Source organism: Rosa chinensis, chromosome 1 (genome assembly GCF_002994745.2).
Source record: "Rosa chinensis cultivar Old Blush chromosome 1, RchiOBHm-V2, whole genome shotgun sequence".
Taxonomy (NCBI): Eukaryota; Viridiplantae; Streptophyta; class Magnoliopsida; order Rosales; family Rosaceae; genus Rosa; species Rosa chinensis.
Window position 1 is genome coordinate 53,171,012 of NC_037088.1, and position 70,733 is coordinate 53,241,744.

Sequence of the window (70,733 nt, forward strand, 5' to 3'; positions counted from 1 at the left end):
ATTCATTTATGTTGGTGCAAGTGCACGGCGGTGCTCTGAATAATCTCTCCTTTGTGATATAGTTAAAGAATTGTGAGGAACAAATGCATCTCAAGTACATGTATTAAATTTACAAGCTGAAATTATAACAACTTAAAACTATGCAATGCCTACTATCATATTTTGCCAGGTTGATACGTACCTTTCTCGAATCCTAAAAGAAAGGAGAGCTCTCTCTCTCTCTCGCCCTAGCAAACCCTAGACCTGCGACCGTTACTATACTAGACTTAGATCTCCATGCAGGCTTTCAAGATTCTAGCTTGGAATTGCAGAGGCCTAAATAAGACGGAAACTCAGGATGCCCTCGTTAGCATTGTTCGTCAACAAAATCCTAGCCTTGTGTCCCTCTCTGAAACCCTAGCTTCACCAGATCTCCTGACAACGGTTCACCACATGATTGGATTTGATGGTGTAGTTTGTGCACCAAAAGAAGATGAATGTCATGGCTTAGCTCTGTTTTGGAGCAATGAGGTTCCTGTTCGCCTCAGGAACTACTCTGCTAACCATATTGATGTGGAGGTTGGAGCCATAGGGTCTGCTGGAGTATTTCGATTCATTGGTATTTGCCGTGTTGCATCAACAACGAATCGGACTATCACATGGAATCTGTTGTGCACCCTGGAGGCTTAGAGTCAAATGTCATGGCTTGAAGCCAGAGATTTTAATGAGATCCTTAGTCATGCCGACAAATCTGGTGGCCCTCCCAGGTGTGCAGCACAGGTGCTTTACTTTCACCAAGCACTTGTTGATTGTGAGTTGCTGGATATGGGGTTCTTTAGACCTCGTTTCACGTGGTCTAACTGGTTTACCAAAGAAAGGCTCAATCGTGCCTGCCAAACTGTGTAATGGAGAGAGCTTTACCCTTTCTCAAGATGTATTACACTTCCTCTTAGCAGATCAGATCACTGCCCTTTACTTATCGCGCTAGTTATTAGGAATCGAACCCCAAAGAAATTCAGGTTTGAGGAGATGTGGTTACACCACTCAGATTTCTTAAAAGTTATTCAACAAGGTCGACGGGTGCTTCCAACTATTAGGGAGCCAATTTTATAGGTTGGTAGAAAAATTAAGCAGACTGGCCACCTACTCTCAAATTGGCATTCCGATATTTTCCAGCAAAGGCAAACCGAGATGAGGCTGATTCAGGATAAGCTTGACACTCTGATGAAACAGAGTTTTGAACAGCAACATTATGAGGTCCAGAAAGCTCTTCAGGTTCATTTGAATGAATTATTGTCTGCAAATGAGACGAACTGGAGGCAGAGATCAAGGATTCTATGGTTGAAAGATGGGGATCGTAATACAGTTTTTTTTTGCATCGAAGAGCTTCTAATAGAAGATGTCAGAACTGAGTTAAGGGTTTGGTAAACTCGGAAGGGCAGTGGACTACCAATTCGGAAGAAGTAATCTTATTGTCAAGTACTATGAATCCATCTTCAGGGCAGGTAGTACTGATCCATAAGCTTTGGAGATGGTTACTGCATGCTTACAACCTAGGGTTTCCCCTACAATGAATGTTGACCTCACTAGTCCCTATTCTGACGTGGAGATTAAGAAACCTTTGTTCTAAATGCATCCTTCCAAATCTCTAGGGCCAGATGGGATGTCTCATTGCTTCTTTCAGAGGTTTTGGAGTATTGTTGAACAAGAAGTCTGCATGGCTATTAGAGAGGTTCTTCATACAGGGCAGATATCCCAGGAATCCAACTTCACTCATCTCACTTTGATCCCTAAGATAAAAGAACCTAAGCAAGTGTCTAATTTGCGACCAATTGTGTTATGCAATGTGGTTTACAAAATTGCTTCCAAAGTCCTGGAAAATCATTTGAAGTGTCTGCTTCCCAATATCATCTCTCCATTGCAGAGTGCTTTTGTCCCATGAAGGCTGATCTCTGATAACACTTTGGTGGTCACTGAAATAGCTCACTTTATGAAGAAACTACGCAGACAGGTAGATGGTTTCTTATCTTTAACACTCGATATCTCTAAAGCTTATGATCACCTAGAATGGCGTTATTTGGAGGCAGTCCTGCTTAAGTTAGAGTTTTGTCCGAACTGGGTTCAGATTGTGATGGCAACAGTGAAGTCAGTTAGCTATTCTGTGTTGATTAATGGGTCTCCTACAGGTTTCATCCTACCTCCTAGGGGCATTCGACAGGGGGATCCACTATCTCCGTATTTGTTTATTCTCCATCCAGAAGGGCTTTGAGCTTTGATTTCTTCTTCTATATGGTGTGGAGTGGTTAAAGGGCTTACCACGTCTCCCACTGCACCCACCTTACACCATCTACGGTTTGCAGATGACAATTTCCTGTTTGGAGAAGCTTCAGGAGCTGAATGTCAAGCTTTCAAGAACATACTAGCTGTGTATGCTAGGACTTCTAGGCAGCACATTAACTTACAAAAATCCAACGTAGTTTTCAGCGGTAATGTTAGCCTACAAAAGAGAAATGAGTTGGCAGCTATATTGGGTGTGGAATGTGTTAAAGAACATGGACTGTGCCTCGGGCTACCCATCCACGTTGGGCACAATAAGAAGGCCATTTTTTATTTCTTAAAAGAACGGTTTACAAAGAAAATTATTAGCTAGAGAACAAAGATTCCAAGTGTTGGTGGTAGGAAATTACTTATCAAGATAGTTCCTCAATCTCTTCCTAACTATGTCATGAATTGTTATGCCTTACCCAAGTCGCTCTGTGATGACCTACAACAGCTCTGCCGTCAGTTCTTTCAGGGAAGTACTGATGAAAAACGAAAAATTCATTGGCGATCTTGGGAGAGAATGTGTCTTCCAAAAGAACAAGGTGGTATGGGTTTTAAACATCTTCATGCTCATAATCTTGCTATGCTAGTAAAACAAGATTGGCATTCGCTTACTCAGCCAAATTCCCTTGTGGCCTAAGTTTTCAAGGTAGTGTACTATCCTCATGGTTCTTTTCTTTCTGTTGACACGGGTGAGCGACCTTCATACTCCTAGAGGAGTACCATGGAAGCTAGGCCAATTTTGCAGGCTGGCTTATCGTGGAGGATTGGCAATGAGGCTTTTGTTAGTATCTGGAATCAAGACTGGATACCATCTGTTTCTCATCATTCCTTGTTTAAACCTTCAGATACTATTTTTGAGAGAGTGCTTGATTTGATCAACATAGATACTTGGATCTGGGATGAAGCTGCAGTTCATGTTTGTTTTGAACCTCACGTGGCATCTCAAGTGTTGTCCATTCTACTTAGCCGTCGCTATGGCTGGGATAGAGTGGCCTGGAAGCCTAACAAGAGAGGCTTCTTTTCCATCAAATATGCTTACACTATAGCTCGAGACTTCTCTATTGGAAACATCTTTGCCTCATCCTTCACTGGAGATCCGTATGGCCCAATTTGGAGAGCATTGTGGAAGGCTAAGGTTCTCAACAAAGTGGCCCACTACTACAAATATTATCTACAAGGACTCCTAATAAGGACACATTTTTATCAAAGTTTCCTAATAAGTAATAACCCTATAAGGACTGCTAAAAAACCCCGCCCATTTTTTTTGGCCAAAAGTTGAACTTCCCACTTCTTTTTCCCACACAAATTCGCAGTTGTCTCTCTCTCTCTCTCACTCTAATTGGGATTTGAGAGTTGAGAGGTTAGACCTAAATCAAAATCTGATCTACCAAAACCGCAACCCCCACTCTCTGTCGTCCACCACCGTTTCCTATCCATGTCTCTCTTCTCCATTGGCTCACCGGCTTCTCGGCCTCTACCTCCCTTACTTTGATTTCTCACTTCTGAAACCATAAGCTAATACCTCAAACAAGCCAACCCAAAATCTGAATGCAAACCTTTGCTCTCTTCGTGGGTATGGGTTTTAATTGGAACAAGATTGAAAGGTATCTCTTCTGTAACTCTAGCTTCCAGATTCCATTTTGTCTTATTTTTTCCCTTATATATATATATATATATATATATATGTGCGCTATATTAGGCGTAAATTAATTGTAGATTAGATGTAAAAACTTTGTCTTGAGAGATCTGGGTATTGCGCTCGCTGCTTCCTTCAATGGTTTCTTAATAGGTTAGTGGAATGATAACCCAATCAAGAACAAATTAGGTTGCTTTCTTCTTCTTCTTTTTTTTGGTTAAAAGCATAGTTAGCGATACCATGATGTTGCCATAGATTTGATGCTTTAATTTTATTGTGATATTATTCATATCATATGTCCTCTATGTTACCACTTAGTAAACAACATTGAAAACTCAGTTCCCATTTTATTTTTGTTTGAAGCAAGTCAAAATTCTTGAAATCTGAATCAAAACAGTAATTTTGGTAGTTGGTTATTTTTTATTGTATGGTTGAAGAGTAAATTTTGAATCTTTTCTCTACTTTTTCTTATGTACGAGATTAGTCTTTTTATCTTCTCAATGATTGGAACTCTGAAGCATAAATATTTGGAAAACTTAACCTACTTTGATTTATTGCTAAAGTTGAATGATTTGTGTAGATTTCACTCTCTTTATGGCGTGTAAGTGAAAATGTAAATGTCATACTTCAGAGAACATGATCTCTAAACTTAATGGCATATCAAACAGGAACTGCATAAGAGAACATTAGTATTGAAGACTTGAAGGTACAATATTGAAACATTGCTCATATTTGCATGAGAGGTTAGTTGATAACACATTGTTATTGTGGACAATATATATAATATCCTCTGCTGGATGTTATACACCATCTTGATATGCTAAATGTTTCTGACCAGGACAGTCTATTACATCCAAGCCCAAGTCAAGGTATCTTGCAGTTGGATTTTAGGTCAACTTGCATCCTTTATTGCAATTGCCATTTCATATTTGAATATCAAGTTTTGTGTATCTATCCTCTTTAAAGCTTTCATTTATATACATGTTTGTTTTTTTTTCTTTCTCAAGTTTACGTTGTATATTTTGATATGTTTTGTAGTGTTTATGACTACATAAAGTAGGTAGTAAAAAGAAAAAAGAAATGTGCTCTTCTACTCTATTTAATTGTTGGTTTTTTGTTTTGTGGCAGATCACATGCTCTACTTAAAGATTTTATAACAGGTAAAGTAAGGAAGTTTGTGTTTTGATTATGGCTTATTGGTTTACCCTATAAGTGTACCAAGTCATCAAGCCTGGTTACCTTTGAGCCTTGAGGCATGATGGGATAAATTGTAATCTCAAGTTCAGTTTTCCCTTGCTATTATTTATCTGATTGCATGGCTTCGAATATAGCTATCTGTTCAGTTTGCATGGCTCATTGTCATGGCCCAAATTAGAAGCTATTGGACTATGGTAGAACCTTAGCCCAGAAACTCAAAGCCCACCAAAGCAAAGGTCAACCCAAGGCCTATCAGCCGAGTCTGATCCAGTCCTCCTACGTCCACTTCCCCGTTGTACGTAACAACCAAACCGCTCCGTCCCCCACGCGCCGCCACGACCTGCGACCACCTCAATCGGTGCCGCCACTAGCACTCACCGCCTGCGACCCAAACTACACAAGCCACGTTGCCCCAACCTACGCCACCACAGAGAAGACCAACCCCGATCCAGGTCCTTTCACCTCACACAACCATCGAGTCAGACCGGTGGCTCCGTCATCAGGGTTCGATCGTCGGACCTGTTAACACGACCAACGCCTCTCACCATCCCAGCCAGAACCACTGACAAGCCCTGATCAAACCCCATCTGATGGAACAAGAGCAATAGCCATCAATACCCGTTCAGCAGCAGACCCCATGACCACTGCGGGGCCAGAGGCCAGCCGATGCTTCCGGGCGCCTCCAGATAAGGATGATTTCTCATATCGTAACGCCGGCCTTCACATTTGGTTTATGATTTAGGGTTTTTTTTAGTGAATTAGAGATTTAGTTCTGATCAACCTAAATTCATATTTGATCAATTAAATAAACGGTTTAATGAATCCGGACCATTGACAGATCAAATTTTCAATCTAATCTCGTTTAATAACTACGGATTCAGAGCAAATACATATCAAAATCCAGTCCATTTACAGGTCTAACTTAAACGACTCCCATCTAAGAACTTCTCTTAGAATTGCTACACTTGATTGGTGTTTTATCAAAAGGAACGCGCCTCACGCGCTAGGGTTAGTTTTCACAAAAACTTGGATTTTGCTTGTTCGGCGGCCTCCCCACATCAGCGACAGCACTATGCATTGCCGATGTGTGGCAAGTGCAGCCAGACGGGCATCTGGATTGTCTGTTGTGTGTCTTTCTTGGGGTCATAGTTGCTATGGGCAGTTACCGTTTACCGGCATGTTTCGTCTCTCTCCTCTGAGGGCTGTGTGGGCTTTTCTGATGGCTGGATCGAGCGAGGATAATCTGAAATAGGGAATGGCTATTCTAACATGGTCACATGCCATTGATTGGGATGCCATGTTTGTAGTGTGGAGATGGGGTTGCGATCTGGTTGGGTTTGACATTCGATGTAGCGGTATTACATGGTGGAACCTCCGGGATCGGCAAGAAGATGGAGCAATACATCAGGGCAGATGGTGGTTGACGGTTTTGAGCCTAAGGAGGCTACGCAGTGGCGGTTTTGGAAGATGGCGATGGCTGGAGACCTTGTGGGTTCGAGATTTGAAACTAGGTTATGGGGCTGAATTGATGTTTGGGGGTTTTGGATGGGTGATCATCGGTGGCTAGGTTGGCATCAAGTTGCTATGTCGAAGAGGGAGGTGGTCGTGTTTCATTAACCCCCAGTGCTCTTGCAGCGGGATGACGGTGGCCATCGAGCAGATGGAGGTGACGGTCTTGGAGAGGATAGTTGTTCGTGGTAGGTATTATTGGTCTTCTTTTAGGGTTTTATTTTTTGGTTTAGTTTTTTAGTTTAGTTTTTTGGCTTAGTCTGATAAGTCCCTACTCTTTCGAGCTAGGGTTTTGGAGTCTTAGTATGGTGGTTGTGTCGTGTCACTCCCAGGAATTCAATTTACTTTTTTGTGGTCAAAGTAATGGGGAGAAGCTCTTGCACATGGTCTGGCGGTTTTAGGTCATGGTGTCGAAGGGAGTAATTTTCTTCTTGAGATTGGCTGTGAGGATCTATTTTGACTCCCGGGTCAGTGTGGATGAAGTACCATTGATATGACGTTATTTCCGGGGACTATATGTTTTACTCTCAGTGCTTTCTTGTTGTCAATATGGTAGTGACTTGCTCTTGCATGTGGCTTGGTTGGTTTGGGACACAGTGTTGATGAAGGGGAAGTGGTTTTTCATAATGTTGGCTGTAAGAATTTATCGTGATTCTCGGAAGTGGTATTATTCTGTAGCCCGAGTTGAGGGGCGATTAGTTTGGTTAGGGGTTGGGCCCATTTGGCTCATGGATGACATTGTGGATGACGGACTCGTAACAGAAGTTTTTCTTAGGGAGAAGAGTGGGGAACTTATGTCCACCACCAATCATTGTTGTTTTATGTAATCTTGATTATTCTGGAATAAAAAGTTTTTTTCATTCTAAAAATAAATAAATAAAACTTAAACGACCCCCTTTTTTATTTATACAGCGGTCCCATACAACGACGTTGATCACATTATTGCTGAATCATATTACCAAACAAAGCTGCTTAATTCCAGGAATGCCTATAAATTGAAGGTGGACTATTGTAACATGAACTGGGGTGTCTGGTAATGTCTGCCATTAACAAAATAGACAAATACGGGGTTGACTTAAGATGCTTCGGCTGAGTTTGGTTGTACTTGTGGAAGAAGGTTGTAATATCTGGTGAGGCTAACTGTAAAGTCATAGAGCGCGGTTGAATCAAGGTGACGCCTTTAAAGGGTTTCAGGAAAGTCCCAGGAGGCAATATAGTCGATAAGATCCTCAAGGCCATAAGGACCCGTATCAGTACCAGTAGTAGAAACTCAGAGGAATACCCAATTTCTGTATTCCAGAAGTACCATAAAGGTAGATACTTTCTTGCCTTTCTGTGATGAACTTTCTTAATCTTATATTTGTGGGTATTTTTTTACGATTGAGAACTCAGCTGGCCTTTTTTTTTTTTCACTAATCAAACAGAGTTTCTTGTATTTTGATGAGGGTGTTCATGTTTGGAATGTTTTAATTGGCTGCAGAGGGTTTATGCCCCTCTGTTCTCTTGAAACTGTAGCATTGATTACGTTTTCTGGGATTTGATGTTGCTCATTTATCTAATGTTGTCTACTCAAGCATTTTTGTGATGTTTTGTATACCAGCTATTTCTGCTTGCACTGTAACCTGTAACAACTTTCTTAATTTGGTGACAAAATCTGATCATATGCCTTGGATTTGATTCCGACCTAGCACAAAGCAGTCTGACTCTTCACTTACGGTTTAAAGACCCTCATGGGCTCATGGCAAACCTCTGAACTCAAGAAACTTTTTCAAACCTGATCCTTTGTGTCAGTCTGTTTGCATCCACTTCTTGGAGTGTCATATATGTTGGTTAAGCTATTTCATTCATGCAGTTCATAGGCCTGAGTTTGCCGGTCCTTTTGCTTTGGTTGATCTGTTCCTTCTTAATGAGGATTTCGCAGTACCTAATTTGCCTTTCTGTTCTCTGTACCCAAAGTTGAATCTGTACCATAACTCTCTTCAAATTTTTGGTGACTCATGTGACCGCCATAGGGCGACTTTAAGTTTGACTAAAATCAGGTATTCATAGCAAATAACTGGCACCTCAAACTAAATTGAGAATATAACTCTAAGAATGTTGAAACTTGATTTTTTGTTCTCCTTTTCAATACAACTTGGCAATATTTATCTTCCAGAATAATTTAGTAATATATGGGATAACATGTGGCTTCCTTCGAGAAAAGACCATGGATCATATTAAAAACAATCTAGTTTCAGGAAGCTTATACTATAATTGATTCTAGTAAGTTTAACATCCTCTTAATTTGTGGTTTAACAGGGACATGGTATTCCAGTTAGCAAACAACCTATGTACTTAGTTTCCTATATAGTGCTTTGGTCTTAACATGCTTATAAAGCTATTCTAAATGTCTATATAATACTAGTAATGAACTTTTCCTGCTCCAGCCTATGATGTAAATGTAACAGATAATAGATATTTTATGTTGTCCACTTACAATAAGATTACATTATGGTACTTGCATTTTTTCTGCTATTTTGCATGCTTGCAGCATATAAAATTCATTCACTTGAGGTTACTTCTGTAAATTTTCAGATGGAATCAGAGAATACACAACATTCCCAGATTGTCGAGATCCATGGAGATGCTCCTGGTGAAGAGATGAGTGTGGGTGGGAGTAAAATTTGTGGGGAAGCACCGTGTGGACTGTCGGATGTTGGACCAAATTCTAAAGATTCCAAAGAACGATCAGCTGCCATGCGCAAGCTCTTGATAGCAGTGGTACTCTGTGTTCTCTTCATGAGTGTTGAAGTGTTTGGTGGCATTGAAGCCAATAGCTTAGCAATATTGACTGATGCAGCACATTTGCTCTCTGATGTTGCAGCCTTTGCCATCTCCTTGTTCTCCTTGTGGGCTGCTAGCTGGGAAACCACTCCCCGTCAGTCTTACGGCTTTTTCAGGATTGAGATTCTCGGTGCTTTGGTTTCTATCCAACTCATATGGTTGCTTGCTGGGATATTGGTGTATGAAGCCATTGTTAGAATGATTAATAACACATCTGAGGTGAATGGTTTTCTGATGTTTCTTGTTGCTGCATTTGGTCTAGTGGTTAATATTGGCATGGCTGTACTGTTAGGTCATGATCATGGCCATGGCCATGGACATGATGATCATGATCATCACAGCCATGGAATGACATTTTCTACTCATCATCACCATCGCCATGAGGAACACTCGAATGACGAGCACCATCATGATCATGAAGAACACTCGCATGATGAACACCAGCACAGTCATGATGATTATAAACACAATGGTGCTGATGAAGGTCATGCTCATGAGCCACTCTTGGACAAGCCAAAAGACGGGCATGGCCAGAAGAAGCAACGGAACATAAACGTGCAGGGAGCTTACCTTCATGTTCTTGGGGACTTGGTTCAAAGTATCGGTGTAATGATTGGTGGGGCCATCATATGGTACAAGCCGGAATGGAAGATAGTTGATTTGATTTGCACCCTAATATTTTCTGTCATTGTTTTGGGGACAACTTTCAAGATGATGAGGAACATACTCGATGTACTGATGGAGAGCACACCAAGAGAGATTGATGCAACAAAACTTGAGAAGGGGCTGTTGGAGATGGAAGAAGTGGTGGAAATCCATGAGCTGCATATATGGGCAATCACAGTTGGGAAAGTCCTGCTGGCTTGCCATGTGAAAATCAGACCTGAAGCAAATGCAGACATGGTGCTGGACAAAGTGATTGATTATATCAGAAGGGAGTACAACATCAGCCATGTGACTATACAAGTTGAGCGTTAATGAGCTCTTTGAAGGTCAAGATCAGGATACTGTGAAGGATTAAATTGATCATATGGTTGCATATATACTCTTCTTAGATGAGGGTCCAGATTTTTAGTATCAGCATTGATGCCTAGGCAGTGCTTTGCTAATCTTACCAAAGATGCATGTTTTTGGTGCCGAGTAATTATATTGTGGTTAGGAGATGTAGAATCTGTAGAAGCGCCAGCTTGCAGCCACCTTGATTCTTAGTTTCTTACTATCACAAGCATATGGGAGGTAACTGGTTCTCTCTCAGTGAAAATATAGTGAAAAGTGCATGATGACAAAATATGCATCGGTTACAGTTGATTTAATTGGTCTATAACAATTTGCATGACATTGTAATATTACTCAACTTAAAATTGGAATTGGCGAATTGCATAATAGTGTCTTGCAACTCTTCTATTTTTAAGGCAATGTCCCCAATGACTTGAAGTTTGAGGTATTTTTTATTTAGTTTGTGAAAGCAGTTTGTAAGCACAGCAGACTTTTCTTCGTGAGTTGGCTAAGAAAATCTTTGTGAATCACCCTCGGCCTCAGATTTATAAAAAAAAGAAGATATTTTGAGTTTGAGTTCAGTTTGTTTTTTACTCTTGAATATAAGGGTGATCAACAAAAATTTCTTTCGTGTGAGCAGACCATCTTTCTTTTGAAGCACACTCAAAACAACTGTGATATTATGGCTAGGCTAGGAAGGACCCAAAGAATCTAATATCTCTATTCAATTGATTTGGCATAGTCGAACCTTTAAATGCTATGACTTGTTCAAGTCTCCAGTGGTAGCTTGATGTTATATTTTGAATCCTCATGAGTCAACACTCAAGACCTATATCAATGCTGGGGACCAGACCACTCTATCCCTCCCCCCTTTCTTCTACCCAGACACCCAGTCAACTCTCTCTCAGTCAAGAATATACACACACATATATATCCCATATCCTATCTCAACCAATCTGAGACTATTTCAAACCTTCATTTCTCATCACATCCCTTACAGCTTACCAAATCAAGTGTTAAGTACTTCTGCCTGGAATGTACCTGTGACAAGTTTCACAATTTTATAAGAAAATCTGTTCATATTAACATGGCTATGTCAACAGTATATCTCTTAAACTTCGAGCCTATAGAAAAATGGAGTACTTGACATCAGAGAATGAAGATAGCGCTACTTCCAGAAGTAGAGAGAAGCAGGTTCTTGACACACTCAATCTCTTTCCTCATTGGAAATCAGCTACCATGTAGGAGCTATGTGAGAAAGCACCAGTTTTCCAGGTACTTTTTTTTTAGTTTTTCCCAGTATGTTACAATGTTGTCTTCAAAACATGTTACTACTGTCCATACATTTCCAAAGGTTACTCACTACACGGTTCTTCGTTTTGTGTAGGGTTTTATTTCTTGGGATAGATTTTATGTGTTACAGCTATGCCAGAAAGCACAATTTTACCAGGTATTGTATATTTATCTTATTTACCAATATCTTACAACTATGATGTCACAAATCATACAGTTGGAGATAACTCACTACAGTGTTTCTCTGTGGCTTTTAGGTTTGTGGCGTAATTGTACCAGCATGTGTGATTATGTTCCTGCTCTAGCCTGCCACATCAAACTTGTATGAACCTGAGTCATGCCTTTTGCTTAATCAACAAAACCATATGAAGGCTGACTGGTGATGAATGTGCTGCTTTTCGATCAGCAGTGATTTCTCGAATTCCACAGCTGGTTGATTTAGACAGGTTATCTCTTAGTTCTCTTGAATTTTTCTTTCATTTTTCCTATTTAAACTGTGATGTGATATTTTCTTCATATGTGTAAGTCTTCCTTGTTGATTACTCAATCTATGCAGAGAGGGTGCATTTATCTTGGTTATCGACCATTATACCAGCGAAGAAGGTGCTCTTATCATATCTGAACTTTGCTCCTATCCAAGAAGCCTGTTCCTTTTCCTAAAAACTGTGATTAAGGTTCGCATATCTGGCACCCTCAACTTTTCAAGTTTAATAGATGACCAACTTGTGGGAACAAAGAATCAATCAAAAGAACTTCAGGCTTACTAGCTTGCAAAGGATCTCCAATTTCCCAGAGATTTTGGGTAATAATCCTGTTAATGTGAATGTTGATATGATTGAACTTTCTCTGGAGGTGAGCACTTATTTCTTACACTTATGTATGATGTATGATCTTTCTTTTCTTTGTAATTAAAACTCTCAAGTCAATTTGTGGTATCTGTGGCATTGTTTCATCTTTGTAAGTCTTGACTGTTTTTTGGAATCTGTCAACTTAATATCTGTCGAATAATGATTTCTTCCATCAATTTGGGGTGGTATCAGTATATCCATTACGATCTAAGTTCATCTCTGTGGCTAGTGACTACTGAGATATTTTTAACATAAATTAAGCTTGTCCAGCATCAATGCCCCTTAATAATGTGTTACTTCCAGTTTATTTAGGTTCAGATATTACTTATGAATAATAATTCATACCTCCTCATGCTGTTACTGTTTCAACTTTTACTTTTGTAGGTGTTAGTCAATTCAAACCCATTTCAGTTCTCAATCTCAATCTCCTAGAGAGTTTGATGGTTAATGGGTGGAGTACTGTGTAATATTATGCTTTGCATATAGGATAATGGATGCTTCATCATTCTTGTTGGAAATGATTGGTGATGTGTGCAGTGCTCTTTTGCTTAGACTTTCCACCTCCACATGGTTCTGCTGGAACGTACAGACTATTTCAGCAATGTTTTGAAATTGGAGGTCTGTAAATATCATTTTTGATTTACAGCAAGTAGTTAGGCTTTTTTTTTTCTATGTTTCCATTGAAAATTTGAAACAGTGTACAATTATGTAATATTCATACTGTTTATGTTTATAGGTCAATGCCATTGCCAGTATATTGAATGCCTGTATTGGGTTGTGCCAACGGAACCATCTTTTAAATCCCAACGAATCAGAATCAGAATCAGAAGCTCTGTGGTTTAGCTTACTTGATATGGAAGTTCCAAAGACTTGAATACATATAATATATAACAGTGATTCTAAAGGTGATTGTAACTTAAGAATATTGTTCACTTGGTTCATCAACAAAATTGTTGAGGGCATGAAAGGATATGTTCTCCCTCAAACTATCTTTTCCAAACTCCTCTCTGATCACTGTGGCCAGGAACTTGGTGATATTAAAGTCATTATACTGGAGATGTTTAGCATGTATGGCTTCGAGAAAAAGAAATCTGGTACATCACTTTAATGATCTCATTTACGTTAGTTATGTGCATGCCGTTTTCTTGGTTAAGGACTTAAAGGAATGGTGTTGATAAAAGGGCAAGTACACTTTAAGACCAATATCAGGAATTAATCTTTGTTGCATCTCAGTGATTTCAGAGTCCTCTTCTAGTGAATAGATATGAAATTAAAATTTAAATGGTTGAAAATATAAATCAAAGCAACAGAGAATATCATGTCATACTGCACTGCGTATTTCTCCTTGAGAGATTACTTTTCTGCAAGGCATTTCTGCCTATCTGTATTGTGGACCTACTGAGCATTTCTCCAACCTTATGCACTCTTCTTTATTCAGTGATATATGAAATTTTGTACTGACTGTGTGGATATTGATTATAGACTAACTATTTGCCCTCCTTTGAAGTTTTCTGCTGTATTTCTCTTCGTTCTTTTTCGTTGCATTTAACTTGTCAGCTCTCTTATGTAGGATACTACCAAGTCCATTGCATTGAATATGCTGAAAATTGGGCTTCTCATGGTTATGTGCCTCGGAGTCGAGTGCTGTGTATGTGATTGCTTGCTTGACAACAGCTCGTCCAGCTCCATTAGCATTTTCAACAGTGGTCACGCAACACATCTTCAGTGTGAAGTTTCAGAGCATGACACATCAAGTAGTATCTCGTCCTCTGGATGCCCTGTTTGTATTTCTGAGAAGAAATCTCATCGACAGCACCTAAAAGAGTGTTCATCGAGACCACAACATACACGTCAATCAGCTTCTAACCACCATGAAAGCAATGCATCAGAGAATAATGGACTTCAGCAAATATTACGGGTATAACAACTTCTTATTATCATTGCCATTCTCATCATTTTGTTTCGTTTGTTATTGTCATCATTTATGTTTCTTGGACTTCTTTTTGGTTTTGAAATCTAACCAAGGAACTGGACTTGGATGTTGCAATTTGAGATCTTGAACAATTGGCAAACAGACCAAGGATTAGGGGAGATTGAAAACATCCCTCAGTTGAAGCTTGATCTGCCAGCTGTGTATCATGAAAAGGTTCCCAGATTTATAACATGTAGATGACACTAAGGTCACATACACCAGCAGCAAGTAGCAGTACGTAATCTTGCGAGTATTGTCCAGATCCCTCTGTTGAATTGTTACTTCAAATGCTTGGCATTAGAACATTGTTAGGCTCAGACCCTCTTGGGGAAACCTCAAAACTCAGAAATGATCCTTCGTGTTAATTTTTGCAACCATTTCGTGGAGGTCTTATTGCTGGAAGGTCATGACCCCGAGTTTTCCAGCCCTTCGCATGGACCAACCAAGACTAACCATTCTGTTTTCTGTACCAATTGCCTCCAATTGTGGTGACTCGTGTAACTGCCATTAGAGCAGCTGATACTCAACATACTTGTTAAAATCTCTTTTAACAACCAGTGGAATTTTGTATTCAACTGTTGGTTAATATGGACTACATGTGACTTCATGAAATAGAACCTGGATTACAATGACCATCTATCTAGAAAAACAAGAATAAGATGTGGCTTTTCCTCGTGAGGTTAAGTCATTTTATTTTACATTTTCCGTAAGTTGTTATATTGAAATACAGAATGAGATTGATTTGGAATTTGTATGTTTGGTCCTCGGAGGAAAAAGTGTTTAGCCAAGCTTGCCGCCTCCTAAAATTAGCTAAAGGGCAGATTAGGCAACATATTACGAACATGACAATTTCTTTGAGAAAAGCTCACAATTTGTTCCAGCTCGCAAGTGTGTTTATGAAAACTGGGACTTAAAGTCGGCAGGCATTGCAGCCATCAACGTACAGTCAGCGCGTACCATGTTAGCAGTTACTCTCTGTTTCTCCTCATGAGAGTCTGAAGAAGGACTATGCAAAGTATGTAGGCCTAAACTGAAAGCCATTTTGATAATTGACATGTGAAAGGTGTCTGGGCGTCTGCCGTCTGGCTGCCGTGTTCAATGTAGCTAGACTGTAATGTTGGCCTCAGGGTGTACAATTGATTTGGTGTACGTACATATGTGCCAGAGGTTTTTTTGTCATCCTCAAATAGTAGAAAAACCTGTGAACTTTACTTGTCCCTGCGCTAGCTTTCATACTGTTGCATGACTTATTACCTAGTTTGTGAACTTTAAGGTGATATCACTTAATTTCAACTGCGCATAATGGTTGCATATGTAAATGCAACGGTCTTGAAATTGGAATGGTTTATAATGCTCCGGAGTATATAATTGAGTGCTCTATAGTGTAATGGAGTATTGAAGCAATGAAGTTGGACTAATCAAGTATTAAGCTTCTGAATACTCGGCCAAAAATGCGCTTAGCTGGGCTCCTCCTGTATCTCTTCCTGTACTGAAGAGTTTGCTCCTTTTGTGTGTATATATAGCCGTATATATATAGAAACTTTTCTTTTCTTGACATATCAAAGTATCAAACAAGATTTAAAATCAGTTTGTCCAAAAAAAAAAAAAAAAAGATCTGAAAGCAGCCATATCGTACATTATTTATGTGGCAGCGGTGAAGCTTGACCTTGTAAGTAGTCATAGAGGATAAGGTTTTAATTTCAATCAATTACTTCCAAGTATATTTGGGATTTTCAGGTACTAGGGCCTGAGTACTGACATGAGTAGTGCCAAATTTTTTTGGTATTAATTATACTATGATGCCTCATCTCCATGAGTGCGTTCTAGTTTTTATATTTGCTTGCTCTTGAAGAAGACAAACAATTTTGAATTATCTGCTAACTTTTAGGACTATGAGCATGCTTCTGGTTGTGTGGCTAAAAGATCTGCACTAGATTATAATATGAGAAGAGAATACAGGCAATGGCTTGGATAAGATAGAACTCGATCTATATCATATGAAGCTGGATCAGTGGATTAAATTTGTCACTTGCTCTCTATACACAAAGCTGCTCAAGTTTTAGGACCAGTCATTAGCTAATATGGTATTAGAGCTTTGTTTGCGAGAGATCTTGTCTACGAAATCTTAATTCCCAGTTTCCGTATGAGGTTGTGAGATGGTGTGATGCAAGATCAATATGGGCACAAGTGAGAGCAATTGACCTCACTTAAGCTTGTATTAGTTAAGTGTCAAGATATTACTTGACGGGTTTTGCTCTTTTCCTTAAAGGTATAGTTGCAAAATTATGTTTGTTAAAATGCGTTAAAGAGAGAAACTATCATCGAATTGCTTCAAAGCGGCTAAAAAGTAAAGAAATTCAACAGGCAAAACAGATCCGGACTTGACAAGAGGCCTGTGAGTCGGCTGTCTCAGACGTCGGGCCTAATTTTTTTTTCTAGGGGTATTTAAAAAAATTATTAAGTAAATAAAATGTAAGTCTTTTACTAAACAATAAGATTGATTAGTTGGCAAGTTGCACTTCTTTCTTTTATGTTACTCCTAGCCTAAGTTTTGAACCCTATTCTGTTGTGGATTTATCTTTCTTTTCAATTTTTTCTTATAAATATTTTTTTGGCTATTTTTCTTTTCTTCTATAAAAAATGCACGCCCATTTTTATTTTTCGCCTGAAGCCTCAAAATGTCAAATCCGGGCCTGGTTATCATTTAGACTTCTTCGTCTTCCTCCAAAAGAAACACTTGTGTGTCGACCACAGCTAGCTCGTGCAAGCTTGGTATTCAATGCATGTGAAAAATCACATAATGCTTAGTGTACTAGTTCAACTATAGACTCCCAGCTGAATACGAAGAAAACAGAAGAATGTCATACGTGTTTACTTTCTTGCCACTTATCAGTTCATAACTGATCGATGAAGATGGGAGTTTCTGAAGGAACTGTTCTATTACTTTTAGTGCAAATGTGAAAGTATAAACAAGTTGGCTAGCTGCCATTCACATCAATCTTTGCTACCCAAAAACAAAAAAAGGAAAAAAAGAGAGAATTTGCCTTATAGGTCAGTGTGACGGTATGACTGGTGCTGAAAGCAACCAAAGCGAAAACGATAAGAGATGGCCTTTCAATTCATATGGCTTATCCTAGTTATAAAATCTCAATGAAATCGAAAAGGAAATTAGGTATTTTAAGGGAACTGTAGTGTGCCTTGAGAGAGAGGTAATGCTATAGCAACTTGAAAAGAACCATGCATGCATGTGATTTGTGATTGAATGATTTGAAGCTCAAAGGGGTATAGGCCGTATAGCTATCTGAGTGATCGGACCATTTTAAACATGTGAGGACAGAAATCCCAGCATACATGGAAAACATTAGGGCCTGAACTAACAGATTTCTCAATCATTTCTATACCGTAAGATAATATAGAACCAATAATTGTATGATATGGAAGCTACTATCTTTATCGAAAATTCGAAATCATGAAGTGTGTGGTGTCAAATGTCAGTGCTTTTTAGAGGAGATTAGTTAAGCGAGTACAAACATTTATAAATTGTGTATTGACTTGAAAATTTGATTTAGAGGGAGGGAAATCCAGCTGGGAAATACCACAATAAAGTTATGAATCTAGGATTCAATCCCATCATGTACTTCATTTAGAGACAAATTTTTTGGTCCCGACACATTTATTGTCAAACATACCCACAGCTGGTGGGTATATGCCCCAAGCCAACATTTTTTTGATTATTGAGAATGAGAAATATGATTTTGCTTTATTGTTTGTTGCGATGTGAAAGGAGTTTTAACTATAGCCTCTTGTTTTTGGTTAAACCAAGTTGCAACTTGAAAGAAGTTTGTGTGACAAGGAGAGATTTTACAATTACCAAAAGATAAAAAGATACAAATTTATTGAAAAATTGTGTGTCGGAAAAAAAATTTACTCTTAATTCGGGCAAAATCTATGTTCTTCTTGATTAAAAGTTAAGACATTAGAGAAAAATCTTTCATTTGCAAGTTTGTCGAAAAATATAATTTTTTCAGGTAAACTCTATGTTCTTCTTGATTGATAGTCAAGCCATTAGAGAAGTCTTTCATTTATGCTCAACGGTGAATTTTGGAGAATTGTTGTTGAAGGAAATTTCTGTCTCACTTGGTACTTATTATCAAAAATTAGAGAAGTCTTTCATTTGTGCTCAATGGTGAATTTTGGAGGATTGTTGTTGAAGGTGATTTTTGTCTCACTTGGCACTTATTATCAAAAATATTGAAATCAATTCTTTTCTTTTTACCCCCTAAAACAAGTTTCTTCTCTTATATTTTTCACATTTCTCTAATTCTTATTTATGCGGAAAAATTTTATTAAAGAAAAGGCAGAGTACAATGGTAAGTGTCAAGAGTATTTGTCATACATGTGAATTATGAGGAGAAAACAATAACGGAACCGAAATGTAAAAAAATGCATGTGTAAGTGAGTGAGATTTTTAGTTGTTATCTAGTTCGAAACTCAGTAATTGATATATACACACACACACACAAATATCCTATCCAGAGCGGAGTTCCGCTTTGAAATTACGGAGTGAACTTCGAGTTTTTGGTCATTTTTAGGTCGCATATCCACATCTCGACCGTTCAGTTTTTAGGTACTAGTGTATAGATCATCTCTACAAATTTTCAGCCAAATTGATGATCTTTAAGGTATCTAACTCGCTTAAACTAATGGACGGACTGAATCTGTCAACCTGAACTGTACTAGCTTTAAGGCAGTTATCAATGCATTTACGATCATCATTTTGGCTTAAAATTTGCAGAGATGATCTACACACTAGTACCTAAAAACTGAACGGTCGAGATGTGGATATGTGACCGAAAAGTGACCCAAAACTTGAACTTCACAAGTTAATTTCAAAGCAGAGCTCCGCTCTAGATAGGATATATGTGTGTGTGTGTGTGTGTGTTTTTTTTTTTTTTCTTTTATAAGTTTGATACTCAACTTAGTTGGAAGGCACATCCCTACAACTAGTTAATTTTATAGAAGATAATTTTTTATAACAAGGGAACATATAACTTGAACGGTTGAACCCCTAGCTACATGAGATAGATTGTCTCGTACAGAGCGTCCTGAATAATAGTAGGAGTCTCACTGAAACCAAATATCATCAAGAAAATAAAATCTATTAGTTACATCATTTGCTCACGGTAAACATGTTGTACGTGGAGGCTAGCATATAGGATTATAGGATTTGTATTCGTCCACAATACGACATATCTCATAACAGTCTTCTTCATTTCAAGCTAGGGCATCAGCCAATGAGGCTCAATCGCATTCTACTTCAACCTCTAACCAACCTTGGTGTATGAGGAGACCCGCTTGACATGTCTCAGCTTCCATGTTGATCGCTAAATGGGCATGTAGAAACAACAGCCGAAAGTGATGTTATGGACTTGGCAAATTCAAAAGTCTAAAAATTATTACATTGCAATATTGAAATGCTAAACTTTATTTTAGTGCAATATCATTTTCATGAAGAAAAAACAATAATAAATTAAAATTAAGTAAATCTAATAATTAAAATTAAAATGTAGGGTATAGTGAGCAAGTAGGGTGAACAAAAATAATCAACATACTTACATACACACAAAGATAAAATGATATTTTTCATCAATACGCGAAAAATATGAAAACCCTATTCTCTCTAATAGCGTGTTTTCTCACACTAACACTAATGTTGCCTCTTTGCGGCGATGAGCACAACTGCTTCGATCGAAGTCCAGTCTCAGGCTTTTCTGCCCTTCCATTGATCCTCTCAGTCAATTTTATTCCCCTTTGCCGGTTTATAGTATTAGCAATGACTATGGCAGCAGTGGTCATGGTGGCGGCGATAGGGCTCAAATCGTTTGGGCTGGCAACCGCCTAGTCAACGACAGAGGCCTGAGGTTTGGTGCTTCAGCGCATAAACGAATTGGATCAAGATCTTTTGGGTTCAATAGATGCATGCTGCTAGTGCGCGGCGGCGACACCGTGTATGCAGCTAGTTTGATAATGGAGCCAGTGAGGCGCGATGCTGTGGAATTAACTGTTGATGGCTGGTTTCCAAAAGCTTGGGTGCCCATTAAATCGAAATCCAACAATCTTCTTCCTCCTTGTGAGGATCGGGGGATGTCGAGGAGGGTATTCTTGCTTTCTGGGGTGGAGGTTTCGGTCCTGGATAGGTGGCTTTCATTGCTCACATCTGAGTTGGCGGCTCTTTGGTGGCAGATGTAGTGCAGGGTTGCTTCTGCTTCTGAAATTGCATAATGGTATTAGGCTACTGGTTTGGTGGCTGCTTGATAGTCAGCTTCTCTTGGTCGGCGATAGTAGAAAAATCTTATTGTTATTGATAACGATGTTGCAGATTCAATCAGAGCCGGCAGTCATAAGGAGTTGCTGGTTTCCAGTGCTTAATAGGAGTTTGGTGTCCAGATCAAATCTGGCCAAGTCTTTGGGCTATCTTTGGGCCCAAATCATAACCCATATGTTGGGCTCATCTTCTCCAAGAAGCTGGATTTGCAATTCCGAGGATTCTTTGCTTATACTGAGGCTAATGTGTTTGGCAAAACCCCCTCGCCCTAGCTTGAAGGGCAAAGGAAAAATATAGATAAGTGTGGTAGGGGCCTATATACTATGTCTTACATTTCTCCATAATTTATAGGCTCACTTTAAAGAAGTGAGTGATTAGTTTGAATATAGATGGTCTGTTTCTAGGTATCATAGTAGTTCTCATACTACAACTTCTTGATCTGTCTAGTTACAGGTAGCAGAAGGATATGTAATGACCATCTTGGCATGCGTTTTAATGAAATCTACATTTCTTTCAAAAAAAAAAAAAAAGTAAAGTGAACAAAGAAAATTATAAGGTGGCAATTGCCACGCCCTTTCATTTATCCTCTCATTGGTCTCATCTTATATATTTAACTAGTTCAATAAACTAGAATTCTTTTTTGCTTTAAGAAGTTAAATTTTTGTTTTTGAAATGATTTTCTGATGGATTTGGTCTGGAAAATTATGTGAACAATTTCAATTATGGTTTTATGGAATACTAACTGCAATGCAAGTGATCCTAACTTTATTAATTGAGGAATTGAGCTATTTTGTGTTGGACTAGATTTTTCTTTCAATTTAGATTTATTTTTAAATCTCAAGTTTAGTCTATTTCTGAGGTATTTTTTTTATTCAAAATTGTTTTCAATTTTCATGCGATCCTCTAACATAAATGAGTATTTCTAGTAATATTCGGTGAGACTGATCACGAATTCTTGTTTTAGTAAAGAAGATCAGATATACACACTTAAATTCTCACACATTTCTTAGTTATATTTCTTAATTCTTTTTTTTTTTTACTAATATTTCATCTGTTGTTGTTTACAATAAGCTTTATGATAAATATATATTCCTTGTGTTAAGGCTCTCTGAGAAACCCTAAGGCTGCGATTTCACCATTTTGTTAAAAAATCAGTCTCGTCCTGCGGCGCCCGGGCATCGGGATGGCCTCCGGCCTCACTGTTGTCTTGGGATGTGCTGCCGGACGGGAGATCGATAGCTACTGCCCTTGGGACTCTGTCGGAGAGGTTTGTTCTTGGCTTTGTCAGTTTTGGTTTGGCTGGGTTGGAGGCGGCGGCGGTGGGTTGTGTCGTTACAGGCTGGTTGTCAATCCCCGGGGAGGTCTTCTTGGACCGACGGTGCTGACGAGGTTTTCGCTCCATGGCGGTGCGGGGCTGTGAGGAACCGGAGCGGGGACTGTGTTAGTTTGGTGGTGATGCAGGTTGGCGATGTACTCGGGGCGGTTTAGATCGCTGCCATGGTGGTGTGGATCGCAACGAGGTGTGTTGGCGGCAGGGATCTGACCAAACTCGGCCGGAATTTGACACATGATGAGGGATGGGAGCAGATGGAGGACTGGGCCCAAACTGGGTTGATGGGCTGTGGGTGATCTTCTTGGCAGACTACCATATTGGGCTTCAGTTTTTGTTGGGCTCAGGTTTCTACCCTAGTCCAGTAGCTTCTAATTTTGGGCTAGGGTTTAGGCCTTTAGCCCAACCCTATGTTTTTAGTTTTTTGTCTAATTACACTATGTTCCCTGTTTTTAGGAACCAAACGAGTGTTTGTTTAGGCTTGTCTATTTGCTATGTTTTTCCATAGCTTATAGCCTTGCTTTTTTGCTAGCGATAAGTTCAAATATAGTTGGTCTATCCTATGTATCACTGTGGCTCCTCCACGAAGTCTTGTCTGGCCATTGTTATGTGTCAGCGGATGGGTATGTAATGGCCTTCTTGGCATGCGCTATTATCAATGGAATGGTTCTATTCAGACCTCCCAATTTGCTATTTGGACCTCCTTCATTTTTTGCACAATTTTAAAACCAATTTTACCCCTCTACAAATATATAAAAAATAATAAATAAAAAAACCTGCATCTACATCGTGGGAGCTGCAGCTCCCCTCTTACATCTTGCAGTTCTCTCCCCAATTCTATCCCTATCCACAAAATTTAGAAAGTTAAAATTCAAACTTTGAAATAACTACTCCATCTTATTTATTTGAAATCACCATCTAATCAAAGATTAAGAAGAGGAAGAAACACGTTTTGATCAAAATTGGAAAACAGAAAAAGAAAAATATGTATCATATGATCTAAGCAGTAGACATCTCTCTTTCTCTCCAACTCTCTATTGTAATCCTCTCTCTATTCTCCTTTCCCTCTTCCTCACTATTCCTTCATGTCTTTCTTCTCATTCCCTCTCTTTCTTCTCGTACCCATCACCTAATTGGTTGTCACTGGCTCCAGGAGCTTGAGACGTCTTCATTGTTTCATCTCAAGTTTATTATCAGATTATATAAATTATAGATTAGATGATATTTGAAATTTTTGAATTTAAATTTATGCAATTTCAATGTCAATATATCTTTGAAATCAGAAAACAAAAACAGGGTCAAGACTTACTTTCACTAACTTTTCTCTCAACCCAAAAAGGATTGACCAAGATTCATCAAACCTAGTTGGGCAATCAAGAATTATAAGGTTCTTTAAATTGCTCCAATGGAAATCCAACTTCAACTGCATCAAGTAATGCCAAATTGTTTGAAGAACACAAAATGGGGTTTGAAATTGAGAGTTCAAATTAGTCGATTGTTATTATCAAAAACAGAGAAAACGTTAATCTTAAAAGATTTTTTTTTTTTTTTTTGTGTGTGCTCCCAGTTGATCATGAAAGCTAACTGGAGTTTGGAGGTGCAAATTTTTTTTCTTTTATTATTGGAACATCGCATATATAACAGAGGTGTAAATAGATAAAAATAAGGGTAAATCAGGAAGTTCAGTGGCAAAAAAATGATGAGAGGTCTAAATAGTAAATTATGAGGTCTGAATAGACCCACTCATTCCATTATTCAAAAAAAAAAAAAAAAAAAAAAAAGCTTTATGATATTTACTTATTTAGAATGAGATTTGTTTGATGTGTAAAAATTTAAAACTACTTTTGATCTGGGTACGTGATGCACTAGTTACATTATATATATATATATATATATATATATATATATATCCATAGTGAGGCCTCACTCTGAAATTAACGTGTGAGGTTGGAGTTTAGGATCACTTTTCGGTCTCATATTCACATCTCGTCCGTTCAGTTTTTAGGCACTAATGTATAGATCATTTCTGCAAAGTTTCAGCCAAATTGATGATATTTAAGATATCAAACTCACTTAAACCAATGGACGAACTGAATCTGTCTACTATGAACCGTACTAGCTTTAAGGTAGTTATCAATGCCTTAACAGCCATCAATATGGCTAAAATTTGAAAAAATGATCTATACTTTAGTACCTAAAAACTGAACGGTTGAAATGTGGATATGAGATGAAAAGTGTACCTAAACCCCAACCTCACACGTTAATTTCAGAGTGAGGTATCACTCGAGATACATACGTAAGTACGTAAGTATGTATACGGAGCCGTTATATATATATATATATATATATATGTGTGTGTGTGTGTGTGTGTGTGTGTGTATGTATGTGTATATGTATATATATGTATATGTATGTATGTATATATGTATATATATGTATGTATACACGCGGAGGCGTTCTAAAGAGGACGTTTGCACTATCGGTAAAGTGCGGATGTCTGGGATTTTTGCTCGATCTAGCGTCGATAGCGCAGCGCCTCTTGTCAGACGGAGGCCAGTGGCATCTCGGACCAGTATGCAATCTGGTGGAGTCGCCGGCGACCAGTTTGCAGCGCTGCCCAGATCCTTAAAGTTGCAGGTGAGGTTGCTGCCTAGAACCTTCGACCTCAATCGTTGCCTAGAAGCGGTCTGGGATGCCTCAGGCCTCCGTCTGGCACAATTCACGCCGCCGTCGCTGCCTGAACGCTGCTGCAACACCGACGTCCACGCTTTAGCTACAGTGCTAACGTCCGCCCCAGAACTCGCCTGTATACACACACACACATACATATATGTGTGTGTGTGTGTGTGTACACAAAATTTCTCAGGTAAGGATATCCTTACCTAAGCTTATGGAACAGATTTTCAGTTTTTGGCCACTTTTCGATCACATATTTACATCTTAACCGTTCAGTTTTTATGTTCTAATGTATAGATCATCTTTGCGAAATTTCAGCCAAATTGATGATCATTAAGGCATTCAAAATTGCAATTTATACGAGCGAACCGAATCTGTCAAACCTGAACAATTCTTGTACATTGTTGCAATTTGCAGTTTTGAATGCCTTAACGATCATCAATTTGGCTGAAATTTTGCAGAGATGATCTATACATTAGGACCTAAAAACTGAACGGTTAAGATGTGCATATGTGATCGAAAAGTGACCAAAAACTGGAAATCCGTACCTAAGCTTAGGTAAGGATGTCCTTAGCCAAGAAGTCCACATATTCACATCTTAACCGTTTAGTTTTTAGGTATATATGAGTAGATCATCTTTACAAATTTTCAGCCAAATTGATAATCATTAAGGCATTCAAAACTACGATTTATAATTATGAACACGAATGGTTCAAGTTGGACAGATTTGATTCGTTCATTGATTTAATCTAGTTCAATACTTTAATGATCATCAATTTGGCTAAAAATTTACAAAAGTGATGCATACATTAGGACCTAAAAACTGAACGGTCGAGATATAGATATGCGATCGAAAAGTGAGTATATTTAAGGAAATCCGCATTTTAAAATATGCGAAGGTCCTTAGCAGAGAAGGACTCTATATGTGTGTGTCTGTGTGTATATATAACAAGATGCATATTACAATATATTGTTGTCTTTTAAAATGTTGTGAATTTTTGATTGAGTTAATGCATCTTTCAAAATAGGTGCTTTCAAATAAAAGATATTATCTTCTGATTGATCTAAGGGTAAATTCATTCCTTCTATAGTACCTGAGCTATGACCAATTGGACACTTTGGTACCTAGTCTTCAAAATAGGACAATTTGATACTTGAACGTAGGCTCCGTTTGACACTTTGGTACTTATGTTAATTTTTTATGTTAGATATAAGGATAAAATTGACATTTATAATATATGTATAAAATAAAAAATTAAAAACGGGAGTTTGTGGGTCTTCATCATTTTTTGGGTCATTTGGGAGAAAATGATAATGAATTAATTCTTTTGGGTTATGTTAAAGATGACATAATTGAACTTTATCTTTAAAAAATTTAGTCGTCGTGATTTGAAAACTCACGAGACTAGTTTCAATGGAGTAGTCTTGTGGTTATTCAAATCATGATTATTATATTTCTTAAACATAAAATTCAAATATTTCACTTTCAAAATAATCAATAAGCATTAATTCATACCCATAAAATGATGAAGAACGGCAATCAACCCATAAAACTCATGTTTTTTTTTTTTTTTTTTTGTGTGTGTGTGTGTGTATATATTCTAAATATCAATTTTTATCCTTATATTTGACAGAAAAATTAACAGAAGTACCAAAGTGTCAAACAGAGCCAAACTTCATGTATCAAATTGTCGTATTTTAAAGAATAAGTACTAAAGTGTCTAAGTGACCATACCTCAGATATCATAAAAAGAATTTAGCCTTGATCTAAAACTAAAAAGGGTGACTCTGACAAGAATCAATGCATCAGACTCAAAACAATGTGATGAGAGATCGTTGTCATGATCAAACTGAGAAATCACTTGCCTCCCAAGAGCTTCAACATGTTATGGACGGGACGCCTTCTCCCCCGAAGGTAATGTCATCTCTTTGTATACAGTAATATTAATGTAGTATAGATAAAAATTGAGTAGTAAATAAGTGAACAAGAAATAGTGAAAAGTTAATAGATCCATTAACAGCTGGTAAAATTGAGATTTGGGTCGGGTTGGATTGAGGGTTGCAGGGCTTGGGTGGACATGTGGGAAATTGGGACTGACCTGACCCGTCATCAGACTAGTGACACAGAGTCCATAGAAGGACTTTCCAAAGCTCTTAAAGCTTTCTTCTTTCTTTAGTGTGCAGTGTGCACCGAGAGAGCGAGAGAGAGAGAGAGAGAGAGAGAGAGAGGAGTCCTCTGAGAGTCCCCACAACTGTCTGTCCTCGCACCTGGACAAAACTGCCACCGCCAATAATGCTTGGGACCTTGTAAACCAGACAACCCTAGCCCGCCCCTTCTCTCTTCTCTCTTCTGTTAAGTCTTCACTCACCAACTCTCTCTCTCTCTCTCTCTCTCTCTCAGTTTCAAGTATATCTACCGTATCATATCCTTACTCTCAATCAATTTCAGAGTGTATTAATTTCCACCCTTCATTTCTTACCACATCCCTCTTGTTTAGTATTTCCTAGTTTCAGATTGGGATTTAACCCTTCTTCATTCACCTCTCTCTGAGGCCCCTCCATCTCTCAACCACCAACCTCTTCTCTCAAGTACTCCCCTTTCTGATCTCTCTAAAGTTCTTCAAAGTAGCAGCAGCAGCACCCCAGCATTTAATATTGTTCTATTTAAGACTATCTCCACCCATCAGAAAACAAAGGAATGTGAGAGGATTTCACATTTATTGCATTTGTTGTGTTAACATCTCACAATGGAATGTTGGTAGGGAGAGAGATGGAGAGAGAAACATAGCCTTTTTTTTTTTTTTGAAGACTACTTCACCAACTTCTTTGCTGCTCAGTAATGGAGAGGCTCCAAGGACCCATTAATCCCTGTGTATGTTTTATGTTATTATTTTCCTCATTTGTGCATGCCCTTAAATTTTCTCCGTCCCCTTTGTTGAATTCCTTTCCAAGATTCAAGAAATTGACAACATTTCGTTCTCAAAAATGCTTTCTTTCTTTCTTTTCCACTCAATGCAATGTCAGTGTTTACCAGGAAATCTGCTGTACTCTTTCTTTAACATTCTATCCCCATTCCAAGTGTATTCTATATTCAAAGTTGAGAACTTGAGACTGAACCACCCTCCACCCAATCCATGTCAGTTTTTAATTAAAAGGGTCTGGTGTGAAACCCAGTAAAGTTGCTTTCTTTACTTTCTTTATTGACATTTTTGATGGGCTTTTCTGGTTTGCCCTTTTCAGTTCTTTGGAGACCATTTGGATTTGCAGTGCTTAGAGCAAGGATTCACCACCACCACCACCACACATGGCTTGAGATTTGAGGAAGAAGAAGCACTGTACCTCTCAGGCTTCGAGGATAGAATGCCATTTCTTCAGATGCTACAAAGCATTGATTTCCCCCCGTGTGATTTCACTCAAAAAGAGCCAAGCTTTCAAGCACTGTTGAGATTACAGCACAAGACCGGTACAACTTGGCCTGAAATGGAAAATACCCAAAGTTCCCAAATTCACACACTTGAGGCACTTGAGAGCTGTGTAACTCAAGACAATCAACAACAGTTGTATTCACCAGCAAAATCTGAAGGAAGAGACCCTCACCAAAACCCTCTTTCAGTGTCTGGTACTCTTGAGGGTGGTGGTGGTGTGAGCTCAGATTGCAACCGAGAAATGCAGCAACTCAACTCAGCGAAAATGGGTCCTAACCAGACCCTGCAGACCCAGTTCACCAAGTCGGCTTCTTCTCCGGCCACCCGAGAGAGACGAAAGCGCAAGAGAACAAGACCAACCAAGAACAAAGAGGAAGTAGAGAGCCAGAGAATGACCCACATTGCTGTTGAGCGCAACCGCAGACGCCAAATGAATGACCATCTCAATGGTCTCAGATCCCTCATGCCCCCTTCCTACATTCAAAGGGTAATAACTAACTGCGTTAACCAAATTTAAACTGGCTTAAATTAGTGTCATTACTGAAATTGGTTTTCTTAATCTTTAAAGGGTGACCAAGCATCCATAGTTGGGGGTGCAATAGATTTTGTGAAGGAATTGGAGCAGCACCTTCAGTCCCTTGAAGCCCAAAAGAGAATGAAAAGAGCTGAAGGCTTCACCACCAATGTTGACCCTAACAATAACAACTCCTTGAACTCATCTTCACCATCTTCATCATCGGCCATGGCAATGCCTTCAAATGGGATGTTCATGTCTCTCTCCCAATGCAGAATCGCGTCTACTGAGGAAGGAAACACTTGTGGGGATGATGGAGTCACAGCACAAAACAAGTCTGAGGCTGCAGAAGTAGATGTCACAGTGATCCAAACCCATGTGAACTTGAAGGTCCAGTGTCAAAAGAGGCCTGGCCAGTTGGTGAGAGCCCTTATTGCCTTGGAAGATCTCAGGCTAACAGTTTTGCACCTCAACATTACTTCTTCAGAAGACACGGTTCTTTACTCTTTCAATCTCAAGGTATTACACCAAATTCTTTAATCCTCCTTTATTTTCAATATTCTGTCTACTCTCTTTGTCTTTTTCTGGTCAAACCATTCTGACTTGGAACCCAAGCAACCCCTAGAGCTAGGTATCAGGCTAGCACGTACCCTAAAGCTAGCTAGCTAGCTAGTCTAGTCCTTGATGAAGTTTCTTTTTCATTTGTTGTTGGAAAAGGTGTGCCTTGTGGAGTTGTGGGTATTAATCTAATGCTTTGTTAAATTTGAACTTGGTAATGCAGATTGAGGAGGGATGTAAGTTAGGATCAGCAGATAACATTGCCAGAGCAGTACATCAAATATTCAGCTTCATCAATGGCAGCTGATTGATTCAAGGACTCAAGGGCTCTCCAGAAAAAGCAGCTAACTTTCATTTCTTAGCTAGATAGAGTAGAGGAAAAAAGAGAGTGGCCATAACTCCAAAAGATGAAGAGGAAAAATGTAAGGTGGTGGTCATCTTTCAGTCTTTTGGGGATGTGAGATTGTGTCTCTCTCAGCAGGGATGTGAATTGTGTGAGTTGTTTATTAATCCCAGCTCAAATGTAAGTTACTTTGTGTTTGCTTTCTTTTTCTTTTTGGAGGAAAATGGCCAAATGGGGGGCTTAATTAGGAACCCCACCAATCACCGTGGTTATAAATTGTGGAGTTTTAGGGCTTCTTTCATTTTGTTGATTCTCATCATTACATCTTTCAAAGGATGCCTCTCTTTACACAATTGACTTTTGGGGGAATCCATATGAATTATAGATTATGGGTCTGGATGGTGCTTTACCATCATGCTTTATGCAGGTCATTTTCCTGTCTCTTGGGGCTTTGTTCTTCATTAACATTAAATTTTCCTGTCATACTAATCAAATTTTACTCTCAATCTGGGGATGATTAACATTAACCCAGGTTCTCTTTACTGTTCTTGGATCCAACTTAAGGGCTAGTGGTTAGTTAAATAGGCAAGAGGATATGAGATGAGAGAGGGCTAGGGCTACAGAGACTTGAAATGTGAACCTAAATTGGCATTATGTGCAGCAAAATTTGGCTCACTCCCATGTGCCCATTCTGGAAGCTTGTGAAAGAAATTCTTACAGTTCCTTTCATTGCCATAGAAGCTCATGCACACTGTTATTAAATCTACTGTTGCTCAGAAGAAGTGGTACCACCCCACATGTATTGCACCTGGTGCTAGCTGTGGACTACAACAGTATATTTATATCTGTTTTTTATTTATCTGACAGTATATCTATATCTAATTCCCCTCATTATTTTATCAAACTCTATTTTTCTGCAACCCAAACAGTTGAATTTCATCGACTTCAAAAGGGCAAGGTTTAAAATGGCCTCTGATATCCGGATATGTCCTCTGATATGTCCCAAACAAATGCTCTTTACAAAATTGTAGGGATATAACTGTCATGGCCGAAATTTTAAACCTTGCAAAAGGATATCTATACCAACAACACTAAAGAATTGACCTTTGAAGAAAATATTCAAGCCAGGAGTACTGTAACAATGACAGAGACACAGCCTGGTTAATATCGGTATGATTAAAGCAAATGCAGAAAACCCATATACGGTTAGGCACGCTTGCATGTCGCCCGCTTCCACACAAATCAATGGTGGATATAATACATAAGTGTGTTCACACACTCACGTATATATGTATGTACATTGTGTTGGAGTATCATTGTAAGTTCATGACATGATGAAATGAGATGAAGGCTAGGCATGGGGTTGAACTTTGAAAGGGATGGAGGCAAAGTCAAATGGGGTAATGAGGAAGAGAAATCTGAAATATATATATATATATATATATATATATATATATATCCTTGCCTTCACTTTAATAATGAAGCTAGCTGCCTGAAAATGGCCTGAGAAATTGTCACAAGGATGATGCAGACTGAAGAGAGAGAGGGAGGCAAGAGTGCAAAGGCAGGAGCACATATCCCCATGTGCAAACGTCCTACTCATTTTGGGTCTGTGTATTTCTTTTCATTTTCCACATCTTTTCTTCAAGGTCAGTCCCAATCTACATCATCTGGTTTTGGGGCTGATAATGCTGCGCGCTGTAGCAGCTAGCTATGCTCCATGACATGTTTGCCTTTCTTGATCTGAAAATAATATATCTATCAGAACTCATCATAGAGCCTTTCTGTTGCTTAGCTATCTAGCTCGATCTCCTCATCTCATCCCTTTTGTTTTTACTCTGAAGTCAATGTCTCCAATCATTTCCTCAAATTCAGTTGGCGATTTGGCGTAAGTAGCATGATTAACCCCTTAAATTTCCAAGTAATGCATGTCATCAACCAAAATATGAAAGGCAAAAAAATATGACTAGCGAAAGATAAGATGTCTCATAATCGTTTGTTTTGTTAATACGTGATGTGATTAATTAGAAAAATAATTAAGTCGAAGTTTAAAACAGAACATCCAAAAAAATCACTAAAGAATATAAACTCGAGAAAAGGGCCTGAACAGTATAAAGTAAGGGGTGCGGGAAACTTATGCAATGACTGGTTCTGATTTAGGTAAATATGTAGCTACTAGCCCAGTGGTTGACTGTTACCAAAATGGTCATTCATGTTGGTAAAAAAAAAAGTGCAAGTTGTAAGAATTAGAAAGCCGAAAAATTCACTTAATTCATCTTTAAGAGGGATTTATCGAAGTGGGTTTTGCTAGCCTTGGATACATTTAAGTTGTAATGGATCAAAAAGGAACATTTGTCTGAGATTATATGGGAGTAAGTGACTGTTTTATTTGGGAAAGAGAGCCTCTATTCTATATTGTGGTATAGTCACTATTCTGTAATGTATATATTAGGAGGAGCAGCACTATAATACAAATCTCGCATTTCCAGAACTATACTTAAGCATTAGCTTAAGCATATTTGATTTTATTACACCATTGTTTAGGGGACTTTGAGAGTCCCAATGTGGTTGGTACCATTGCCAAAGTAAAACGCCGTCAGCAGTTTAGGTATGCCTAGCTTTTTACATTGCATGGCAATTGCCAAAGGGTTTGATATATTCGATCACTTTGGTACTTAGCACTTCCTTCCTTTGTTTAACATTTTCAGGGTTCTTTTCCAATATAAAGTCCCAGCTATATCTATATGACCACGTTGACCATGCTTGATGTGACAACGCGTTTCAACTTGTTTCTTTTGGTGTCACGGTGTTTTCAATTGTCTGAAGTTTTGTTTTTACAAAAATTTTAGACAAAGGTTATCAATATTGTGGTTCTAATTGGAACTCTATTTTTTTTCAATTATTAATAGATTTTGTCCACTTATATGAAAAAACAAATAAGGATAAGGAGAGAAAAAAAAAAAAAAAGTAAAACATTCAATTTTCTTTTAGATAATCGCATTAATATAACATTCAAACTTTCTTTGGAATTTCCTTATATAACTTTATAATTTACCTAAAATAATAAAATAAAAATAATTAATTTCTATATATGGCCTTATCATTTAATACAAAAGTAAATCAAAACAATTTGATTTGGATTATCCTTTAACAAATATTTTGGTGTAGCTATTACTAAATTATTTGAGAACCAAAAGTCTTTTTTACAACCATCCATATTGCAAAAAAAATAATAAAAAATAAAAGCCTATGATATGAATTAAAAGAAAAATCTTTATAATTGTCTAGTTGTTCGGCCTCTCCAAAAATCACTTTCTGATTCCGTCACTGAAAGTACACAAAAAATGTAAGCAGCTCCCCTCACAAAATTTTTCTTGGTTGAATTGATAAGAGATTAAAAAAAAACAACAAATTGTTGAAAATATAGATTTAATTGTTTAAGGGTGTTTTGGTAAAACTAAGGAGATGTACTTAGCTTTTGAAGTATTCAAAAAAGTAAATTAGAGGTTTAATAAGTATGAGAGGTCCAAATATCAAATTTGGAGGTCCAACTAGAACCAACCTTATCAAAATCTTTGTAATTTGTGGCGAGAGATACAATATAGAAAGTGCTACTATATTTAGGAGTATTGAAACTCCAGAGTTTTATTGAATTATAAATTGTTTGCTATATGTTCCTACTTAATGAGTTAATCTAACGACCTCAGGCTCTGAAATATACGCTTTATACATGTAAATTATTTGTTTTCTTAATTATTTTTAAGCAATTCTTCATATATGTTGCCTCTACACTCTCAATAAATAGACTAAAATTTAGGAGTTGTAAGATGCTTTAACGGGTGAATGACATTCAGTAAGAAAAATTAGAATGAGATCGAGTAATTTCCGTTTACCAACACCAGAATTGGTGTGCCTGGTTCATACTTGTTGCGGGAGGAGGCCAATTAAATTGACCATAGAATCAAACTAGACGATGCTAATCAGTACAATATGGAGGGACTGTCAATTTCCCGTGACAAAACGTTACATGTAGTTAATTTAAAACGACTATTCAATTTAATACCGTTCGATGAGAGAATATACAATTGATTTGATAAATGTACATGAACTATTTGCTACTACTCAACGAACCATCATTCCATCACCATAGCTACCCCAAGCGAGAATCTTTGAAATTCAGCCTAGGTTTGTGGCAGTTGCGTGTTACGGTGGCGGCTGACTTGCATGTATTAATTGCATAGCATATATAAAAGTATTGAGGATCGAGATGCTTCAAAGGATCTTCAAGAATCAATATCATTGCTGAGATTTTTGTTCTTATTATTCAAAGACAAAAACTTCGATCTACTCTTTCCTGATACTACATTACTACAAGCTAGAACTCTTCAATTTCCAAAGAAGAAAACATAAGGGGTTAAATCAGAGTACTACCTCTACTGTTTACTACAGTCACAGATCGAGCTAGCTAGTCTTCTTTCTACACTTCAAATTCCAAAGAGAACCTGCCTAGCTCTGACTGCATGCATGCTTTGCCCTCTCTGAAAAGGAGGGGGGGGGACGTTCTAATCCCTATTTATATTTGTCTAAAAATTTAAAAAAAAATCATATATATATAAACTCATCAATCAAGCCAAACCAAAAACTAAGTTCAATTTCTCTGTTTGCGTTAGTCTGAACATGGATTAGCTAGGTTTTGTGACTTTTGGCAATATAAGGCTGATCGACATGCATGGCCCTTTATCATCAAAATCATCGTCTTAATTCTATATTTTAAATTTCTGGGTACAAAATAATAAATATATACAATTTTTAATATTGTGTTATTATCTGGGCAAGAGATTGATTCCCTGCTCATCCAGATCGTAGTAGGGCATCCAAATCTTAACAGTCTGCGAGAAATCTCCTCGGAGACTCTGTGCTGCATGCTTTTCTGTGGGCCACCACCTCCACCCTATCACCGCCGTACTCTCAATCAGATCAGAACAGCAAATCAGAGAGGTTTCCATTAATCATATCACCCCCGCTTTGACTGGTGGTCACACTCATCGTCACTCATCAGAATTTTAGGTCGATGACGATGGTCTGGTCTGAAACGTTAGCCTTTGCTTTTTTTGAAGTCAAATGCAGAGAGGAAAAAGGGTCAAATTGTGGAGGGCTTTGTCCAGTTGCGCGTGTGCGTTGCTGGATACACACGCACAGAGCAGTAATTCTTTTCAGGATTATTGCACGGTTGGATGAAGAAGAAGGAGAGAGAGAGAGAGAGGCCTATATGAATATGAATATAAATGAATCTGTGTCGTTGCTGTTTTTAGCTTTCGGCTTCTAAGTTGTCCATAGTACGTACTCGGGAAAGCTTGGTGTCGATCTCCTTGAAAACAAGCATGGCCTTCTTTTTCTTTTTCTTATTCAGCCTCTCTTTTTGGGTTCTTTTTTCTTTTTTATATCATTATTCCGATTACAGTTTTGGGTTCATGTAGTTTGACTGACCAGATTTGTAATCATATATAGAACCCATCATTTCAGTTTTGACAATAATGTCCGTGTATTTTGTAAACATTTGCAATTAGGTCCTTACATTGTTGAAAATTGCAAATTGAGTTCTTTCCAACAACGATGTCAGTGAAGTTGAACGAAATGTTAGCCAACCTGGATAAGAAATTAAGAATCGAATGAATTTATGTATTAAGCTAACAATTTAGATTTGAGTTTTGTATAAAAAATACATAAAAATAATTAAGACAACACTGTTACGGTAAAATACGATATGTTGTATGTTTATTAGAATATGTTTAAAAGTTCATATTTATAATAAATTTAATAAAAAAGTAGAAAACTTGAATTATGTATGCACGGAAAGTCTAGTACATTACATGAAGAGTTAAGTATGCAAGTTTAATACTTTACTGCCTTGATTCCTTAGCCCTATCTTAGGGAGTAGGGACAATGGTGTTTATGGGACCATAATTTCTTCTTTTTCTTTACTAAGTTAGCTAGATGAAGTATTTCAAGAAGAGTCATTTACTTAGGTTTGAAGAAGAATAAAGTACTTCTGCTCATGCTCAATTTCAAAAGAATCATGTGCTCAAAAGTTACGAGATTGACTCTATCGATTTTTACCGTGCTAGCGAAATGTTAAAGTGAACTTCGGATACTAGTGATGGGGCGAGGTACATGCATGCAAAAGTTGAAGAAACGTGAAGCCCTTCTTTGGGTTATTTTCCAAACAGGTGGTGGGCGAAATGCATCAGAGCCATGTTATATTTCGAATGAAGTTGGCTAAGAAGACAAATACGAGTCACAGTGTGTGCCTGTGTGGGGACTGAGGGAGTGAGGGGCTCTACATGGGATTTGTTTTGGTTTTCGATCCAAGATATATAGAAAGAAAGAAAAGCCCTTTTCCTAGGCTTGTGCTTCTCCCTCCATCCCTTTCTAACCAGCAAAATTGTTCACCTCGAAATCACCTTCCTTCAATTATTTTCACCTTTTTCTCCTTTGGGTTTGTACCATTTCACCGCAGGATCAAAGAGGCATGAAAAACTAGACCATAGAGTACATTAGCTAGTGTTCGAATTAATGATCGATCATGTAGATATCTACTCAGGAACATGGGGTGCAGTCACAACCTATAAGGCTATAACTAGGTGTTCCACAAGGTTAAAAGATGGTTTCCTTTTCACGAAAACAAAGAGTACTACCATGTTCCCTGAAAACAGTTATTAACTTGTCCATAGGTGTTTGTTTACGAATTTGAAGGAAAGTCGGCATGTTTTTACTAGTAGCAAATTATCAATGAGGTTAATTTTGAAGCTATTTTTTGGTCAAAGTTAGCTTGATAGGGTGAGCTGAAATTTATTGTCGAACAACATATCTATTACCCCAATACAGTGATTAACTTGTCCATAGGTGTTTGTTTAGGAATTTTAAGGAAAGTCGGCATGTTTTTACTAATAGCAAATTGCCAATGAGGTTAATTTTGAAGCAATTTTTTGGTCAAAGTTACTATCAAGCTTTAAGGGTGAGCTGAAATTTATTGTCAAACAACATATTATAAGCCTCGAAAAAATTATAGAGTAGAAGAAGGGACTGGCTGTTGAAAATTACTGTTAAAAAGATATACCTGTTGAAGGATATTGATATTTGTGTGCCTTATCAAACTAGGATTAGTTATATGATTGTAATAGGAGAGAAGGTTCTAGAATTACTAGTCCAATTCGGAATAGTTTTCCTTGTATCATTAGAATATGTACTTTGTAATCCCTATATATAGGGCTCCTATTATCAATAGTGGAATACACACAATTCTCTCATCAATCTCTCTCAATTACCTCATATCCTAAAACATGTTATTAGCACGAGCCCTAACCCTGAAATCAGAAGCCAAAATTTTTCTGCAAAGCATCCTGCTGCACAACATCAAACCCTAGAACCCCAAAACCCGTACATACCACCCTTGGCCGTGCACCACCTCCATCGCCGCAAGTCCTCCTCCTTCTACACACCCGTGTGCCATCATCTTCGAGTTCAAGATCAACACCAAGAAGAAGAACAAGAAAAGAAATCCAAGTAAGTATTTAAGATTAAAGTTCCTGCTTTCTGTCTTTAATTTCTTCTTCTTTTTCTTCGAGGACTTGCAACATCCCTTCTTCTACATCCCACCTTTCTGTAATGTGGGTTCGATTCTATAAAAGCGGAATCGTGGGGATTCACGCTATACGAACTATGAGCGTTCATAAGCCACGAACTAAGAGCGTTCGTAAGCTACAGACTAAGAGTGTCCGTGAGCGTCAAAATTTGACCATTCAAACATCATTGTTTCAGTCTAATCCAAATATTCTTGGAAATCGATTTCTTGGTACCATTAAGGCTTAGAAATCTTATATTAGTTTTCGTGTAAGCATTGACTCCGAAACTAATTAATCCGTTCTTGCTTTCCTTTTTAGGATGTCAAACTTGAACGAGCTCGATTTTACTCCATTGAATTCTACGGGCATGTGATATTTCATGTGGGCTCATAATGTTGAGCTCCACCTAATTGCCCTTGATTTATTGTCTAAAATCTAAGAGCCCTGTTATAAAGGAACCGCTCAAGACTCTCAAACTGAGATAGATAATTCCAGGGCACTTACCCTGATGAAGCGCCACATAGAGATGGCACTCTAGTTTGAGTACATGAATGAGGATAGTGCTAGAAACCTTTGGGTAGTGCTTCGTGAACGTTTTAGTTAACATTCACGATCTTCCGAACTTAGAAGCACGATGGAATAATCTCTGCTTCTCTAACTTTGAAATAGTTATGGAATATTGTTCGGAAGCACAATTGATTGAGAAAACCCTAACTACCTTCCCCGTCACTGAATTAAGATTCTCTGAATTCTATCAAATCTTAATCAACGAAAGATGGATCACAAATCTCCATCAGCTAATTGGAGCTATGGTTTGTGTTGAAAGGCATAACCACGAATTTGTGAATATAGAATTTGGTAGGCCTCAAGATGGCTACCATGAGCACCGTTCAATGGCTAGAAAAAGTCTTCATGGACAATATGATCCATATGATCAACCTGCTCAAGAAGGTAATCGCCAAAATTGGCGAATACATGACCAAAGGAGTCATGACGTTGAGGGTATAAGGGTTGGACACCATGGCGCCACTTTTGGCCATGGTGATGCTATTCCAACGCCATTGGTCCTAGGGACCATATGTATTGTGTCAATACACCTCAATCAAGAGAGCATCCTCTTCATGGTATTTTATGGAGTATCTGATCAACGGTGATCATGACATTGAGTTAAAGGAGACTTTAAATCTAGCGATTAAGATAAAATGCCGCAGATTTTTCGTATAGTCTTTTATTTTCCAAGAATTATGTAATGGCAATTATGCCTTAAATCAATAAATGACAATTGTCTTAACTCTTTCTCACTAGGCTCACCAAATTAAGTATGATGTCTAGTAAACTAGTTGAGATTAGTGGTACTTAAGTGAGTTTTGCTCCACCAACATCTCTTCTTACTTTCCTGGTCATGTTTAATTGGAGTTGCCGAAATAATTGAGTAATTACAATTTGTCTAAATTTGATTTTTACTTTGGATTAGATTTTGGTCCAGAAATTTTGATGTAATCATTGGCTATTATTATTAATAAAGTGTCGATTCTTTAATTAGAATTTTATTATTCTAAAGATATAAGAGCCAATGGTTTTTATGTGGAGACACATGGTAAGAATGGACATAAGTTCTTTTGCATTACCTCTAATGACTACGGACAAAAACGACTATTAGAGAAGCTTATGTGTCGCTCTAGTAGGTTATATGTAACCATTATCGAGTAAATAAGTCCAATGACATCATAAGAGATGACCTTTGGGACACCGACACATATAGGCTTTGACATGACCGTTTGGGACACTCAGGTCATGATGATCCATAATACTAAAGACTTCACACGGACATCCCTTCTTCAGAATGAAGAGAAGTAAGAATCAAAAGTCGATTCAAAGAGAGCATTGCACCGCCGTCGCACCTTGGGGACCCGCTGCCATGCACCCGGCTGGCCAACGCTTGCGCCATGATTCCCCCAAGGTAAAATCATGGCTTTGATGCCATGTATGGAGACTTAGCTCCTCTCTCTACTTCTCAAAGTCAATTGTGACATTGTGGCTTGACCAAAACCTTCATTGGTTGATTATAAGGCCAATCTTTTGTTCTGTAAAGCCTATTTTTTAGGATCGAGACCATCCTATGCAAAGGACACTAAAAAAATAATTCCATTCTTATATAGAATCCAAGGGGATTATGTGGATCGATTCAATCAACTTGCAGACTTCTTAGATGTTTTATGGTGTTGGTTGATGTGCGGACACACTGGTCACGGGTCGCGCTATCGTCCACTCATAATGCTGCTTATGATAAACTCCTAGCCCAAATCATATGGCTACGGGCTCACTACCCGGATCATCCCATTCAGTCAATTTGACTTGATAATGCTAGAGAGTTTACATCGAAAATTTTCAATGACTATTGCATATCATTGGGAATTGATATTAGGCATCATATTCCCATGTACACACCCCAATGGTCTCGCTGAAAAGCTACCATTAAACTACTACGATGGTAGCCCGGACATTGGTAATGCGTACCAACATTTCCGCTTAGGGTTATGCAATATCACATGCAGCTATGCTAATTCGTCTATGACCCATTGCCACTCAACCTTTATTTGCGTTACAGCTAGTGACTGGGTGCGAGTCTAATATCTCGTAGTTATGCATATTTGAGTGTACAGTTTATGTGCCAATTGCACCGCAACAGCGAATCAAAATGAGTCAGTGCAACGAATGCATATTTGTGTTGGATATAAATCTCCAACTATAAGTCCGCTATGTAGAACACCTGACAGGCGATCTTTTTACCACTAAATTTACGGATTGTCACTTTGATGAGATAGTCTTTCCGTCATTAGGAGGAGATTAGAATGTCAACGTTCAACAAAAACGACAGGAATTGTTGTAATCTGTCCCCATTATGTCTCATCTTGATCCCCTAAAAGTGACGAGATCACATATACTTGCTGCAAACATGCCTGCAAGGATTGATGTCCCCACAAGAGGACATGGTGCCACCCAGAAGAGATGGGTATGATACCACCACCATGGATGGTGGTATAGTGACAACACAAGGTCATATTGGCGTCATAGGCCATGGGTTCCACTAGATAGCGTAGGAAACCCATATATTTGATGGATTCTATCTCTAGGAAGAGAGCGACTTTGGCACAACTTGATCCATTGATCATTGATATTCAAAATCCGTCTCATGAGAATATTCTGGATTGTGGTTATGTCCAAGAGACATCGATGGGGGACGCCTCAATATTAGAATCAATTCCTGAGAATATAGAGATCTCTACAAACTACACTAGTGTACATGAGGACATGGGATTATTGAGATCAATGACATCGGACCTTACTCCATTGAAGAATACCAACGTAGAGAAAATTGGCCAAAATGGAAAGATGCGATCCATGTTGAATTGGATTCACTAACGAAGAGGAATGATTTCGGGTCTGAGATGCCAACACCTCCTAACACAAAACCTATTGACAGTAATAAGTCTTCATTAGATAGCGTGATGAGAAAAAAAAATGGTAATCTTGCCTTATGGCGCAAGGTTTCTCACAAAACGCCCTGGAATCAACTATGAGAAGACATGTTCTCTCGTAATGGATGTCATTGCACTCTACTATCTTGTCAGTTTGGTAGTTTCCAAATAACTGAACATGTAGTTTACGAATGTGGTTACTACGTATCTTTATGGGGATCTAGATACGGAATATAATGAAGGTTCTTATGAACTTCATTTACCTAAATCAATCTTTATGGGGATCTAGATACGGAATATAATGAAGGTTCTTGTGGACTTCATTTACCTAAATCAAGTGGCTCTAGTCCATGGAGTGCGTTTGCAATGAGGTTGAAACGCTCACTAAAGTGACTACTTGATTGGGAAGAGATATGATGAACTATGCCCACACGTTTCCATAATAAGTTCCGGATTTGCAATTGTCGTGGTTTATGTTGATGAACATAATTTGAACCTTTGAGAGTTAAGGGAAACCGCTGAACACCTAAAATCCGAGTTTGAGATGAAGGACCTTGGGAAAACACGGTTTTGTCTAGATTTAGAACTTGTATACCGTGTCAATGAATGCTTTGGCATTTTGATAAAGTCAAGATGCACTCCCGTGACCGTCCGTAGTCTTGACCCTAAAAGGGATACATTTCGTCCCAGGGATGATGACGAAGACGTGTTAATTGGCAGAAGTGCCTTACCTAAGTGCAATAGGCGCATTATTGTACTTAACACAATATAAGACCGGACACCTCATTTGTTATAAACTTATTGGCTAGATGTAGCCCTGCGCCAACGCGATGCCATTAAATTGGTGTAAAGACAATCTTTTGATACTTAAAGAGTACGATAGATATGGTCTTGTTTTATCCCTACATAGAGAAAAGGAATGACGGAAGAATGAGATCGGACCCCATTAGGCATAATGCCGCCGTCCCTACCGCCGTGACCTGCAAGATAGCCGGCACCAGCACCGGCACCACCAAGAGTGGCCAGCATCATCCTCCTCCCCTCCGTCAAAATGATGGTGATGTTTTGATGGGTTTTGCTGATACAGGGTATCTCTCTTACTCTTACAAATGTCACTCCCAAACAAGTTATGTCTTTATCATGGGAAGCACCGCGATATCTTGGAGGTCTACAAAGCAGACATTTGTCACTACTTCCTCAAATTATGCAAAGATTATTGCTCTACATGAAGCCGTGCGTGAATGCATTTGGCTAAGGTCTGTAATTAGACATATTAGGAATTTGTGGTTTAAAGTCTACCACAGATGAACCTACAAGCATATATAAGGATAATGCAGCTTGTATCGAACAAATGAAGTTAGGTTTCATCAAAGGCAACAACACCAAGCCTATATCACTTAAGTTCTTTCATTATCAGCAATAACATACACTTCTGAAGATTGAAGTGACTCAAATCAGATTAGAGGATAATCTAGAGAACTTATTTACTAAGTCGTTTCCTAAATCCACTTTCGAGAAACATGTAAAGAGTATCGGATTGAGAAAGTTATCTGAACTCCCATGATTGTAGCAATCAAGGGGAGATGTCGACATCAGGGGGAGGCATGATGTCTACATGTTCGATATCGAAGAGTGAAGGACGTGTTGTACTCTTTTTCTCCTCCTCGAGCTTGTTTTTGTCCCACAGGGTTTTTCACTCGAGCAAGGTTTTTAATGAGGCAACGGATGAAGCGTCACCACTAAGTTTGAGCGGCACAAGGGGGAGTGTTGAAGGATATTGATATTTGTGTGCCTAATTGAACTAGGATTAGTTCTATGATTGTAATAGGAGAGAAGGTTCTAGAATTCCTAGTCCTATTCGGAATAGTTTTCCTTGTATCATTAGAATATGTACTTTGTAATCCCTATATATAGGGCTCCTATTATCAATAGTGGAATACACACAATTCTCTCATCAATCTCTCTCGATCATCTCATATCCTAAAACAATACCTTCTAGGCTTCTAGCTCTCGAGCTTTAAAAATAGGATCCTTGACTCAAAACACCAAAATTGGATAAAATTATCCCACTTACCCCAACAACAAATTTTTATTCCCCCTTACTATGTTTAAAGAAAAATGACAATTTTACCCTTAACTTAATTAATTAATTACATGTGCGCACACGCACACACACACACACACACACACACACACTCTCTCTCTCTCTCTCTCTCTCTCTCTCTCTCTCTCTCTCTCTCTCTCTCTCTCTCTCTCTCTCTCTCTCTCACCGGATCCTTCTTTGGATTCATTTACGAGTCTTCCTACTCCGATCAAGCCACTCTAAAGCGGAAGTACTTGTCCATGGTAAAAGAGGGCGTCAACAGCGCCGTTTCGATTGAAAAGCATCATCATCACCACCTCAGGCCTGAGATCGGTGAGTTTTGTTTGTTGTCTGTTTAAAGGAGTTTGACTGGAGGCTCAGCTTTCCCAGCATCCTGAGATTCTCAAGCGAGTCACTGAGTAGGCGGCTGAGTTGGAGGCGAATCAAGTGGAGCTCGGAGACTCAAGTAGTATTATCGCAGAAGATACAGCGCCAGTCTTAGGGAGCGAAGGGCGTGGAGGAATCCCAGCTGTTCAATGGGCCAATCGGATCCTGGAGGTCGAGCTTGAAGGTGGTGAGGGCCTCGATCTCGGCTAGGCTTTTGGGGTTGCGCTGGGCGGCGCAGGGAAAGAAGGGTGCGCCGTAAAGCAGCAAAAAGAAAAGAAGAAGCGCATCCATAATGGGTTTCATTGTTATAGTTCTCAGGTTGTTGGGGTTTTTGTAGAGAAGCCATTTGCAATGCATTTACGTAGGTTCATTTACGAGTCTTTCTTGTTTGTTTGTTGTCATCATGGTTGGTGTTGTGCTATGTATATACTCATTGCATTGAATGTGAATGTGGAAAGGGCAGAGCATGTGCTTATATGTGCCCAAATCATTTTTTTTTTTGGTAAAATAGGGCAAAAGGCCCAAAAGGAAAGAAGAATGAAAAAAAAATCTATTAGGGGCAATAAAGGGCTGTTAGAGGGAAATAGAAGTCTGTTAAATATCTATTGAGGGGCAATAAACGTCTATTGGGGGGCAATACACGTTTTGAATTGATGTAATCTTCTCGTTTTTTTTTCTTTAATTAAAGTTTTATTTGTCTAAATCTAGAGAGATCAGTTTCCATTTCGGAGACTGAAAGTTCTATTGGAGGGCAATAGACGTCTATTGGGGGGGAAATTTATTGCCCCTCTATTGGGGGGCAATAGACATCTACTAACGGGAAATAGATTATTGGGGGGCAATAGACGTAGACATCTTTGCCCCCTAATAGAAGTCTATTGCCCTTTTATTGGGGGACAATAGACGTCTATTGGGGGCAATAGTGGTTTTCAGAAAAATCTGGTGGCCGGCGGCTCGGTGACAGGATTCAAGCGACCGATCACCTATTTCGACGAAGTCTCCTATGGTTTCTCTCTCTCTCTCTCTCACAATAACAAAGGGGTGATAAAAAACCTTAATGGGGTATTAGGGAAAACTTCCTTAAAGTATTTTGAGTAAAAGGGAATTAGAAAAATTTAATGGGGTAAGTGGGAAAAAAAATCCCTAAAAATAGGGTAAATGGACAAAAACGCTTAAAATACGTTGTTCATACATACCCCAAGTCCCCAACGTTTTAAGCCTCGAAAGAACTGTAGAGTGGGAGAATGAACTCGTCTATCAGTGAAGGCCCAACCAAAGAAAAAAAAGAAAGGATTTTCGGCATTTAAAGAAAAAAGTTCTCTAAAGCCCAGCCCACAATTATCCAAACCCATGCATATTAAACATGTTCGTAGAGTCTTTGCAATTTCTGAACTCTAACGGCTCGCAATGGGCAGCAATAATGATATGATGAATTTATTCCTTTGGTAAGTAAGAGTTGACCTGGTATCCTTGTATCCTTGTGTTCATAAGTAATTCTTGCACCTTCACACTGCTCAAGAGGTCTGGGATGCTGTTGCCAAAATCTATTCCGAGAGTTTATAGCAACATCTTTGGCAAGAGTCGGATCACTTTTGTCGAATTAAATTATGTGTTCTATATTCCATGGACACTGATGGCCAGGAATGTTGTTCTGCGAATGAATCCATTTTTTGACCTCAAAGAAACCTAGCTCTGTTTATGTTCGTCGCGAGGCACAAGTGCACAACAACATTGATCAACAGATGCTACAATGTCATGTCCTAACACTTTTCAGGGAAATTTCATTTTTAGTAGATGGAACCGTTTACATAAGTATGCCTAAGGTATAACATACAATAAGATCACAGGTATTAAATGTCAGATGAGGTTCTTCTCATATTGAGTGGTCTTGAACACCCTATCACTAATGCAGAGGAAGATAATTTACAGTCGAGTCCTTTCCCTATATAATGCAAGCATGATGGAGATGTTAGAGGTATTTTGCTCATATTTTCACTCAGGTGTACCCTACTGTAAGTTAATTTTAGAAAATGTTTGGCCCTATGGAATTGAAGGAAGATAATACAATGAAGGCTTTTTTGTCACAGGACTCACAACAGAGTTCCAACCTGCTGGACCCTTTTCTATCCAAATCAAACACCACAAAATGCCTATCCTATCCAAATGAAAGTGCAATGAGTGGTTCTCCCCCTTCAAAACTTGAGAGAACATCATCTCCCACAGTCCATTCCAAATTATCAAACCTTCCAAAATAAACAAACCCAGAAATAAATTGATACTCATTATCATATTGTATCAAGTTACTAATATCATACTGGTCTCAGAATCTCTCATAGGACCTAAGTAACCTGTAGGGGATTCAGTAAGCCATGGCCTCCACCTCCTCCACACTTACCATCTCCTCCTCTTCTACCCCTTTTGACACCAAGACTCCTCGCCACTCCGCCGCACCCTCACCGCAATGTGTGACACTCCCTACGCTTCCTCCACCGCCGGTGCAGTCTCAAAACCGCCCAGGGAAGACCACTGCCTATTGTGAGCATTTCATACGATTAATCTAATACATTGGAGTTTGGACTATTGATCAATATATTGCTACCCGTCAAGTAATATATTTGTTGTGCAGATAACTAGATATATAGATATTATGAGTAACATTGATATCTAACATGTTATGTTGTGATAACATATTAAATGTTCAGTTGACCGTCTAGCATACCTCAATGTCGTACATAAATATTGGTTGTTTTTCGCTTTTAGGCCGTAAGATTGCTCGCAATGTCATGGCCATGGCCACTGGGGAAGCACCAGCAGAAGTTGCAACAACCGAGCTGCCAGAGGTTTTGAAGACAATTCAAGAATCTGTAAGCCTTTCAATTCCCTTTAGCAACTAGTACCACCATCAGTTTTTGTATGGAGGAATTTAGGAAGATTATTTATAACAAGAATAATTCATTTTATGTTTGTCTAGTGGGACAAAGTTGAAGACAAGTATGCAGTGTCTTCACTTGCAGTAGCTGGTGTTGTTGCATTATGGGGCTCTACCGGGATGATTTTGGTGTGTATTCTACATATGCACATCCTGTGTTAGCTTACGATACTTGCTATTTTAAATCCTTCAAAATTGTTATGTTCTTAAATCCATTTCGAGTAACTTCTTGCTCGATTACGGGTATTTGTAACAGGCAATTGATCGGCTTCCTTTGATTCCTGGAGCTCTCGAGCTTGTTGGCATTGGCTACACTGGGGTAAGTGGCATTCTTGTTTGCTGTTGGATTCTTATAGAATCTCTTAGTTAACATTATTAGACTGGAAAAGCGTTTGATCAAATAGAGTATATCATACAAGAATATCATTTTGTTTATGTTGTATCAACCACTTAATAGAATGCATTTTCTTATTTCTTACTCTCTGTCTTGGCAGTGGTTTGCATACAAGAACCTGGTGTACAAACCAGACAGGTAAATATCATTTGCTACCTTGACTGGAGTCTAATTAAAAGTTAGGTTGGACTAACTTAATCGGTCTTTAATATTTCCGAATTGTTCTGAAATCTCAGGGAAGCTTTGATACAGAAGATAAAAGACACATACAAAGACATAATTGGCAGCAGCTAGAACAAAACCAGAACAGTAATGCTGCTGAGATGAATTGGAAATACGTACTTGTGGCCGGTTTTTGAAGCTTAAATCTTGCAGCATTGTTCATGAAGATCTGGACATCCTTCATTTTCTTTGCATCAGCTTATCCTAACCATGGTGAAATCAATGTCGTGTACTTTGTCTGTGAGATACATGTAACTAGTACTATATTTGAACATCCTTCATTTCTGATATGTTACAGTAAAAGTAAAACCAAGTAGAATAATCTGCAGATTATGAGCAGCTGATCAGCTAATGACTTGATCTTTTCTCTCATCATGCATATTTGCTGTGTTAAGCAAGTGAAACATTTGCAAACAATATGAACTCCACAAATAGAAGCTAAAAAGCGGAATCTTAGATGAGGCTTGAGTATCATTGTAAATGATAGGAGCTTTTAAGCTTGCCTATCTACTTAAAGAACTCCATAACCCAAAAGTTACAGACAAAACATTCATATCTGATGCCGCGAAACCCAGCAGCTGCTGCCAAGGCTATGAATTCTTGTTTGCTTCGCTCTTTTCCTCCTGGGCTCTGTGTCATCATAAGCACATCAATTTGGGAGGTGCTCTTCACAGCAGTGCTAGTCTCTGGCACAACTGGAAGAAGTGCTTCCCCAACAATTACTTTTCCATTGTCTGGTATAGCATTGTAACAATTTTTCAGTGTTCATCACTCCAGTCATGAAGTATCCACTACAATTTAGCAAAACATGGCAACATCAAATTGCCTATTCTTTACAAAACAAATTCTAGATGGAAAAGCTTCACAAATTCACAAAACGAAAACATAATGCTTGAGAAACTGAAAAATCACCTTCATAAAAATGGCATCCCCACTTGGAACACTTGCAAACATGTCTCCTCCAACATGTTCCACTCCTACGTACAAATCAATTTAACGCCAAATTAAACACACAAAAATAGTGACTTATGTGTACAGCCAGTTTTGAACATGTTGCAACGTTAAGATCAATAACCACTAAACCATCCCGAAAATTTTTTGTTAAGAAATTGATTAATAATGCAAACATTACAGTACAATACTTAAAAGTCATGATCATACCAGTGTAAGAAGGGGCATCTTTGATGACATGAGGCAAGTCAAAGTTAATGCCCTTAATATGAGGGTATCTAGAAGTGATTAGGCTAAGAGTCACTCCAAGGCCACCCCCAGCGTCAACAAGTTGCTTAAGGTGCTCAAAACCCTTGTAGAGATCAAGAATTTTCTTGATAACAATAGTGGTGTGGTTGAACATTGCTGTGTTCAACACTTGGTTAAACCTGGGATCCAAACCTGGATACTCAAAGGCATGTGTGCCACGGACCCTGTTAAATGGGATTCCTCCTTCCACAACAGCATCTTTCAACTGGAACCTATATTTCAATGCGTGTACCAAATTAGAGTTAAGAACTGAAATCAGATGTGGAAGTTTAAAGATCTTAATAGTACTTTTTGTTTCTTTGGCTTGTGGAAATAATGATATCCTTTCTTCAATTATTGGGCTTGATTCTCATAGGGGCTCAATTATTTCTGGTACTTGTGTACAGAAATGGAGATATTGAGTGATCCTCCTCCACTCCATTCCACTCCACTCATGTACAGAAATGAAGATAATTAAGTTAAACTACCTTGTTCTCGTATGAGTTATAGATTTTACGAAAACGGATTGTAGTAATATCCATATTCATCTCTATACTAACTAAACTCAAAATTCTTAAGAAAAAAGGAAAAGAGAACTAATTAACAAGAGAAAACAAACCAGCTGTCCAAGAAGACCTTGTCTTGAATCAGTGCCATCATGGCGCCTAAAGAAACACCATCTTCATCACTCTTCGCAAAGTACTTGGACACAGGAGCAAGACTATAAACCCTCTGAAAATTAGGCCCATCACTATGATCATCATCATTAGCATTAACCACAGTGCAATTGAGCACAGAGTGACTTGCCAGTAGCCTGAGGATCCGATCCAACATCATGGGCGCATCGGGGTTCTCGGTGCCTATCTGAGCTGCTATCTGCGATGAGGAGAGACCCGCACCTGCACCAGCTTTGGCTATGATGTCGAAAACTCCAAGCTCAACTGCTAATTGCGTGGACATGGACAGCGCAGTGGAAGTCACCAGCTGCATTGCATAGCAGAAGCTTTCTTCTTCTTCTTCTTCTTCTTCTTTTGTGTTTTGTGGACGCCATTGCAGGCTTAGAACTGTCTATGCTCGTTGGGAACTCAAAGGAAACCAGTTTTATTTATTATCAAAATAGCAAAACCCTAAACCCTAAACTTATTCACGTGTCTTATTTTCATATAATATATATATATTTTTTTGAAATAATAGTAATTCCATTGATAATAGCACATGCTAAGAAGGCCATTACATACCCACCCGCTGACACAAAATAATGGCCAGAACAAGGTTTCGTGGAGGAGCCACAGTTGCACATAGGATAGACCAACTATATTTGAACTTATCCCTCACTTAAAAGCGAGCCTATAAGCTATAGACAAAAACCATAGCGAATAGACAAGCCAAACTACACTCGTTAGGTTCCTAATACAAGGAAATTTATGGTAATTAGACAAAAAGCTAAAAACATAGGTTTGGGTCAAGAGCCTAAACCCTAGCCCAAATTTAGAAGTTAATGGACTAAGGTAGAACCTCAGCCCAACAACTACGCCCAACAGTGCAGTCACCAAGGAGATCTCTAGGCCCAGTATCCTGATTTGGGCCCAGTCCGCCATCCTTCCCATCACCCTCGTCGTACGTCGTCTTCCGACAGAGACCTTTCGATTTGAGTTCCCCGATCCCACAGATCAACTCCATCGATCGAACCGCCGTCGGTGTAAGATCCAAACCGCCACGACCTGCATCACTCGTCTCCCAACCCTTAATTGTGTTTTTATTTTCATATAATATAAGAACACAATTAAGGGTTTTTTTTTTTTTTTTTTTGGATTGGCAAGGAGGAGATCTTTAAGAATATTAAGAAAAGGAAAATGAGTGGGGGTGCCAAAATCAAAACCTCTGAGAGGTGTCAATTAATGCAAACATGGAACTAATGAAAACAAAAGTTTGAAAGACTCAAGTGGTCTTCGTTACACTGTGCAAGGATGAAAGGTAAAGCAGAGTTCCACCAAACCAAGTTTGTGAAAGTAGCACCAAAATTCGCTAATGCATCAGTGAATTTAATTCATTCCCAAAATATGTGAGATGAGTGATACGACCTAAATGCGTATAAATAAATCCCTGTAATCACAGTGGTCTATCGATATAGTATAGGAAATATGGTGTCTCCTGTAGAGGATTGTTACTCAATAATTGCAAAACAGACTCTAATCGACACTAAGTAAAGACAAAATAAAAATTATACCTAGACTCAACTTAAAGTTACAAAATTAAAATTACTTAAACTAGACTCACAAAAAAAGATGCATACAAAATTTGGGGGTAATCAGAGATCGTTTGCTATGCTAATTAAAATAAACAAAACAGGGAACAGAAGAACCTAAGAAAATAAAATATCGTTTTTGGGGTTTTTGGTTTTGGAAATCAATTATGAGAAAGCTAGCTAGGAACTATTTCTCTCCACTAGACAATGACTCCACCTGTGATGTATTTACTAACATGTTTTAATTCATTCGGATATCCTTACTCAATCTCAACTAATGATGTATTGAACTTAACCTACTAATCTTTCTTACTTGGTATGTTAAGAGCATGATGTGTGCATCCTAACTTAGCTTCTAGAATGGAACCTAGAGTGATGTTCTCACACAACTCTAACTTAGAAGTCATTAAGGTCAAAAAAATTGTGAATAAGGCTAGGCAATGTCGGTACTGATGTTATTCTAATCCACTTGGACATTGATTTATGCGAATGGGGCTCAAGTCACTCACTTGCTATTCTAGAATGCAAGTAGACATAGACGATCATACAAGACACTCATAGCTTTACAACTTAACATGCATACTAATGTTGTGCACTATCAATAGACATACAAAGTTGATCAATGAAATAATAATAAACCAATAAATATCTGAAATTCTTGAAGGGTAAAATCCTCATATGGTACCCGAACAATTACGAAATGCACTTTTTGGTACGTGCAAATTTTTAGAGAGTCTAGTGGTACCCATACTATCCTTATGTTAGCCCCTATAGTACTTTTGTCCATTATTCTGTTAAAAATGTCTATGTGGTGCCATGTGACACATGTGAGTAAAATCTCAAGAGTAAAATAGTATTTTCATTCATATTTGGAATTATAGTATTTAATATAGGGGCCTTAACCCATAGCCCAATTTTCACACAATATTCTCCATTACCCCACCAACAGATTAAAGGGAGACCTTCTAATGAGGACCATTATAATTAGGACTAGTTGAGAACTTTTTTGTGAGACTCACTCTTAAGTCACGTGATTTACTCAACTCCTACAAGTTAGCATGGGTATAATAGATATGGTATAGTCGAACAACCTCTAAGTTAGGTATGCAACTAATACAAATCATTATATGAATTAAATTCTTAATAACATTTCATCAAATACATTGAACGTACCGCAGAAAAAGTCATGCGGTTTACCCAACTCCTACAAGTTAGCATGGGTATAATAGGTATGGTATAGTCAAACAAATCTCTTTTTTTTTTTTTTTTTTTGAATCAGTCTTCCTTACGATCGGAAAGACCCCTAAGGAGGGTATCCCAAAGGCTTCCTAGGCCCAAGGACTAATCCCCCCCGTCGCCTGTGAAAGGCTCTAACCATGCATTGCAGCATGGTGCCTGGCCACGTTTGATAATCCAGCAATTACAAAGTGCCGCCCCCAGCGTTCGAACCCAGGACGTGGGAGTTCCAACCCACTATTGGCCAAACCACCTGGGCACTAGGTCCAATGTGAGTAGGATCACTTAGCCATGCTTTATCCTGAGTTACCCGTGGTGGGACCCATTGCATCCACTGAACCACTTGCCGTGGTTGTCAAACAAATCTCTTTGTTAGATATGCGGGGGAGGATTCAGTGCACCGACATAAATAGATGGTTAGATTATATTAAATACAGTCTTAGGTTATTAATAAAAATATTAATTATAAATATCAAGGGTTGGATTATCTTATAAGTGTTGGGTCATTTGCACAGTCAGTGCATAGAATAATTTCCATAGGTAAGTATGCAACTAATACAAACCATTATATGAACTAAATTCTTAATAACATTTCATCAATACATTGAATGCACTGCAGAAAAAGTAAAAAACTCAAAAAAATCATGAATATCGTTCTCCACAATCTCAATCAGATCAACAATTACTATAGATAGTAAGAATCAAATAGCTTACCTATGTGATAGAATATTTGTGAACCCAAAAGAAAGAGATGCAAAAATCTCAAGCATTGGTTCATTTAAAGCAAAAAAGACATGCAATAATTTTCCTTTAGTGACAATTTCTGTTATTTTGAGAGAAAAAATGTTGTGTTATTTATCTTACATGACAATTTTTTGGTGTAAATTGAAAAGAAATAGTGGATGAGTTTTACCTAATATTTCTTATTGAGATTGGGCCAATAATTAATTGCCCCTTCTTTTTCTTTTCATTCTAAAGTAACAATTCAGAAATTCATTTCTTTAATCTTTAATTCATTTCTTTAATTTTTCAAAAAAGTAGAATCAACAAGTGGTATGAGTTTTGAAAAAAGATGAGGAAAAACCCTAGGTTCTCGAAGAGAGCAGAAAGCAGCGGCGGCGGCGGAAATCTTACTTGGGTGTATATACATGGGATTTTCAAGTATAATTAGCTAGGACTTAAGACTGCCCCTCTACATGCCCAAAATGTTTTAATGGTGTAACATCCGGAAACACCAACAGACAGGCTGTGGCCTAAGCTCAGTCTTAGGTCGAAAGCGGTCCTAACGCGCCCACACGTGCCACGTTAAGAGATAGTCTCCCAATGAGGTCCAAAAGCACAGAACTGATATGCATCAATCCGACATCAGAAACAAAGTGAAGGCCACCCTTCACTTCACATATAAAAGGTCTCTCCTTCTCTCTTTATTGATTACACATTAAATACCCGCCTAACATTATTCTGTTGATATAAATACAATGATTAAGTTGAGCATCAAAGTAGCGAAGATCGCTAACCGCAGCCTCTCTTAACGCCAATGTATTTCAGTTGACAGGTAACACTGAAGCTTCCCCTCATTAAATCAACCGAGACTCCAAACCCCTTGTCCGCATTAACAAGATCAGGCTACCTCCCTGTTTCTTGAGCATTAACATTGGGCTTTCTCTGATTTTCGTCTAATTTAGCAGGCAAGACTCTTCGTTGTGGGGGTCGAACATTTTTTCGGACTTTGTTTCTACGTTGGGTGGTGTGTTTTGGCAGGGATTTCTGGTAGCTTCCAAATTAGATGAAGATCGATCTGTGGATCCTTGGTGGCGGCAATGTTTCATTTCTATCTATTGCGGCTTTGGTATCGGGTTTTTACCTGCGTCCCTTGTTTGAAGTCAAACTACACAGTTGCACGGTTTTTTGGTGGGATCACCTCTTGCAACGTTTGTTTGGCCTGGTGGTCATGCCAGAACTGTGGTTGCACTACTGATTGGTGCTTAATTGCGGAAAGGTGTGAACTTCTATTTGACGTGCATCTGTTGTGGCCAACAATTTGTTTTGGCTGGGTGGTTTTAATGATGATGGGGATGGCTAACTAGGGTGATCGCCCTTCAGATCTAGAGCCGAAGATGCTAGCACAGGAGGCGTCGCAGGTTGGCGTTGACTTCTGGGCTATTGGGTTTGGGCCTCTGCTGGGCCTGGGCTGTGTGGGTTCAGATTCAGTTGGGCCATATGATTAAGTCAAGTTCTCTTTGAGAATTAGGCCAAGCAGGAGGGTGCTTTGCCACCCTTATGTATTACTTAGTGTTTTGGGCTGGCCTGACCTAAGAGTTTGACCTACTTGGGCGATCTTTGGACCTTTTTATGGTCTATAAGGCCTTGTCTTAAATCAGATCATGATTCTAGTGGAGTTGGTAATTATCTCGATTTTGATTGGTGTTTTTCAAGTGGCTTATGGATAAGGAATTGACTTATATTTGTTTGCTAGGAAGTAGCATTCTATTTTGTACCACAATTGCGTGTAGGAGAATAGAGGGCTAGTCGATGATTTTTCTCTAGAAGACATGGAGTTATTCTTTGTTTATAGGTTCGCTTTAAAAAGCGAGCTCAAATACATTTGTAATGAGTTGCAGTGCTTAGACAAGAAATTTGTTGTTACCCCACCATTTTTTCTATCTTTAAGTGTTTGTAGACTCTAACGTTTTAGCTGTTGATTTGATGTTTGATGTTATCAACTTCTATTTCAAAAAAAAAAACAAATCATAACTGCACATAATCTGTGCTCTAAACTAATTAACTGCACTTAATCTGGTCGTTTTCTACTGAAAGTTCATGCCCTGTCCGGTGGCACGCCCTCGCGAAGGAGTCGTCGGATGGGCCAGAGAGGACCTAGAGTCTGATAGTGGGCTTTCCAGGTGTAAGCCTAGTCGGGGTGAAGGTTGCGTGGTGATGGCATCAAGGTGTAGATAGGGTGCAGGTGAAGTTGGGCGGTGGCGGTGTGTTGACAAGCGGACAAGGCTGGCATCTCCGCTTGGTGATCTAGGGTGGGACTCGACATTGGCGGTGCAAAACCCAGATGGGGTCGACAAGGCTCGGTGTTGGTTGGCTGGGTTATGGAGTTTTCGTGTAAGATCTGATCTGGTTCACTCTGATCTTATCTTTGTAGGCTCCAATCTGTGTTGGAGGGTGATGAGGGGAGAGTCTAGTGTAGGTGGTTGGTCTGCTCTACCTCAGATCGGAGTTGGGACGCTGCCAGTTGTGGGCCGGCAAGGGAGGTGCATGCGAGACGGAGGGGGCGCGCGCTGCTGCTGCAATTTTTCACTCGGACTTGGGCTTGGAAGTGGTTGGGCCTGGGCTTTAGTTATGGGCCCATGTTATCTTTGTTTTTCTATTATGATTTATTACTTTTTATTTTCGTAAAATGTGGCTTCATGCCAGCAATCAGTCCATATCAATCTATAGTAGGGCGACGTGGGGTTGGTCCTAGAATGCACACCCAGTGTGTCTTGTCTGGCATAGCGAGGCGGCGAGTCATTTACTTAATCAAATGGACACAACCTCCTAGTAGCAGGATGAAATTGAGTATCGCCGGATTTATTTCTGTGCGGCAACATAGTGAGCTGTGCTATTTGTAATGATGCTTCTTTGTGAGAGAATTATCTTTCCGGTATGTCACCGCTATGTCAAAGCAAATGGAGTAGCCATTCGTGCACTCTTTGCTATTTAGTGCTTGTTAGAATACATAAATTTTATAGAGAGTCTTGGTATTATTTCAGGATGTTATCTTTATGCTTATTGTAATCTGGGATTCAGGTTCTATGTCCCTCCCTTGTATTCTGCAATTTCATTAATCAAGGCTTGAGGGCAGCCACATCAGCCCTATTAAAAAAAAAACACTAATTAAGCTGAGTTCCTTGCTAAAGGTACAATTTAAATTAAAGGGAAAATTTCACAAATGGTCACTCAACTATGACTCATTCGACACTTTGGTCACTGAAGTTTCAAATATATCACTTTGGTCACTCAACTATTACACTGTCAATCACTTAAGTCACTTTGTTAATTTTTTTCATTAAAAAAAATTATAAAAAAAATACTCTTTAGGTGACTTAAGTGATTGACAGTGTAATAGTTGAGTGACCAAAGTGATATATTTGAAACTTCAGTGACCAAAGTGTCGAATGTGTCATAGTTGAGTGACCATTTGTGGAATTCTCCCTAAATTAAAAGTCTAAAATCTGGATCACTGGAAAGTGACGTCTTAGTCGCAGATATGAATAGGAATGATTAACATTTTATATTGGATTCCTTGAGATTGCTAGCCAAATAACACTGGGAAAGTTAAATAATCTGCAGATTATGTGCAGTTCTGATCAGTTAATGACTTGATCTTTTCTCTCGTTATGCAAATTTGCAGTCTTAAAGAAGAGAAACATTTGCAAACAATATGAACTCCACATATAGCGGAATCTTAGATGAAGCTTGAGTATCTTTGTGCATGATAGCAGCTTCTAAACTCGCCGATCTACTTAAAGAACTCCAGAACCCAAAAATTACAGACAAAACATTCATATCTGATGCCGCGAAACCCAGCAGCAGTTGCCAAGGCTATGAATTCTTCTTCGCTTCGCTCTTTTCCTCCCGGGTTCTGTGTCATCATAAGCACATCAAGTTGGGAGGTGCTCTTCACAGCAGTGCTAGTCTCTGGCACAACTGGAAGAAGTGCTTCCACAACAATTACTTTTCCATTGTCTGGTATAGCGTTGTAACAATTTTTCAGGAGCTTCAAGCAGTGTTCATCACTCCAGTCATGAAGTATCCACTACAATTTAGCAAAACATCGCAACATCAATTGCCTATTCTTTACAAAATAAATTCTAAATGAAAAAGCTTCACAAATTCACAAGACGAAAACATAATCCTTGAGAAACTGAAAAATCACCTTCATAAAAATGGCATCCCCACTTGGAACACTTGCAAACATGTCTCCTCCAACATGTTCCACTCCTACGTACAAAGCAATTTAACCCCCAAATTAAACAAGAAAAAATGACAAATGTGAACCGTCAGTTTCGAACATGTTGCCACGTTAAGATCGATAACCACTAAATTGGCCTGATAAACTTAAGTTGTTAAAAAATAGACCAATAATGTATACATTACAGTAAAATACTTAAGGTCATGATTATACCAGTGTAAGAAGGGGCGTCTTTGATGACATGAGGCAAGTCAAAGTTGATGCCCTTAATGTGAGGGTATCTAGAAGTTATTAGGCTAAGAGTCACTCCAAGGCCACCCCCAACATCAACAAGTTGCTTAAGATGCTCAAAACCCTTGTAGAGATCAAGAATTTTCTTGATAACAATAGTGGTGTGGTTGAACATTGCTGTGTTGAACACTTGGTTAAACCTGGGATCCAAACCTGGATACTCAAAGGCATGTGTGCCATGGACCCTGTTAAATGGGATTCCTCCTTCTACAACAGCACCTTTCAACTGGAACCTATATTCAACGCGTGTACCAAATTAGAGTTAGGAACTGAAATCAGATGCGCAAGTTTAAAGATCTTAATAGTTTTTTTGTTTCTTCGGCTTGTGGAAATAATGATATCCTTTCTTCAATTATTGGGCTTGATTCTCATAGGGGCTCAATTATTTCTGGTACTTGTGTACATAAATGGATATATTGAGTGATCCTCCTCCACTCCACCCCACTCATGTACAAAAATGAAGATAATTAAGTTATACTACCTTGTTCTCGTATGAGAATCTATACTATTATTTAAGAAAACGGATCGTAGTAATATCCATATTCATCTATAGTCTGTACTAACTAAACTCAAAATTCTTAAAAAAGATACAAGGAAAAGAGAACTAATTAACAAGAGAAAACGAACCAGCTGTCCAAGAAGACCTTGTCTTGAATCAATGCCATCATGGCGCCTAAAGAAACACCATCTTCATCACTCTTCACAAAGTACTTGGACACAGGAGCAAGACTATAAACCCTCTTAAAATTAGGCCCATCACTATGGTCATCATCATTAGTATTAACCACGGTGCAATTGAGCACAGAGTGACTTGCCAGTAGCCTGAGGATTCGATCCAACATCATGGGCGCCTCGGAGTTCTGGGTGCCTAGCTGAGCTGCAATCTTGGTTGAGGAGAGACCCGCACCCTCACCAGCTTTGGCTATGATGTCGAAAACTCCAAGCTCAACTGCTGATTGCATGGACATAGACAGCACAGTAGAAGTCACCAGCTGCATTGCAGAGCTGAAGCTTTCTTCTTCTTCTTTTGTGGACGTCATTACTGGCTTAGAACTGTCAATGCTCATTCTGAACTCAAAGGAAAACAGTTTTATTTAAAGGTACAAAACTATACTATATAACAGTACATTTCACATGCGTCTAATTTTCATATAATGTAAGAAGCGGTGGTTGGTGAATGATTGTTCTTATTAGGCAATGAATTATTAAGGGGTGGAAAAGGCCGGAGGTATTGTAGTGGAGGACCCAACGTCATCAATTCATCATAAAAGACATGTTACATGTGCTTTAATAATGTTTGCTTTTTGTTACTTTTGAAGGGGGAAGATCCTAATCAGAATATATACATATGGCCGGTGCTTGGCTTAAATGAACAACCAATGTAATTTTCACCTACATTTTCATGTGGTTCAATAGCAATATGAGTATATAATATTTAAATGATCTGACAGATACTGATTGATTATAAAAATTGATCTTATCGATCGTAAGTTCGTTGGAGGTACATGCACACACACATATATAGCTGTTCTTGCTTTCAAATTATTTGCTGAAGAGTTTTGTCTTTGGATATGTAGCTATCAAATCATCAAAGAAAGAAAACGAAAAAGAAAAAGGGTGCATCATTTGAATGCATGTCCTTTGAGAAAACTTCCAAAAGTGTGGATAAACATGATTAGGCATCGACTACTGAATAAAACTTGGATTAAAAATTTAAAATAGTTAAGGTCATATAATTTGATCAACCTAGTCTGCTATAACTCTATATATAGATCCCAAGGCTTTACATAGTTAAATTATTGTTGTTCTGATGGTGTTTAGCTAATGACACTTGAAGATTAATTAATGAGAACACATTTGATATAAGACGAGAATGAGCCTGGTTTAGCCGGAAATCTAGAAAAATAAAGAAGCGGCGTAGAATAAAAAAGAGTGATTGGAAAATAGATAATTCACGCATAATGAGTTTACTAGCCGCTGCAATATCCAAGAAAATTTGGTTTTGGACTTTTAAGGTTTCTAGTGCGAAAAGTCAGGTCTTAATTGATCAGATTTGATCAACTTTTGGCCAGAATGTCCGTTTGAGACGCATGATACATTTCCAGAATGGGAACCACAAGATCTTCAAGACTCACTTTAGTGAGCCCTAACGGATTTAGGCCAAAATGCGGGAAGCGTGAACATGATAGTAAAAGACTCCGTCAAGCGTCAAAAGCCATATGAGATGAGCCAGAATCCACTAGTAATTACGGGCACAGCAGTAAGAAACATAGATAAACTTCTATAATATTTGATTTTTTTTTTTATCGATAACTTGAATGAAAATTACAACCTAAGAGGTGCCTTATATAGGGCACATAAGCATAAATGTAATGCCCCGTACCTTAAATTCTTTTACCAGTTACATTTTACCGTGGTTGTCCAAGGAGTGACTCTTACTTTAGCCCGGTAAATTAGGAAATTCTTTGTGATTGTCGTAGGTTACGAAAAATCGAGTTCGTAGACACGTAGTTTGTCTAGATCGGAGTTATTACGGGGAAGTTGTAATTTAATGATTGAAGTTACTATTCTTGGTAGAGTTTTTTTTAATGAGTTTCCTTTTTGGGATTGAGGAGAGAGAAAGAATCAGCCCCAAAATGGGGACAGACCCGATCCCTCCCATTTTCTCTTCTTCTTTCGCCGTTTCTGGTTTTCCGGCGAATTTGTCGCCGTCCGGCCACCTCAGGACGAACCGCTTGCCATGGCATGATACTCTCTTCCTTCTCTTCCTAGTCATGTAAGTTTTTCACCTTGGGTTTCATTGGTTTTTGAGTTTCGAAGAGAAATGCAAAAATGGGGAAAAACCGGAGTTTGGCTCCGATCTCAGTTTTCCGGTGGTTTCCGGCCGGATTTCTTTGGGTTTTGGTTGTTGGTGAGGTGCTGAACGTGTTCCTAATCTTGTTGCAGCTTGTTTTGGCCGGTGGAGGAAGAATTGAAGGTGTTTGGGGCGTGAACATTAGGATGAACAGTAATCGAAGAAATTCTTGATTTTGGGGTTGATTTTCCGACCACTTTTGCTTGAAATTGGCTGTCGTTGCAGGTATAATTATTGTTGGGCTTGTTGTGGAGATTGTATAGGTATAATTTTCTTGGCCGGTTATGGGTTTTGGAGTAGTGGCGCGTGAAGCCACGCGCTGCCACTGATGGTGGCGTGTAGAGGCTCTGTTAGTCATTTAGAAAAGCATTATGCTCGTTTTTGAGTTATACTTGGTGTTGGGAACCTTTGTTTATCATTTTTTTTTTGCATAATTTGGTGTTGGATGTGGTTTTTAGGGTGATTAAGGTTATAATTTTGGGTTGAGAACTTGTTGTCATAATTTTCGTGGTGAGTTGAGATTGTTGAGACATTGGAGAAATAAAAATGGATTTTAGAATGTTAAGAGAAATTGGAATTTTTGGAAGAAATTATATTTCTTTTTTCCTTTACTTTGTTGACTAATTGTTGGTGGCGAAATTAGAGATGGAATTGTGAATTGAAAAGAGGAAAAGTTAAGAAAGAATTTGGAAATTTTTTGGAAAGGAAATTATGTTATAATTTGGTGATCAATTATGATTAAGGAATCGAAATTAAATTGATTAAATTATCGGAACGATCCTTGTGAAGGTTAAAGATTAAGCGAGGGCGTTGAATTGTAAGGGAATTTCCGTATTCAAGAATGTAAATTCCAAATTCGAAGAGTGGGTTTTTTTTTAATAGAATTTATGAGTAATGAATACTAATTCCAGAAAGAATGAGTTTTGATCTTGAGATTGTTTTCTCATAATGGATAATTATGTCGTACCCATTTACTACAGGACATACTGAGCCCTCGAGTGAGGAGGACACGAGCAGGCAGCAGGATTAGCTGCGAGACTCACTTGTGAGTGGAATTTTATTTTATTGAAATAATACATGCAGCATGGTTTTAAGTTTTTAATGGAATATTATTTGAGTAAATGTGGTATCATGAAAGAAATGGATTTAAAGAAAAGAGTTGGCAAGGAGGCTATCTTTAGCGCATGTGTATATTACCTAGTTGGCAGTCCCTTCTAGGTAATAGTCTGGTTGGCAGTCCCTTCCAGACTACATCCCTGTTGGCAGTCCCTTTTGATGCGTCATCTGGTTGGCAGTCCATTCCAGATGACATGAGGTAGTTAGTGGGCAGTCCCTTCTAACTACTTGTGGCTAGTTGGCAGTCCCTTCTACCCACCGCCTCCTATTCCGGTTGGCAGTCCCTTCCGATGCGTCATCTGGGTGGCAGTCCCTCCCATATGGCATGAGATGATTAGACAGCAGTCCTTATAATCATCAAATGAGTTTTCTTGAGAAGAATTGAATTGGAAATATTGTGGAATCTCGCTGCATGTCGGTTTTGTTAACAAGAGAAATGGGGAAGCATTCAATTAATTGTTTCATAACTTGTTTCAGTTTTGTCCACTCACTCTAACGGTTTTTAAATGTTTTTCCCTAGGTCCTTTGGTTTCAAATGCCCAGATTTCAGATTGGCCGAGATCTCGTCCAGGAACTTGAGGCATAGGAATCAGCGCTTCCGTTTTTGGCTGTAGGTTAATACTTAACCTACCTTGTATGATATCGGCTTAGTTATGTAGCACTGCTCTGATAACCTTTTATTTTTGGTGAATGTTAATGCTTGCGAATCTGTTATCGTATTGAAGTTAAGATGGAATTTGTACTTACTGAATGTAACTTTTACTTGTGGAGTGTAAATATTGGGTTGTGCTTGTGATTATGAGTTTAGTATTAATCATGTCCAGGTTTTGTGAAATTTTGGGTAGTGTTAAAGGAAAAACACATTATGTGCCTTTGTCAAAGTGATTGACGGAGAGGGAATCAAGCAATTAGCAATTACCATCAATCAGCATGGATTACGGACCAATCCGTAGTTAATGTCATCATTGTAATTGTTCTTTCTATTGTAATTCTCTCCCTATATAAAGGGGTTATGAAATGAAATGAGTAGACCATTCCAATCTCAATTTTACTTTAACACGTTATCAGCACGCTCAGAGCAAATAGCCAAGAAAAAAAACACTAGTTCTCTAGTTTCTTTCTTCCTCCCGTCGAAAAAAAAAAAAAAAACAAAAACCCTAAGAAGAAAAAAACTTTTTCTTCTTCTTTGCCGATTTAAAAAAAAAAAAAAAAAATCCTGTGAAGCAGCCCCTGCCTCGACCCCGTCAACCCCCACCAGCCTCCAACCTAACCCAGGCCACCAAACAGCCTCCGCGCCCGCCTTGCAGAGCCTACCCCAGCCCCCACGCCAGCTTCCATGTCAGTCTACCTCGAGCAGCAACGCGCCCCTGCAACACCGACCTCAGCAGTCTACCGCAAGCAGCAACATGATCCCTGCAAGCCCGCGACGTGACCCCAGCAAGCCAGCAACGCAGCCCCTCGTTTGTGCAGATCCTTGGGCCTGCAAACTACTGCTCCAATATCAACTGTGCAGATCCTCGTGTCTGCAAACCAGAAGGAGAAGACGAAAAAAAAAAGAGAAAATCAGAAAGAAGAAAACCAGAAGGAGGAAGACGTGAAAAAAAAAAAAAAAAAAAAGGTGTTACCCGGCCCAACAACAATCCAAAAAAAAAAAAAGTCAAGAAAAAAACATGACCCTGGCAAAAGTAAAGACCCGGCCCAAAAAAAAAAAAAAAGCAGGCCTCTGCTGCCCAAAAAAAAAAAAAAAGGAAAAAAACCTGCAGCCCAAAGAGGAAAAAAAGAGAAAAGCAAAGAAAAAAAAAACAACAAGGTTTTGTGGCTCTGCAAGAGGAAGCAGCCCAGTTCTTCTCAAGCCCAAAAACATCGTTACGCACGCCTGCATCAACACGCGCGTGCGCTAGGATTGTTTTATTTTTTCAAAACCAAGTATGTTCTCTTTTATTTAATCTCATACTATGCTATATTTCATTATTTATAATTAGAATTTTTTTAGCATCCTTTATACTTTATTGTTTATGCTTTTATTATATTTTATTATTAAGCATGTTTAGTTAGATAATTTTGTTCTTTTCAAGCATGCCATGTTATTTATGTTTTATATGATTATCTTTAAGCATGATTTATAAATATGTTTAGCATGTTTTATATTTTATTGCTTATGTTTTTATCATGAAATTTAAAGCATGTTTCGTGATTTTATTTATTTATTTTACTCATGATATATTATTACTATTATTATATGCAGCATATATTTTGTTGTATGTTTGTGCAATTTGAGCATGTCATGTAATTTATTTTTATATGCTATGTTTTATTTATTATTAAATGTGTTATAGTTATTTTTGTAATGCAACATATAAATTCCATTTTGCCATAATAATGAAAATTCATGTGCATTATATACACACTTACTGTGATAAAGTATTGTCACATAGCATCGAAAAAAATGTGACCATTACGAATCTTGGTCTTGAAATCTAATTCATATTTTTGGAAAATAATTCACGTGGATGTCTTTATGACTGCGTAATTTATATCTTCCCTCTTGTTTTATGTAGATGGCTGATCCAACTCGACCTGAGTTTGACATTTTGGACTCAGAAGGACTTGAGTACCACCGTTAGGTTTCCGATGTAGAAACTGTCTTTGTGGCAAAAGACTACACCGCCACCATTACTGACCCAAAAGATGATGAACTATTTAATAAGGTGAAAGCATATGCATTAATGTTTCTGAGGCGACATATTGATCTTAGTCTACGCTGGGAGTACCTTCAGTTGAAGACACCCAAAGAATTGTGGGATGCCCTTAAGGGACGTTTTGGGAACATTCATTACCAAGCAAACCCTTGTGGCTACCTCCTCGAACCACTCAGAGATCATTGTTGTACATGAGGCGGTTCGTGAGTGTGTATGGTTAAGAACTATCATTGCATATATTCAAGGGATTAGTGGTTTGAGTTCTACCACTGAAGAGCCTACTTGCATTTATGAACACAATGCAGCTTGCATCGAACAGATGAAGCTAGGTTATATTAAGGGTGATAACGCAAAACACATATAGCCAAAGTTGTTATACAATCAGCAACAACAGGCTCTCCTCAAGATTCAAGTGAATCAAGTAAGGTCTGAGGAGAATGTGGCAGATTTGTTCACCAAATTAGCCCAATGCCACATTTGAGAAACATGTGAAAAACATGGGAATGCGAAGTCTTTCCAAACTCCCTTGATTAATGCAAGTATCAGGGGGAGGTATAGACGTCAGGAGGAGTCTAACACACACATGTCAGCCTCAAATGTAGAAGGTGCGTTGTGCTCTTTTCTTTTGACCAAGGTGTATTTTTTGTCCCACAGGGTTTTTATTGTTACTTGGCAAGGTTTTTAGTGAGGCAACAACTTATGCACCATTTCATCTTTGACTTGGCACATGGGGGAGTGTTAAAGGAAAAACACATTATGTGTCTTCGTCAAAGTGATTGACGGAGAGGGAATCAAACAATTACCAATTACCATCAATCAGCATGAATTACGGACCAATCAATAGTTAATGTCATCATTGTAATTGTTCTTTCTATTGTAATTCTCTCCCTATATAAAGGGATTATGAAATGAAATGAGTAGACCATTCCAATCTCAATTTTACTTTAACAGGTAGCCTATTTTAGGGGATGTTCTGCAGATTTTTTGGTAGGATTTCACCTGAAGTGGGCCCCACAGGCTCGTATCTGGGTTTCGGGGTGAAACTTGGGTCGGGTCCTGTCAATAAACCTAATACAACTAGAAAACATAAAGAAGAATTTATTGTAGACTAAAACTAGGAAACCTAATTAAACCTGATTAAATAAAAGGGAAAATTTCGCAAACAGTACACCAAGTAAAGGCCACTAATAATTCTTATACACAAAGTTTCAAACCAAACATTTCGGTACACGAAATCTGAAACTCGACCCACTATCAGTACATGACGTCAATTTTTGACACCAAAATGTCCATTATGCCCTCAGTTCTTTTTTTTTTAATAATTTTTTTTTCTGTTATTTTTTTTCCTTCGTTTATAAATGACTCGAGTCATTTTTTTTCTTTCTGTTATGCGAGGTGAGGAAGGCGGCGTTGGAAGCGAGGGAGTGAGCCCGGAAGAAGGAAGAAGAAACGAAGGAAAAAAAAATAACAGAAAAAAAAATTATTAAAAAAAAAAAGAACTGAGGGCATAATGGACATTTTGGTGTCAAAAATTGACGTCGTGTACTGATAGTGGGTCGAGTTTCAGATTTCGTGTACCGAAATGTTTGGTTTGAAACTTTGTGTATAAGAATTATTAGTGGTCTTTACTTGGTGTACTGTTTGCGAAATTTACTCTAAATAAAAATTGGAAATAAAATCCTAGATACTAAAGAATATTACGCTTGAAATCCCAATCAAGATTTTGCTCGAGAATCCCGATATATCCAAAAGAGTAATTTATGATTAATTCCATCATTAAGAAGCCTATTTGAATACAAATTTCCAATATTCAAATTATTCTTCTTAATGTGAAGACGCTTTTTTCTTTTCGAGATTTTTAGTTGAAATTGGTTAAAATCTCACCCTACATCAGCTGTGAATCGACACCGATCAAGCAGCATAACCCGGATATGTTGGAAGCTCATGCCTAACTTTACCATATTAACATACAGCATACCTAGAAAGAAGCTACAAAGAACTGATATGGTTGGCAATAGAACCGAGTATGACTGATACTCGCGAGTTACACCAGTACACCAGATACTCAAATTTGAGCATTGGCTCTTGTAAGGGTTGTGGACCTGTTCAGATTTCGCTCATCATGTGCAGTACAATTCATAAAAACTTGCAAAATGGTACTTGCTCTGAATCTCTACTTACTGCCTGTGAAAAGAATCATTATTCAAACAAACAACTTGGCTGACCATTACAATGCTTACCTCCCCACACAAGACCCATGGCCACTTACATAACTCCAAAGAAAATGGGCCTCTTCGAGCTTTTATTGCATATAGAAGTTTTTCCTTTCAAATTTTGAATTAAATGCACCAGCTTCCCAGCTGACATGCAAAGAGAGTATGATCTAGCTTTACCTAATGGAAACCAAGTCGTCTAATGTTATTAATTAGTACACAATATACAAATCATGCTGCTTTGGCCAGGATTCTGGAATCCCTCCAATAAGATCAAACTCTGACAATTTTCCCCGACTGCGGTAGAACTCCTCCACAGGTTGACTCTGTGCGCAAGAACAACATTATATGAGATACTCGAATCATAAACTGAAACAAAATCCTAGACTTTTGTTATTTTATCTGACCAGTGACATTATAGTTTTTCTCATTTAAAAGGACAAGACTAATGGCATCAGCCAATCTTTGAAACTGAATGAACTTAGATTATTGCTGATTGGGTACATCATATCATTCATCTTCGTGAATACAAGGCGGCATTATTTTTTCTTTATATTTTTCTCAAGCATATGAAAGAAACTAGCTACGTCACATGTGAAACTGGAAACTCAATTACTAAATCATTTCTGTTGACGACCTTTTGCAAAGACCAGCCACAGCAATGATCTTGCTCAAAGACATGTCTAATCTCAATCAAACCGAGCTGAAGGAATACGATTAGGCAATTTACCAGAAAAGTTTACCTCCGGATTTCGATTCGGGTCGATTGGTTCGGCGGTGAGAACTGGGCCTGTCATCAAGAAACTGGAGCTGGCAATGCCAATGATCCAGAAAGGCAGAAGAGTGCGTCTGTGTTTCCAGAAGAGCGGCTTCTGTGCGTGAAGGCGTGAAGAGAAGGGTTTCATGGCTGTGAGGATAGGAGTTGGTATTTGCAAAGATTTATTAAACTACAGTATGTACCGCTACAGTGCTTAGCGGTGGCCTCTGCTTCTGCAGCTTCTAAAAGGAAGTCTCCACTGACTTCTGCCTTTCTAGAGAAAAAAGCCAAGGCTTTTTTAAAAAGCAGGCTGGGGACAGAGTTACCAAACACCAAATTTGAAGCGCCCCCCCAAACGCAGCCTAATTCAAACACTGTATGTTTGTCCTTGGTTTACAGTTGGTTGGAGCTTCGGCGGAGTCTAGGCGGGCATTGTGGGCGCCTAGGCGGTCTGGTCGGTCTGGGCGCTGGGCGTCTCGATCGTCTTCCTCACTTCCGAATAAAACCCAGAACTCTAAACCACATCGTTGTCTGCTCTCGAAACCCATAACTCCTGAGCTATGATTGCTAGTCGCCATATCTTCAAAGCACATATCTAACTCCGTCTCTCTCTCTCTCTCTCTCGATCTCTCCTCGATCGTCAGCGGTCGCCGTTTCTCTCTCCACTGCTCCAATCTATCTTTTGTCTACTGCCTCATGAAGTTATGATGAATTAATGAGTTGATGATTCATGAATTAATGAGTTGATGAATTGTTGGATCGATAGATTGATGAATTGATGATTGTTGGATAATTAGATACTAAAAATTGCTGATTTGATTTTAGAACAGTGCTTGGATTGATGGGTTTATGAATTGTTGAAGAACCTGTAATTGATAATTCTTTAAGAGTTTATTCAATAATGGGCATGAACAAATTCAGCGTTCCTTCCTGCAATTATTTTCCTTTCTTAATTGAGTTAATTCTGATATGCCTAATGCAATTGTTCATAGTTTTTCAGTTTTATTTTTTTCGTTCTGTTTTTAGTATTTACAATATGCCTTGCTTTAGTAGTTGGTATGCTCTGCACTCGATGTTGCTCCAGCTTCACTGGAGTGCTAGATGCAGTAGATTCATGCTATGAGTGTCCAAAATAATAGTCTGGGTGCCCAATTGCTCAAAGATTTTTCCTACAGCAGCTATGAGTTGGTTGAATGGTTTGCAATAGCTTGCAATTGTTTATTTCTAACTTATAGGCTTGCAAGTGTCTTTTTATTTTATTTCTAGCTTCTTAGAGCATCTCCAACAGTAAAAGCTATTTTTTTAGCTAAATCATCTAAAAGTTAAATTTAGGTAGTAAATTTATACATTTTCCTCCAGCAGTGTTAGCTAAACTAAAAAAATTGAACATGGAGTGTTTAGCTTTTTGCTATTTTCTCTCTCCTCCCTAGCTAAATTTAGCTTGAGATTTTAGCAAAAGCTAAATTTGACTTTCATATAGCTATTCTACTGGAGTGCTAAACTATCTCAAATTAGCCAAATTTGTAACTTTTTGTTGAAATAGCTAGTCTGTTGGAGATGCCCTTAGTACTCTATGTTACATTATATGCGGAACATTTTCTCTCAATTTTGAGTAATTTTGACTATTTTCAACCGAACAATTCTTAGGTTCACCTCTAGGGTGAATGAGCAAATTCACCCTCTCTTGTGATTAACGTATAATAACTTTATAATTTTTTAATCCAACCGTTCATGTTGTATAACGTAATATAAAGATTAGCTCTGTCAAAAATCAATTAAATTGAAGACCTTTTAGTTATTCATTTCTATGAATTACATGGACGGTTCATCATAGTATTAGTAAGTGTTATTAGAACCATTCATTTGTTTGATTCAATTAGATAATTAAACGATTTCCGATTTGATTGATTTTTTACAGAGATGATCTTTAAATAATAATTTAAAATATAGACCGTTGGATTATAAATTTATTAAGTAAAAATATGTTAATCGACAACGGAGGTGAATATAATCATTCACCATAGGGGTGAACCTAAGAATTGTTCTTTTTAACCAATTTCACTACTTTATATATTCTTGTTTATATAATTATATGCTATAAAATAAATTATAAATTAAAAAAATACAAACCGCCTAATCCCTTAGGCGCTAAGCCCCTGTTACATTATATGAGATACGTTTTCTCTCAATCTTGTTTATATATATATATATATATATATATATATATATCAAAAATATGGGTAATGTAGAAAATGGGTCGAGGTCTTTTTGGGGATGTAAGACATCTCCAACCCTAATGTCAAAAGCCATTTTGGTTTCATCAATCCAAGTCCAGCATCTCCAGCCTAATAGAAAAAGTAGTCAAAATAACCCCTGGGTCAAAAGCAAATGACTAAGTTTTGTATAACGAAAGCCAAAATGGAGAAGAAGGGAGAGGAGGTGGACTCCATGGTCCATTAAGATTATGTTATGACTTTTAACTAAAAGAAGTTTGAGATGCAAAATCTGAATGAATAGTAATGACACCAGAGGTGTTAAATTCATGAAATGACTATGCATGATTTTTGACTAATGAGTTGGAAATGCCCTAATGCAATCGAGAAATCATCCGCCATCATCATATATACTGATTTTTTTTTTTTTTACCCTCATCTTGTCAGAATCAGCTTTGTAGCTGGGATCAAACAATGTACCATTACCGATCGATGTCTGACTTGGTCAAAGGGGCGGATACATGTTAATAGTAGTGACTAAGAAGACAAGCCTAAAAATTTCCTACTTTTGCCCACACACATTTTCATTGCAAATTAACACACATCATACTTTTCAAAAGATAAGCAACGAGCAACTATATATCCTCAATAGCTTAAGAGTGTTTTTATTGTACCAAATGAAAGCATTGCCCTGTCTCTACTTAATAAACTCCATGACCCATATGTTAGCGACGAAACATTCATATTTGATGCCACTGAATCCAGCACCAGTTGCCAAGTCCATGAATTCTGGTTGGGTCCTCTCCTTCCCTCCTGGGCATTGAGTCATCATAAGCACATCCAGTTGGGTGGTGATCTTCTCAGTAGTGCTTGTTTCCGGCAAAACTGGAAGAACTGCCTCCAAAACGATTACTTTTCCATCGCCTGGAGTAGCACTGTAACAATTCTTCAACAACTTTATGCAGTCCTCATCCGTCCAATCGTGAAGTATGCCCTAAAAAAACAATCCAAAAAATTTGAATGGGTAAATCTAGCTTCACATGCGTATATAGTTCACTTCAAGCCAAATGAATATAAAAGAAACCTGCACTTGAGAAACTTAAAAAATAATCAACCTTTAAGAAAATGGCATCTCCACTTGGAACATGGGCAAACATGTCTCCTCCCACATGTTCGACACCTGCAAAAAGATTAAATCCATTATTATATAATATAATAAATTATATATAATACATGGTATATATTTTATATAAATTCTTCACTGTAGATTGTCAATTATTCTTTAAAGAGTGTTTTCTTACGTAATTCAGTACTGAAAACGAGTAGATTAAGGTCGTACCAGGAGAAGGGTGAGCATATTTTATAACATGCGGCAGATCGTAATTGATTCCCTTAATATGAGGGTATCTGGAAGTGATTAGACTGAGAGCTACTCCCAAACCACCACCAACATCAACAAGCTCCCCAAGGTGCTCAAAACCCCTGTAGAGATCAAGAATCCGCTTCACAACAAGAGTGGTGTGGTTGAACATTGCTGTGTTGAAAACCTGATTAAACCTCGGGTCCGAACCTGAATACTCAAAGGTAGGCATGCCATGGAACCTCTCAAATGGAATTCCACCTTCAATAACTGCGTCTTTCAGTTGTGACCTGCACATATGATATATGAGTTAATTAGTATGTACAGGATTAGATCAATTATATCAATACATAAAACTGTATATGAGTCAATTAGTATGTACAGGATTAGGTCAATTATATCAATACATAAAACTGTACACGCATTCTTACTCAATCAACTCCAAAAGATTAAATATTCGAACGTACGTGAAGTGATGAGAACATACCAACTGTTTATGAAGACCTTGTCTTGGAACAATGCCATGACGAAGCCCAACGAAACGCCATCTTCAGTCACAAAGTGCTTGGACACCGCGGAGAGCCTGTAGAGCCTTTGGCCATCAACCAGAGAGCAACCAAGTACAGAGTGAGTGGCGAGGAGCCTAAGGATTCGATCCAGCATAAAGGCTGCCTCAGGA

At 38.4% G+C, this 70,733-nt stretch overlaps 6 protein-coding genes and 1 long non-coding RNA gene across 10 annotated transcripts in view; 4 read left to right on the forward strand and 3 right to left on the reverse strand.

Moving 5' to 3' along the window:
* Positions 1-7,645: 7,645 nt before the first annotated feature.
* LOC112182172 (metal tolerance protein 1-like) lies at positions 7,646-15,173 on the forward strand. Of its 4 annotated transcripts, none has more exons than XM_040517963.1 (8): positions 7,646-7,959; positions 9,221-11,740; positions 11,853-11,915; positions 11,996-12,204; positions 12,315-12,610; positions 12,991-13,224; positions 13,343-13,700; positions 14,177-15,173. In XM_040517963.1, exon 2 carries the CDS (start codon positions 9,221-9,223, stop codon positions 10,445-10,447), a length of 1,227 nt encoding a protein of 408 aa, XP_040373897.1. In that variant the 5' UTR covers positions 7,646-7,959; the 3' UTR covers positions 10,448-11,740; positions 11,853-11,915; positions 11,996-12,204; positions 12,315-12,610; positions 12,991-13,224; positions 13,343-13,700; positions 14,177-15,173. The 4 variants fall into 4 exon arrangements, with proteins under 4 accessions (XP_040373897.1, XP_040373896.1, XP_040373898.1 ...); XM_040517962.1 differs by having other exon boundaries at positions 12,016-12,204; XM_040517964.1 differs by having other exon boundaries at positions 12,016-12,204; positions 12,315-12,432.
* An 11,924-nt stretch (positions 15,174-27,097) lies between these two features.
* On the forward strand, positions 27,098-30,062 carry LOC112186125 (transcription factor bHLH57). The gene is made up of 4 exons (XM_024324483.2): positions 27,098-27,781; positions 28,150-28,821; positions 28,903-29,367; positions 29,630-30,062. The coding sequence occupies exons 1-4, from the start codon at positions 27,749-27,751 to the stop codon at positions 29,711-29,713; spliced, it is 1,254 nt and encodes a 417-aa protein (XP_024180251.1). The 5' UTR covers positions 27,098-27,748; the 3' UTR covers positions 29,714-30,062.
* Positions 30,063-45,509: 15,447 nt separating this feature from the next.
* On the forward strand, positions 45,510-47,237 carry LOC112182972 (protein CURVATURE THYLAKOID 1B, chloroplastic). The gene is made up of 6 exons (XM_024321554.2): positions 45,510-45,855; positions 46,081-46,184; positions 46,292-46,378; positions 46,506-46,568; positions 46,744-46,781; positions 46,880-47,237. The coding sequence occupies exons 1-6, from the start codon at positions 45,690-45,692 to the stop codon at positions 46,935-46,937; spliced, it is 516 nt and encodes a 171-aa protein (XP_024177322.1). The 5' UTR covers positions 45,510-45,689; the 3' UTR covers positions 46,938-47,237.
* A 274-nt stretch (positions 47,238-47,511) lies between these two features.
* LOC112169629 (caffeic acid 3-O-methyltransferase-like) lies at positions 47,512-49,106 on the reverse strand. Its single transcript, XM_040511452.1, has 4 exons — positions 48,724-49,106; positions 48,027-48,337; positions 47,778-47,842; positions 47,512-47,656 (listed from the first exon to the last, which is right to left on the reverse strand). The coding sequence occupies exons 1-4, from the start codon at positions 49,092-49,094 to the stop codon at positions 47,624-47,626; spliced, it is 780 nt and encodes a 259-aa protein (XP_040367386.1). The 5' UTR covers positions 49,095-49,106; the 3' UTR covers positions 47,512-47,623.
* Positions 49,107-55,888: 6,782 nt separating this feature from the next.
* LOC112186762 (caffeic acid 3-O-methyltransferase) lies at positions 55,889-57,959 on the reverse strand. The gene is made up of 4 exons (XM_024325274.2): positions 57,470-57,959; positions 56,765-57,075; positions 56,516-56,580; positions 55,889-56,395 (listed from the first exon to the last, which is right to left on the reverse strand). Exons 1-4 carry the CDS (start codon positions 57,907-57,909, stop codon positions 56,099-56,101), a joined length of 1,113 nt encoding a protein of 370 aa, XP_024181042.1. The 5' UTR covers positions 57,910-57,959; the 3' UTR covers positions 55,889-56,098.
* Positions 57,960-59,479: 1,520 nt separating this feature from the next.
* On the forward strand, positions 59,480-60,743 carry LOC121051793. The gene is made up of 3 exons (XR_005806943.1): positions 59,480-59,618; positions 59,789-59,921; positions 60,677-60,743. It is a non-coding gene; the product is annotated as an uncharacterized LOC121051793 (long non-coding RNA).
* An 8,592-nt stretch (positions 60,744-69,335) lies between these two features.
* LOC112178673 (anthranilate N-methyltransferase) overlaps positions 69,336-70,733 on the reverse strand; it is a 1,641-nt gene continuing 243 nt past the window's right edge. Inside the window, exons 1-4 of the mRNA XM_024316860.2 lie at positions 70,542-70,733; positions 70,034-70,344; positions 69,810-69,874; positions 69,336-69,688 (exon numbers count right to left, since the gene is read on the reverse strand). The exon at positions 70,542-70,733 is cut by the window's right edge and continues 243 nt beyond it. Coding sequence (XP_024172628.1) covers positions 69,392-69,688; positions 69,810-69,874; positions 70,034-70,344; positions 70,542-70,733 — 865 coding nt within the window. The 3' untranslated portion in view covers positions 69,336-69,391. The remainder of the gene's footprint in view (positions 69,689-69,809; positions 69,875-70,033; positions 70,345-70,541) is intronic.

Coding starts and splice junctions, on each gene's coding strand:
- LOC112182172 (XM_040517963.1), top strand. CDS start 9,221: ATGGAATCAGAGAATACACAACATTCCCAGATTGTCGAGATCCATGGA.
- LOC112186125 (XM_024324483.2), top strand. CDS start 27,749: ATGGAGAGGCTCCAAGGACCCATTAATCCCTGT. Junction 28,822..28,902: donor CCCCTTCCTACATTCAAAGG/GTAATAACTAAC, acceptor TAATCTTTAAAG/GGTGACCAAGCATCCATAGT. Junction 29,368..29,629: donor TTTACTCTTTCAATCTCAAG/GTATTACACCAA, acceptor TTGGTAATGCAG/ATTGAGGAGGGATGTAAGTT.
- LOC112182972 (XM_024321554.2), top strand. CDS start 45,690: ATGGCCTCCACCTCCTCCACACTTACCATCTCCTCCTCTTCTACCCCT. Junction 46,379..46,505: donor GCTCTACCGGGATGATTTTG/GTGTGTATTCTA, acceptor TATTTGTAACAG/GCAATTGATCGGCTTCCTTT. Junction 46,782..46,879: donor CTGGTGTACAAACCAGACAG/GTAAATATCATT, acceptor CTGAAATCTCAG/GGAAGCTTTGATACAGAAGA.
- LOC112169629 (XM_040511452.1), bottom strand. CDS start 49,094: ATGCAGCTGGTGACTTCCACTGCGCTGTCCATGTCCACGCAATTAGCA. Junction 47,843..48,026: donor AGATGCCCCTTCTTACACTG/GTATGATCATGA, acceptor ATTTGTACGTAG/GAGTGGAACATGTTGGAGGA. Junction 47,657..47,777: donor GGGATGCCATTTTTATGAAG/GTGATTTTTCAG, acceptor GCTAAATTGTAG/TGGATACTTCATGACTGGAG.
- LOC112186762 (XM_024325274.2), bottom strand. CDS start 57,909: ATGAGCATTGACAGTTCTAAGCCAGTAATGACGTCCACAAAAGAAGAA. Junction 56,581..56,764: donor AGACGCCCCTTCTTACACTG/GTATAATCATGA, acceptor CTTTGTACGTAG/GAGTGGAACATGTTGGAGGA. Junction 56,396..56,515: donor GGGATGCCATTTTTATGAAG/GTGATTTTTCAG, acceptor GCTAAATTGTAG/TGGATACTTCATGACTGGAG.